This window comes from Grammomys surdaster, unplaced genomic scaffold (genome assembly GCF_004785775.1).
Source record: "Grammomys surdaster isolate TR1022 unplaced genomic scaffold, NIH_TR_1.0 327, whole genome shotgun sequence".
In the NCBI taxonomy this organism is placed as follows: Eukaryota; Metazoa; Chordata; class Mammalia; order Rodentia; family Muridae; genus Grammomys; species Grammomys surdaster.
Window position 1 is genome coordinate 569064 of NW_021604746.1, and position 72089 is coordinate 641152.

The 72089-nt window shown below is 39.2% G+C and overlaps 1 protein-coding gene and 1 pseudogene across 1 annotated transcript; both read right to left on the minus strand.

The window, feature by feature from the left end:
• Positions 1–12460: 12460 nt before the first annotated feature.
• LOC114630093 (zinc finger protein 54-like) lies at positions 12461–33533 on the minus strand. The gene is made up of 6 exons (XM_028778170.1): positions 33351–33533; positions 31501–31614; positions 30817–30881; positions 18182–18273; positions 16736–16916; positions 12461–14288 (listed from the first exon to the last, which is right to left on the minus strand). The coding sequence occupies exons 4-6, from the start codon at positions 18209–18211 to the stop codon at positions 12778–12780; spliced, it is 1722 nt and encodes a 573-aa protein (XP_028634003.1). The 5' UTR covers positions 18212–18273; positions 30817–30881; positions 31501–31614; positions 33351–33533; the 3' UTR covers positions 12461–12777.
• A 27457-nt stretch (positions 33534–60990) lies between these two features.
• LOC114630073 lies at positions 60991–62178 on the minus strand (annotated as a pseudogene).
• Between the last annotated feature and the right edge of the window lie 9911 nt (positions 62179–72089).

The following is a 72089-nucleotide window of genomic DNA, read 5'->3' on the forward strand; positions in this document are numbered from 1 at the left end:
AGAAACAAACACAGTTTGAATCTGAGTGTATTTGGCAGCTCTCAAGCAAGAGTTTTATACATAAAGAAACAAGAATTACAACTCCGAGAAGATGTGTTCAGTGAACCAGTCAAATAGAACAGGTATCATTATAGTCGTTTGGCACAGTAAAGCACAAAATCATCCAAGTATTGCAACTTCTGAAAAGACGTGTTCAGTGAAGTAGTCAAATAGAACAGATATCATTATAGTCATTTAGCACATTAAAGTACAAAAATCATTTGCTAGTGACAAATTTCCAAGAATAGGTTAATAAATTTTTATGGTCAGTTATTTAACATCGAGTACCTGATTTTTTTGTGAATCTTCAAGGTGTAAATTTAAACTATTTTAATTTTTTTATTTAAGGATTTAAAAATTTTTATTGGATATTTTATTTATTTACAAAGCAGATATCATCCCCTTTCCCTATTTCCCCTCCCTAGAACCCCCATCCCATCCCCCCTCCTCTCTGCTTTTGTACCATTTTGATTACAGTCATGTATTCAGGTCAGTTCTAGGTTGAGGAACTAGCAATACAATAGATGCCAATAGTCAAGGAACAAGCAATGCAATAAACGCAAATAGTCAAAGAAAAAGCAAGGCAGTAAACCCAATTATGTGAACACTTCCGTGATCACTGTTTCTAAGGGCTTATCAGGGTGACTGAAGTATCTGAGCCTACTTTCCTGTTCTAGACCAAGGTCATTTTCATGTCTGAAGCCTACTTCCCTGTTCTAGCCTAAAATTTAGATTCCTGTCTGAAATTACTTCTTTGTTCTAGCCTAAAATTTAGATTCCTGTCTGAAATTACTTCTTTGTTCTAGCCTAATGTGAGATTCCTGCCTGAAGCCTACTTTCTTGTTAAGGCTTTCTTTAACAGTATACCAAAGCCTACTTCCAATAACACATGCGTAGGCATATGAAATTTTATTGCTGGGAAAGTTTTTAATCTATCATAATACTATTTTGTAATTTTGTAAATGATTTATAAAGTGAAGCACTGGTTTCCCAGAGATAAGGTCATGGCTAGTGACCCCATCTCAAGGGACTGTTTCTTATCCATTTTTCTTACTTAAAATCTTAGCCTAGGATATCAGGAACATCTGGTAAATAAGAAAAGGAATAGAAGAAGATCAAACAGATAAATTGCCTTGAGAATTACGGCTCAATGTTTTGTTCTGGCCAAGAGTTCTACAACCAGTTCCAGGAGGCCTCCTTCTTTTGAAGTTTTTGCCTCAGTCTGTAGAACTTGTCACACAGATTCTACTGGGGTTCGTGTGGCATCCTCTCCCTTTTAAATTTTTTTAATTGAAGCTCATAAATATCTTTTTTTGGCTATAGAGATGGAGGAAAATGCTAGTCAGAAGATGACTGGATAAATAAGGAAGAGAAGAAGAATTATTTCTGTAGTCATGGCGACAACAATGATTGAATGTAGTCAACTAACAGGGTTTAATGACTGTAAACTGGAGCTAATAGACTGAGCCAAATCCTCTATACCAGTAGATTCAACATGTGCTTTGCTCATAGCTGAGATTTGGGCCATTTATAATTGAGTCATATCATGAGTAATATAATTGTCTTTCCAAATTCCCAACAAATGATTTCTAGTAAAATTCAAATTATGACTTTTATTATAAAGTATTGCGTTACACATATGTACAGAAAGCTGGCATGGCACTTGGTAGAAAGCTGAACTTTAATATTTTTCGCCTCCTGTCCTAGTGCTAAAACTACATCCACTAGAGCATAAGTTTTACTTCTTTTTTTTATCTATAATTCGTTGCCTTGCAAGTGTTAAAGAGACATTTTTAAGTTATTAACAAAATGTGCAGTCTTCATGTCTGAAACATGGGTGGACTGTTGAGACTGTAAGTGAAGTAAGGATGGCCATTAAAGCACTAATGCTTAAAATTAAAGCCAAAAGAAAATGCGTTGGTCTAATTAGCTTATTAACTCTTTTAAGTGTTTGTAAGGCTACATTGTCAAACCAAACAAGTGTTGCAGGATATTTGATCACATTCTGAATCTGAGATTGTGCTATAGTGTGACTCTGCCCTTAACACACACTAATCCCTCTGGCTGGCTGGAATACAGACACACCCTTACTACACCCTTTTAATCCAAAACAATGAAGGTAAAGTTAGTTTGTAGAAGGAAGCACTCATGTTTGAAAGTGATGACTAATTGATGGATAGACAAAGTGAGTAATCAGAGAAAGATCTGACAGAATAGGATATTCCCAACTCTTACGAGAAGAGGGAAGAAAAGGAAGATATGTAAGGGGCAGTGAGAGAGGAAGGAGGCAGTTTTTACTGGGAGAGGTTTACAGAGACAAGACGAAGAGAGAACAAGTTGCACACCGGTGAAGAGAGAACAAGTCAGAGAATGAGAAGGAGCCAGAAGATCAGAACATATTCCCAAAATTAATATGACGCTAAGCAGAGGCAATCAGTAGAGGCCAAGAAAGGGAGATGCTAGATTGAATCAGTGAGTTTGGAGAAGGGCTTGAGCCAGAACAGCTGAGTAGAACCAGCCAGCAAGAGATCAGCAAAAAACCTAAGAATTGGTGAGATTATTCAGCAGCAAATCTCAGAAGCTGAAAATATTCTAGGCCTAGATTGGATTGTATGGAGGCTAGAAGCATCCAGGTCTAGGTCTAGGTTAGTAGATGGAAGTAGTAAGCCTTGGAGAGACCAATCACTTTGGGGAATAAAAAATACATTCACAGATATGGATAGATTCTAGAATTAGACTTGCTGCCTTTAGTTGTTATCTTCTGCTGAGCAAATCAAGCTCCAGCACATAGCTCCAAACCCATGGTCTCACAAATGGCTTTGGTTAATCTCAGTGGATCCCAGGCAATATGACTAGATATGAATACAACAGAGAATTGTTGGAATTGTGGACCAGAATAGCTGAGTGGTAGGAGATGAGAGTGAGCAGTATTTCACACACACACGCACACACACACACACACACAGAGCACACACAGACACATACTCATGCATTCTGTGTGTTCATGTTTGTGTGAGTGTGCATGCATGTGGGAAATAGCTAATAATTTCAAACATTAAATGACCACATCTGTCTGTAATTTCTTTTTGGTTGTATCTTACCTGGTTTTATAACAGGTAATACTGTCAAGAAGTCTTCCTTGGTTGTGTCAAGAAATATTTAAGTAGCTTTGTGGTTAGATCTTTGAAGTTTTGCTAGATTCCTGTCAGTCTGCTCCTGGGGACATCTTATGTGGTGGCAGAGGGATTTTTGTTACAGCTTCAGTCTCATTGCTACTTGTAGTTCTGTTTCCAAATAAGTTGAATAGTAGAAATAAGATCCACTTCATTACTCATGTCTATCAGTTAGGTTGCACAGTTACCTTGAGTAATTGTCAAGACATGATAAGAAAAGTTATGGATAGCTGGGTAAGGTCATGTAAGCTTTCAAACCTAGCACTCAGGAGGCACAAGCAAGGGGAACTCAAGGTCAAGGTCATCCTGGTCTACATAGTGAGTTCAGATAGGTGGCAATATACAGAGAGAGTTTTTCCCAAAATAAAGCAAATTCCTCCTTTTATGATACCAGAAGCACATTCAAGCTTCCAAATAAGGAAGCTAACCAATAGTTTTACACAGGTATGATGCCTATGAACCACATCAAAGATCCCCATGGCATTATGGCAGGATAACTCTAAGGGTGCAGAAGTGGCAAGCACACCTTGGTGGCAACCAACAGCTCTCTAATTGGTCTTAAGACATTCTGAAGAAAAGGAAAAACCATGGCTGGTCCTAGAAACCTCACTACCTACTCATTGCTGTTGAAGTCATGAATCTTGGAGGAGAACCTAAAACCACTTGACTAAACCTGTGGAATACCTCACAAAAATCTAAACATTGTTCCTTGCATCCCCAAATAAGTACAGTCTTCACTCCTCATCATGAAACTTCTGTTTACAATAGACAGAGACCACTACAAAAAACAACTAATCAAAATACAGAATTCTGGAGGCCTTGTCCAGTGGATAAATCTTCAAAATACTCCTGCACCTAAGGTTCCAGGAACATTTTTGAAGAGAGGATAGAAATATTAGGGAGTTTGCTGTGAGATTGTTTTTTTCTAGTAATACCAGAAGATACAGTCATAAAATCTCACTGATGTGGATGTCAAAATGAGAGCTTAGAAAGACAATGGACATCCCCACGTGGATGGGGAGACACTCACAATGGCTCAGCCCTACACACAGAACTATGGGCAACTTAGAAATACTGGGAACAGAAATCTCTCCAATAGATGAGTATTCTAATTGTTTATCCAATAACAAGTGACCAGCCTTAGTGACATAATATAAATAACATGATGTGGACTGAGTAGGTTATACTAAGGAACACATATATGTATATATACATACATACATGCAATATCATATAATGAAATAAATGGCCATGAATTGAAAGAGAACGGAGATGGGTAGATGGGAGAATTTGGCAGGAGGAACAGAAATGGGGAAATCTAATTATATTATAATCTTAAAATTAAAATAGTAAAACAAAACAAAGCAAAACTTACCAAAGCAAAACAAAAATAAAGGAAATAAGCACCAGCAACAAATCCAATGTAAACCAAAACAAACAAAAGGTTCTATAGATTTTTGGGAAAAGAAAACCAACACTTTAGTAAGCTTCCTTCCATCTTACCATAGGCAGAATGGTCACCATCATGTGTAGAAATAACTAATGTTGACATAAATGTGGGGAAAGGAGGTCATACACTGTTGAGGAAGTGGGAACTAGAGAATCAAATTTTGAAATCACTATAGATGTTCTAAAAATCAGGAATATATGAAAAAAATGAAAACTACTGTGTGACCCATGTTCAGCATTGATGTGTGACACTATTCATGTGGAAAAGATGATAAACATCTATTTATCTCAGATAAGGAACCAAAGAAAACCAAAGTTGTGAAGCAACAAATTGTAGCTTGGTGATTCAATGAGGTTTCTGTTTGTTTTTCTTTTATCAGGATGTTTTCTGTGCATGTATGCCTTTGCACCATGTGTGTTTGGATACCTACAGTGAACAAAAGAGAGACATGGATGTCTTGGAGTTGAGATTACAGATTGAATGTCCCTGTAAGGCTGCTGGGATGTCAAAGTGAGTCTTTACAAACAGCAGACAATGCTTTTAACCTCTGAGTCCTTTCTAAAGCCCAGTGGACGAGTGAGTTTTATTGTGTTGGGTTCAGCATCCTTAGTCATCAGGGAAATGCAAATCAAAACAACCCTGAGATTCCATCTCACACCAGTCAGAATGGCTAAGATTAAAAACTCAGGTGATAGTAGATGCTGGCGAGGGTGTGGAGAAAGAGGAACACTCCTCCATTGTTGGTGGGACTGCAAGATGGTGCAACCACTTTGGAAATCAGTGTGGCGGTTCCTCAGAAAATTGGACATAGCATTACCCGAGGATCCAGCTATACCACTCCTAGGCATATACCCAGAAGATGCTCGAACATATAACAAGGACATATGCTCAACTATGTTCATAGCAGCCTTATTTATAATAGCCAGGAGCTGGAAAGAACCCAGATGTCCTTCAACTGAGGAATGGATTCAAAAAATGTGGTATATTTACACAATGGAGTATTACTCAGCTATTAAAAACAATGAATTCGAGAGGTTCCTAGGTAAATGGATGGAACTAGAAATTATCATCCTGAGTGAGGTAAGCCAATCACAAAAGAAGACACATGGTATTCACTCACTGATTATTGGATATTAGCCTAGAACCTTGAAATGCCCAAGATGCAACTCACAGGCCACATGAAGCCCATAAAGAAGGAAGACCAAGTGAGGGTGATTCGGTCCTTCTTAGAAGGAGCAACAAAATACTCAAGGGAGCAAATATGGAGACAAAGTGAGGGACAGAAACTGAAGGAGGGGCCGTCTCAAGACCACCCCACCTGAGTATCTATCCCATGTGCAATCACCAAAGGTAGATGCTGATGTGGAAGACAGGAAGTGCATGCTGATAAGAGCCTGATATGGATATCTCCTCAGAGGCCTTCAAGAGTCAGACATATTCAGAGGCAGATGCTCACAACTAGCCATTGAACTGATCATGGGGTTCTCAATAGAGGAGTTAGAGTGAAGACTGAAGGAGCTAAAAGGGTTTGTGGCACCATGAGGAGAGCAACAATACCAACCAACCACAGCTCCCAGGGTCTAAACCACCAGCCTGGGAGCACTTAGGGGGGGATCCAGGGCTTCAGCTGAATATGTAAAAGTGGAGGGCCCTGCTGGGCATAGGTGGAAGAAGAGAACCTTGACCTCATGAAGGCTGGATGCCCCAGGGGGTGGGAATTTTGAGGGTGGGGAGGTGGGAGTGGGGGGGTGTAGATAGAGGTTACATCCACAGAGAAGAAGGAGGAGGGGCGAGGGGATTGGGGGTTCCGAGGGGGTGGTGGGGGATGGGGTAAGGGGACAACATAGGAAATGTAAATAAATCATCCAATAAAAGAAAAAAACAAACAAACAAGAGTGATTGAGGGCTGATTGATAGAAGCACAACAATTCAATAATAACTGCACAGCAATGTGAGGGTGATGGCTGATGTTTCTGCCTGGGGATCACTCCACAACTTGCAGGTAGCTCACCTGAGGTTAGAAGTGTGTCTTTCAAGGCACTTGACTACCTTCTCCAGAAAGCTTGTCTTGTCTTGTCTTGTCTTGTGTCTGCTCAAGGAAGCTTGAGTGGCGTCTGCTTCATGGTTGGTCTGAATATCTTCTGTGAAGTTAATCTTGTCTGATAGTGTTAGCAGTCCTTGTCAATTATATATGCTTGAGGGAGGAGGGCAGTAGTATGTCGGGCCTGATTCTTTCTAAGTTAGGATTTTATTCCTAACAGTGGATGCCATCTGTAACCATGAGCTTTCCTCCCACACCAATGTTCACAGAAATACCAACTGTGAGATTGAATTAATTATGAATAATTGCCTAGGCCATAAATGTGGGTTTGTTTCAAAACTTCATAACTTAATAACCCATTTCTTCTATTTGCTGCCTTGCGGTTAGTACCTCTCCTCAGGTTCATTCAACCATCTCCATCAGCGTTTGGAGTGATTTTTTTCCTTTGCCTTCCACTCTATCCCAGAAATTTACTCTCTATACCAGAACTTCCACTTCAACATTTCCTGCCTAAGCTCATAGACTAGCAGTCTTTTATTGATAGATGAAGTTTCCACACATTGCACAAAAGAATCCCCCCTCAACAATATATTTTGTCTTTATTATGATTTTTTTTTTTGAGACTGGGTTTATGTAGTTCTGCTGTTGGAGGGAGGAACTCAGTTTGTAAATCAGGCTGGCCTTGAACTCAGAGAAATCTTTCTGTCTCCATGTCTTGAGTGCTAGTATTAAAGGTGAGTATCATAATGACTGGCATCATTATGAATTTTAGGATATTGAACAGGATGTTTTTATTATAGCTTTAGCCAGGGAGTAGAGGAATGGCTTAGTGGTTAAGAGCACTGGTTGCTCTTTCAGGGAACAGTGGTTCAATTCCCAACACATACACAGCAGCTCACAACTCCCTAAAAACTACAGCTTTAGGGAATCTGATACCCTCTTTTGGCTTCCACGGGCTGTAGGCATACATGTAGTGTACATGCATATATACAGTCAAATTATCCATATACACTAAAACAATAAATAAATAAATAAAGCTTTTTACACAGTTACATTTGAGGAAATTTTTTTATTTTATTTTTTAGGTGTAAGTTAGTTTTTTATTGGATATTTTATTTATTTACAATACAGATGTCATCCCCTTTTCCCATTTCCCCTCCCTAGAACCCCCTATTCCAACCCCCCTCCTCCTTTATGCTTTTATACCATTTTGATTACATGCATGTATTAAGGTCAGTTCTAGGGTGAGGGTCTAGTAATACAATAGATGCAAATAGTCAAAGAACAAGCAATACAATAAACACAAATAGTCAAAGAAAAAGCAAGGCATTAAATCCAGTTACGTGAACACTCCTGTGATCACTGTTTCTAAAGGCTTCTCAGGATGACTAAAGTATTTGAGCCTATATCCCTGTCCTAGGCCAAGGTCATTTTCATGTCTGAAGCCTTTTTCCTTGTTCTAGCTTAAAATTTAGATTCCTGTCTGAAATTACTTCTTTGTTCTGGCCTACTATTTAGATTCCTGCCTGAGATTACTTCTTTGTTGTAGCCTATGATTTAGACTTGTACCTGAAATTACTTCTTTGTTCTAGTCTAATGTCAGATTCCTGCTTGAAGCCTGTTGGGCGCCGACTCCTAGCTGAAAGTGGCTATCATATTTGCAGCCATCTCAGGCCATATACCCTGACAAGGGACTTGTTTTCAACAGCCTACAACAGCTGAGCACACTCTGATAAATATCTTGTTTTTCTCACATATCTTGTTTTGCTGTTTAGTGCCACCAGCTGGAAGGTGCATGTGATATCCATGCTGCTAGGTACACGTGGTCTCCTCACTGCTAGCTAGGTGCACGTGATATCCACGCTGCAAGGCACATGACATAGTGCCTTCAGCTGTGCTTGTCCAGGAGGGCAAGGCACGTGGTAAAGGGTATAAATACCCAGGATTTCCTTCCAATAAAGAGACTTGAGAGACTTGATCAGACTCCCTGTCTTGTCTCCATTCTTCGAGTCTCCGTCCCCACTCTCTCTCTTGCTAGGCCCTGACCTTCAGACCGGAGCAGCAGAACGGGCGGTTACAGAAGCCTACTTCCTTGTCCTTGGCCAGTGTCATATTCCTACCAAGCAGCCCCTTTCCTTGTCCTTGGCCCATGTCAGCTTCTTGCCAAGCAGCCCCAAAGGCTCTCCACCTCTCCCCTTTTTTATTTCGTTAACAAGACCGAGTCTGTCTCAGGTCGTTCTGACAAGAATGCCTTCCTTACCAGTCATGGAATATGCATTATCAAAGGCAATGCACTTCTGTCTTAGGTTGGTAAGGCTCTGTGCAGAATCTTACACGTCCTTGGCTTGCCAGCCTGTTAATTTAATAACTCTGTCTGGGGTTCCATTTTCAGATTTAAGACATGTACTTTGGCTGCCAACATGTTGATGTTATTAAAGATAAGCTTTATCACTATTGGCAGGAATAAATGTCTTCCCAGGACAAGAAGGGCTACTCTGATCAAGCTATATATGCTATTCCTGAGGTTTGTCCAAAGTGGAAATACTGAGCTCAGGCCATGGATAATTTTATCAGCATTATCTGCAGCATCAAAGGTCAACAGAGCAGCATTCTTTACATTCATAATTTCACTATGCAAAGTTAACATATCCAGAGAGGTGTTAGCATTATGCCAAATATCCTACAGGTGTCTTTGAACTTTTGTCTAATTATAATGACAGTCATTGTAAATTTCAAAAGTAACACTACTCCAGTGATATTTGTCATGACACTTGGGATGGTTCCTAACTCTTGAACCCTGAACCTCCTTCAGATAATTTGAATGGATTATAGAGCATCATTCGTTTTTCCAGATACCTATATAAAACCTTTTGTATACTCAATACATTAGTAACATTTTTTTTGCTAGATGGTTAACAAAAATAGTTGTCTTAACTCCTTGTGTCAATGCTATTGCAGAAGCAGTGGTGCTAGCAATTAATGGAATTAAAGCTGTTATACCAGCAATAATCAAGCCTGCTACCCTCTTGCTTCTGCTTAAAGCCTAACTCACTTCTTCCAGTACATTTAAGCTTTTTTCAGAGAATCAAGGTTTTCTAATACTCAGCGCAGTGAGACAAAAGCTGTTTGATAACCACCCCCCCCATAACAGATATGCCAAGTTTCAACACAGTAACATAATTGGAAATTATACAGTCAATGTAACTTACAATAAATGCTGTAGAAGAGACAAAAACAATTTTAGCTTGACAATTAAAAGAGCCTTAAAACATGCACTAACCCTTGTTTGAAATCCAGATCCTGTACCAACATTATCTCTTGCTATCCTAACATCATAGCAAGCTACAGCTAGCTTCCAAATATGTCTCTGACAAAGTCCAGATCCAGTCATCCAAAAGTAGACTGTTATTTCCCATATTGGATTGATTTCTAGACCAGTACATGATTGAGTCCTAATAACTGGGCACCTTTAAGAAGAATACAAGAGACATAATTTCTCCTTTCGATTCTCTATCCCACAAGGTCTAAAAGCTTGAGGCAAAGCAGCTTTTCCCATCTGGGATATAGTCAAGCAAAGGTGGGTCAGGAACATATCTCCAATACAGCTCCCCAGTCACCCTTGTCAGGGCACTCAGCAAGCTCACAGGTTGGCATCATTCTTTGTCTTAGCAACAGTATGTCTCACCAAACTTTTTAAAGTTCCATGGGCCTCTTCCACAATACCTTGTTTTTGAGGATTATATGAAAACCCCATAATAAATTGTTGACAAAAATTCTCGACTGCTCAACTACAATTGCCAGACCCATTATCTGTTTTTTTTTAAATTGGATATTTTATTTATTTACCTTTCAATGTTATCTCCTCTCCCACTTCCCCCCAAAACCCCTTATCCCATACCCCCTCCTCCTATTTCTATGCTGGTGTGCTCCCACCATCCTCCCATTCCCACCTCCCTCCTCTCGAATTCCCCAACACTAGGGAATCTAAACTTTCAGGCACCAAGGCCCTTCACTTCCACTAATGCCTGACAAGGCCACCCTCAACTACCTAAACAGGTGGAGCCATGAGTCCCTCCCTTTGTGTTCTCAGGCTGGAGGTTTTAGAATGGCAACTCTAGCTTGTTTCTTAGGACCATTTGCTTGAAAAATTGTTTCCAGCCTTTTACTCTAAGGTAGTGTGTGTCTTTGTCACTGAGGTGGGTTTAATGTATGCAGCAAAATGCTGGATCCTGTTTACATATCCAGTCTGTTAGCCTATGTCTCTCTATTGGGAAATTGAGTCCACTGATATTAAGAGATATTAAGGAGAGGAAATTGTTGCTTCCTGTTATTTTTTGTTATTATCATTGGCATTGTTTGTGTGTCTATCTTCTTTTGGATTTGTTGGAAGAGGATAACTTTCTTGCGCTTTTTAGGGTATAATTTCCCTCCTTGTATTGGAGCTTTCCTGCTATTATCCATTGTAGTGCTGGGTTTGTGGAAAGATATTGTGTAAATTTGGTTTTGTCATGGAATATCTTGGTTTCTCCATCTATGATAATTGAGAGTTTTGCTGGGTATAGTAGCGTGGGCTGGCATTTGTGTTCTCTTAGGGTCTATATGACATCTGTCCACGATCTTCTCATTTTTATAGTATCTGGTGAGAACTCTGGTGTAATTCTGATAGGTCTGCCTTTATATGTTACTTGGCCTTTTTCCCTTACTGCATTTAATATTCTTTCTTTGTTTTGTGCATTTGGTGTTTTGATTGCTATGTGATGAGGGGTATTTCTTTTCTAGTCTAGTCTATTTGGCATTCTGTAGGCTTCTTGTATGTTTATGGGCATCTCATTCTTTTGACTAGGAAAGTTTTCTTGTATAATTTTGTTGAAGATATTTTTTGGCCCTTTTAAGTTGGGAATCTTCACTCTCTTCTATACCTATTATCCTTAGGTTTGGTCTTCTCATTGTGTCCTGGATTTCTTGGATGTTTTGTGTTAAGAACGTTTTGCATTTTGCGTTTTCTTTGACAGTTGTGTCAATATTTTCTATGGTATCTTCTGCACCTGAGATTCTCTCTTCTATCTCTTGTATTCTGTTGGTGATGCTTGCATCTACAACTCCTGATTTCTTTCCTAGGTTTTCTATCTTCAGGGCCGTCTCCTTCTGTGATTTCTTGATTGCTTATACTTTCATTTTTATGGCCTGAATTGTTTTGTTCAATTCCTTCAACTCTTTGGTTGTGTTCTCTTGTAATTCTTTAAGGGATTTTTGTGTTTCCTCTTTAAGGGCTTCTATCTGTTTACCTGTGTTCTCCTCAATTTTTTTCAGAGTGTTCTTTATGTTCTTCTTAAAGTCCTCTATAATCATCATTAGAAGTGATTTTAAATCTGACTCTTGCTTTCCTGGTGATATGGGGAATTCAGGACTTTCTAATGTGGGAGAACTAGGTTCTGATGATGCCAAATATCCTGGGTTGCTGATGTTTATGTTCTTGTACTTGCCTTTCACCATGTGGGTCTCCTTAGTGCTACCTGCACTGTCTCTGACAGGAGCCTGTCTTTCCTATTATCTTGGTTGTGTCAGAACTGTTTGGGGTGGGTGTTGCTGCTGGGGTTAGAGCTCAGGCCCAAGATCTGCTCGGTGCTTGGGCCCAGACCAGAAGGAACCAGTGCTCCAGGTCAGGAGTGAATCCCTGGGTCCCAGTGGGTTCCAGTTACTCCCTGTTTGGAGCAAGTGTTGCTGTCTCCTTACCTAAGATACTGCTTGGGTTAGAGCTCCTGGGAGTGCTGCTTCCTCTGGGTTTTGTGAGATAGGGTGCAGAGCTGCCACCCGGGATCTGCTCAGTGCTCCAGGAAATTTATTTTAATACAGACTCTATGATACTCTTCAAATATTTAAACCATCTTTTAAGGCTTTCACAATTTCCTTATCTTTAGATTTATATTATGTATAATGTGATTGGTAAACAAAGAATACCAGATAAATGCAATGTCACATTATTTATAACAGTATTTTTCTCTCCATTATGAATTTTCTGATATTCTTGAAGAGCTGCTTACTTAGTAAAAGATTCACCACATTCCTTCCATTTCTTACAAATGCAAGGTACTCTTTTTAGTATGTACTCTGTAATGTGTTCTAAGATTTGAAAGTTGAATAAAGCATTTTCCACAGTCTTTGCATTTGTAAGGTTTCTCTCCAGTATGAATTTTCTGATGTATTCTAAGATATGAGCCCCTAGTAAAGGATTTGCCACATTCCTTACAGAAGTGATGTCTTACTTCATTATGAACTCTCCAATGTTTTCTCAGATTTGAATACTGGGTAAAGGATTTGTCACAGTCTTTGCATTTATAAATTTTCTCTCCGGAATGAATTTTCTCATGTTCTCTAAGAGTTGAGCACTTAGAAAAAGATTTATCACATTCGTTGCATTCATAAGGTTTCTCTCCAGTATGAACTCTGTGATGTCTTCTAAGATGTGAATCTTGGGTAAAGGCTTTGTCACATTCTATACATTTGTAAGGTTTCTCTCCAGTATGAATTTTTTGATGTGTTCTAAGAGTTGAATTTGTTGTAAAGGATTTGTTACATGACTCACATTTGTAAGGCTTCTCACCAGTATGGATTCTGGAATGTGTTTTAAGATGTGATAATTCAAGAAAGAACTTACCACATTCTTTGCATTTGTGTAACTTCTCTAGAGAGTGAATCTTCTGGTGCCTTCTAAATGATGAATAGTGTTTACATGTTCTGTCACATTCATTGCATTTGTAAAGCTTTTCTCCAGAATGTCTTTTGTCAGTATGCATTTTCTGATGGCTTTTAAGGGCTGATAGCTGAGGAAATGACTTTCCACATTCTTTGCATTTGTAAGGCTTTTCCCCAGTATGAAGTCTTTGATGTGTTTTAAGACTTGAACACTGGGTAAAGGATTTTTCACAAGTGTTACACTTATAGGGTTTCTGTCCAGTATGAATTTGCTGATGTTTTGTGAGAGTTGACTTCACAGTAAAGGATTTGCCACATTCCATACATCTGTAAGGTTTCTCTCCAGTATGAAGTCTTTGATGTATTTTAAGATGTGTGTGTTGGTTAAAAGATTTGTCACAAAGGTTGCACTTGTAGTTTTTCTTTTCAGTATGAATTCTTTGGTGTACAGTGAGGCTTGAGGCAGTTCTGAAGCATTTCCCACATTCCCCACACTGTCTTGGTTTCTCTACAACATAGACTGTTTGTTTCAAAAGACTGTATGGCGAACCAAAAATGTCATCATATTCTTCTTCTTTCTGTTTTTTCTTTGCAGTGTAGATTCTCTGATCTTGAATAAGGTTGGACAACAAATTTAAAGACTTCTCACAGTCTTCAAATTTGTAAGGTTCTTCTCTAGTGTGCATGATTATATGTCTACCTGTGTTTGATGCGTTAGAGGCATCTTTGTCATTGTAGCATCTGTAGTTATAAGAGTTTTCTGTAGTTTTACTTGTTTTATAAAATACACAGTTGGAGGGTTCATGAAGCATCTCACCAAGAACATTACATTGACAAGATTCATTTTCAGCCTTTACATGTTTATGGACAGTATCAAGTGTGCAGTAGTTCTCTGAAAATAAATACAATTCAGATTAATTGGGCTTATCCCATTTAATAAATGACTGTCTGCCTATGATTCCTCTTAAGTCAATTCTGAACAGAAATTATTCAGAATAAAACTCACAGTAGACTACCCTTTAACTATAATTAAATGTAGTCTCACAAAACCATTGACATGCTTCAAGGAAAATGAAGTGTATAATTGAGGAATTAGTAACTAGCTTTGGGATGGAGCTCACTAACTGATTATATATGGAAAAAATGTCCCTATGTTTAAATGTTTTTCTCAGATAATGATGATGAAGGTTCTTATCCAATATCATGTTCACAACATTTGTACTTAGTAATGAGAATAGAGTACTGTTCAGAAGACAGAAGATGAAAGCTTACCTCAAAGCAGGAAAGAGTATAACTTTTTTTTTTCAAAAAACAAATGAGACTTCTGGTCTGGGCCCGAGCATAGAGCAGGTCTCAGGTGGCAGCTCTGTTCCCAACCTCAGAAAACCGAGAGAAAGAGGGCCTCCCAGGAGCTTTAACTCAGGCAGCATCCCAGGTAAAAATGAATCACCCGTGATGTCTGCTGTTAGAAGTTCTAATCCAAATGCTAGCCTCTGAACTTATACTACTCAGACCTTTGAAGGACCACTGACAAGAACATCAAACAGCTAGAGATTGACATCACTAATCTGAAGAAATCCCTCATTTCACTGTCTGAAGAGACTTCCTAAAATCGCAAAGATCCTTATTGGACTTGATTTACTCTATTACAATAGAAAAGGCTGTATACAGCTCTTGACTGTGTACAGCCCTCAAAGAAGAAGGTTGCCTTTGCATAGACAAGACAAGGAGGGTTAAAGAGAGCATGAAATAGGTCAGTGAAGGCCCTGAGAAAAATCACAGAGAGAAAGGGACAGATGAATGCTGGTACAAGAATTGGTTTTCAGCCTCTCCAAGGTTGTCAACCCTACTTCCTCCCATCTTGGGACCATTATTTGGGTTCTTTTTGCTTATTTCTGCTGGTCCCTGGGCCTCAAATAGGCTGACTAACTCTGTGAAACAACAGATAAATAATTTGGTAGCAAAACCTATTCAGATACATTATCATAAGTTAGCTATAGAGGACCACGAGACTCAAGATGAGGTTGTTACTTTATACAGGGTGTTCCCAAAACCCATCTCCAACCAACCTAAAAGGGGGGACTTCTGCCCCTAGACCAAGCAGAGAGGGGCCACCCAGAACCCCCTCTGACTGGTGATCTAAATTCTTGCTTAGGCTTCGAGGCTAAGCACTGCAAGGGAATATAAATAAAAGATGAAAATATCTCCCTGGGTTCCCTGAAGGACAAGCCTGACTGCATAGGGTTGATGTCAAAAGTATCCCCTCTCCAGGAAAAAGACATCGGGATGGGTATGGCCCTCATGCCTCACTGGACAATGACAGGGGGACTGGAGCCATTAAAAGGTCCCCTTCAATTACTGGCGGTCAGGCCTCTATCCCTGCCTTTGCAAGATTAGAATTGCTACAGCCCTTCTATACTTAGAGAAGGGAGGAGATGTCAGAGGCAGCCCTGCTTACACACCGAAGGCCTAAAATCAGCCATAGGCCTAAAATCAGCAATAGGCCTGTCATACATGTATACTAACACCAAGTCTTGGGTCTCAGTGGAAAATCATTGAAACAGATGGCTATAAACTATTGTAAACAGGTAGCTTTTGTGGAAATTTACAAGCTTGAGTAGTCATAGACCTTGTAAATAGGTATCCTTGGCAGACAATACCAACTTAGATAAGGACAAGTGAGTCATAGGCAGAGTCATAGTGACCTATCCCCTGAACCTTCACCCAGCCAATACCCGGTTCTGAAAGACATCTGTATTCCCTCTGAACAGCCACACTCCAGTGTCATCCCCTTCCCCACATCCTGCCTTTCTGTGTTTATAACCCCTGTGTGAATGAATTATGATTTGATAAAAAAAAGAAATAAATTATTTAAAACAAAACAAAATGAAACAAAAGAAGAAACCATACCACATTAGGTCTTCAGAAGGAATGGATTGAAAGCAAGTATTTTGCCAGATATGCAAGGCTCTAGGTCTCTTGAGATTAGAATCGTTTAAATAGGAACTGAGAAGGGTAAAGAGAGGGGGAAGTATAGTCAGGATACATTGTATGATAAAAGGACTCATTTCAATAAAAGAAAAAATGAAATAAAATGATGTGTGACAATATTACAAGCTACTGAATTTCTGAATGCATCTTGGAACCTAAATGAAGGGTGCATGACACCTGTAAATGAAAAGTGGAAAGAAAAATGCCAAGTATGATGAAAAAGTCCTTTTCTACTACCAAACTTTCTTTAGTCTTCTATTGTTTCTAAGACAGCTTAACAGAGTTTACAACACATTCAGTCAGCACATACAGGAATCAGTTAGCAATTCTACAACCAAATGTTCTTACCCACAGAGACCAGGTTGTTATAATTCTCCAACATCACATCCATATACAAAGCCCTCTGAGCAGAGTCCAGGCATTCCCATTCTTCCTGGGAGAAGTCCACAGCCACATCCCAGAATGTCAACAGACCCTTAAACAGAAAAAGGTACAGTTTTGCCTTGTGATTCCAGGGACAGTGTTTTTTCTGGAAACAAGGAGACATAAGGAAATTAGGGATTTAGATGAGCAGAGACAATAATTCAAAAAGTTGATTTCTAACATAGTTACACTCCCTAATAAATGTTCTAACTCTGTGAAAACAGGATGACACAATAGTCTCACAAGCATGTCCATGAAACAGGACATAGATTAAACGTCTGGATACAGTTTTTCTATCTTGTATGGATGTTTTGTTTATGTCCTTCCCACAGGATCACAGTGCACATGGCTCAGAAGGAAAATTCATCTTGAGCAAATGTGGTTTTAAATTCTGTACCTGTATATAAGGTTAATATTGATCAAATACTACATTAACAATCAAATAAATAAAAATTTAGAGAATGTAGTAAATACCCTTCAGGGTATGGATGGGTGAGAACTTACTGAGTAAAAAGAACACCAACAGCACATGAACCAACCCCCAATATCAACAGATGGAATGACATGAATATAAAATTTCTGAAAGAAGAAACCACATTTCCTACTCATATGCAGAATCTAGCCAGTAATATATGTAAGTGGAAATAGAGTACATGTGGGCACAGTAGAACATGGAGAAAAGAGAATAAGAAAGGTTAAAAATCAGGGGTTGAATTAGATCTGAATGCAGGTAATGAACACCATTTATAAAAAGAACATTTTCATAATTGCTAATTGATTTTTTTAGTTCTAACTCAGTTACAAATTTTTTGGGGGTGTTAATTGTCATGGTTTGTATATGCCTGGCCCAGGGAGTGTTACTATTAGAAGGTGTGGCCCTGTTGGAGTAGGTGTGTCACTGTGGGTGTGGGCTTTAAGATCCTTTAAGCTGCCTGGGAGCCAATAATCTGCTAGCAGCCTTCAGGTGAAGATGTGGGACTCTCACTTCTGCCTGGACCATGCCTGACCAGACACTGCCATGCTGCCGCCTTGAGGATAATGGACTAAATCTCTGCTGTCTGTTCCCAACAGTAAAACCCTTTGACAGTTGTGGAACAGTTCATAAAGATATATTTAATAGTGAAAACATCAAAATACTTCTGAGGCTTTAGAGCTTCTGTTCCCAATGACTATTGTAACTGTAGAAAGTTCATTGAGTTGTTTAGTCTCTAGGGTGTTTAATTTCAGTATGTGATTTTTTTTGTTGTTTGTTTGAACTTTTTTAAAATATATAATCAAGTGAAAGAATTTTCAGAAGGAGAAAATTAAATGCTTTCATTGTCTTAAAACATAACATTTCCAGATAAATAGTGGACATGACCGACCACTGACCTGGGACTTATTTCCCGGAGAATCAGGCATTTCCCACTGTTTCTCTTCTTTGAGTTTGTCTTTCAGTGAGGATGAATAGCTGCCTTCTTGCCCTTTCATAGAAAGGAATCAAAAAAGAAAAAGTAAAATATAATGAATGCTGTTAAAGCACAACATCAAACACATGAAAAGGCCCATGAAAGCAACAGAACTCTACCAGGTGATTGGTTAATGACACCAAAGCCAGGAGAGCATGGAATGACATTCAAAGCCTGGACAGAAAAGCACCATCAAAAATATGGCTGCACCAAGAAAAATACTCTTTTAAAATAGATGGAGACATACATTCATATGCAGATAATCACCAACTAACACAACTCACGTCACTGAAGCAGCACAGTACATAATAAAGTAGGGTAAAAATGTACACAGGAAAATCAGAGAAATTATGCATGAGCACATGACGTACATTTCACGTGAAGAATCGGTAAATACAGGAGAATTTAGAAGTAATTATCTATTCTCAAGACATCAAGCCATTCACAGTAAAGTGGTATGCAGTGTCTATTGTGTTTCACAAAGAAGAGGAGAGAATATAACCAGTGGGCTCATGAAGCAGCAAAAATGTTGTTATTCAAATCAGGTAAGTGAAGTAGCCAACATTCAAGGACTCAGGAACAAAGACTATGGCTTTATGTTGAGTCATAGAAAAATGTTTGTTCATAGAGGTAGGTATGTAGATGGACAGGAATGTTTTAGCCTGATGAAAACCATCTTTAAGTTATATTTAGAAGGCAACCAATAAAAGCTTAAAATCCTGAGCTTTTGATTGAGTAATAAGCAATCAGTGCTCCATCAAATCCCTAACCTCAAAAATTTCAGGGAAATAATAGCACGTAAAGGGAAAGAAATATGAAATATTCCTCATCTTTATGTATCTTAAATCATACTTGACATCCTTAGGATTTAAGTCTTTATAGTTTTAGACTCTTAATGGACTTTCAACATTTTTTTTAAAAAATCATTTATCAGATACATAGTACTTGTTATTGAGAATAGTCATTTTAAAGTATATTCATTTAGTGAAAAGTTGTGATGGTTCTCTGTCAGATCACCATGGACTAAGGCTGGTCTTCAATAACAACAAAAACAACAAAAAATTCACATACTCATGGAAACGGAATAAGTCTCTACTCAATGATAACTTGATCAGGGATGAAAGAAAGAGAGAAATTAAAGACTTTCTAGAATTTAATTTAAATGAAGGAATAGCATATCCAAACTTATAGAACACAATGAAAGCAGTGCTAAGAGAAAAAAAATCATAGCACTGAGTACCTTCATAAAGAGATTGGAGAGATCCTACACTAGCAGCTTAACAGCACATCTGAAAATGCTAGAACAAAAAGAAGCAAACATATCAAAGATGAGTAGACTGCAGGAAATACTAAAACTCAGAGCTGAAATCAAACAATTAGAAACAAAGACATCAATACAAAGAAGCAACAACACTAAGAGGTAGTTTTTTTTTTTTCAGAAAATTAACAAGCTCGATAAGTCCTTAGCCAAACTAAAGGGCCCAGAGACAGTATCTAAATTAACAAAATCAGAAATGAAAAGGGAGATATAACAACAGAGACTGAGGAAATTCAAAAAATCCTCAGAACTTACTACAAAGACCTATGCTCAAGAAAACTAGAAAATCTAGATGAAATGGATGCTTCTCTAGACAGATACCACCTACCAAAGTTAAATAACGATTAGGTAAACTGTATGAACGTTTCCTAAGGAATTGGAAGTAGTCACTAAAAACCTCCCCATCAAAAACAGCCCAGAGCCAGATGATTTTAGTGCAGAATTCTACCAGACCTTCAAAGAAGACCTAATACCAATAATTCTCAAAATAGAAGTACTCATATTACACAAAATAGAAACAGAAGGAATACTACCTAATTCATTCTATGAAAACACAGTTATGCTGATACTTAATTCACACAAAGACCTAACAAAGAAAAAGAACTCCAGACAAACTTTGCTTACAAATATGATGCAAAATACTCAATAAAATTCTTGGAAACCGAATCTAAGCATACGTTAAAATGATCATTCACTATGGTCAAGTAGACTTTATCCCAAGGATGCAGGGATGTATAAATATGAGGAAATCCATTAACCTAATCCACTATATAAACAAACTAAAAAAAAATCTTTTCATTAGATGCTGAAAAAGCCTTTGACAAAATACAACACTCTTCGTGTTAAAGAAAGAGCAGGAATTCAAGGCCTGTGCATGAATATAATAAAAGCAATATACAGCAAACCAACAGCCAACATCAAATTAAATGGAGAGAAACTTGAAGCAATCCTACTAAAGTCAGGGACCAGACAAGGCTGTCCACTCTCTCCCTATTTATTCAATATAGTACTTGAAGTTCTAGCTAGAGCAATTACACAACAAAAGGAGATCAAAGGGATACGAATTGGAAAGGAAGAGGTCAAAATATCACTATTAGCAGATGATGTGATAGTATACTTAAGTGACTCCAAAAATTCTACCAGAGAACTCCTAAACCTGACAAACAACTTAAGCAAAGTGGCTAGATATAAAATAAACTCAATCAAATAAGTAGCATTTCTCAACACAAAGGATAAACTGAGAAAAAAATAAGGAAACAATACTCTACACAATAGTCACAAATAATATAAAGTATCTTGGTGAGACTCTAATGAAGTAAGTGAAAGATCTATATGACAAGAACTTCGTCTCTGAAGAAAGAAATTGAAGAAGATCGCAGAAGATGAAAAGATGTCCCATGCTCATGGATTGGTAGAATTAGCATAGTAAAAATGGCCATCTTACCAAAAGCAATCTACAGATGCTTTACAATCCCCATAATACAATTATCTGTACAATTTACCAAGTTCAAGTACAAGTGGATCAAGGATCTGTACAAAACCAGATACGATTAATCTAATAATTAAAAAAAAAAAGTGGAAAAGAGACTTGAACACATTGTCACAGGGGAAATTTTCCTGAACAGAACATCAATGGCTCAGGCTTTAAGATCAACAATTGACAAATAGGACCTCATAGAATTGAAACGCTTCTGTAAGGCAAAGCACACTGTCAATAGGACAATACGGCAACCTACAGATTGGGAAAAGATCTTTACCAACCTTACATCTGAAAGAGGGCTAATATACATTATACAAAGAACTCAAGAATTTAGACTCCAGAGAACTGAATTACCCTATTAAAAATGGATTACAGAGCTAAATTTTTTTATCTGAGGAATCTCAAGTGGCTGAGAAGCACCTAAAGATATGTTCAACATCCTTAGTCATCAGGAAAAAGCAAATCAAAACAACCTTGAGATTTTACCTTACACCAATCAGAATAGCTAACTTAGGTAAAAAATTCAGGTGACAGCACATGTTGGCAAGAATTTGGAGAAAGAATTCCCCCATTGCTGGTGGGATTGCAAGCTGGTACAATAACTTTGGAAATCAACCTGGTGGTTCCTCAGAAAATTGGAAATAACTGTACCCGAAGACCTAGCTATACCACTCCTGGGCATATACCCAAAAGATGCTCCAACATATAACAAGTGTACATCCTCCTCTATGTTCATAGCAGCCTTATTTATAATAGTCAGAAGCTGGAAACAACCCAGATGTCCCTCAACAGAAGAATGGATACAGAAAATGTGGTACATTTACACAATGAAGTACTACTCAGCTATTAAAAATGATGACTTCATGAAGTTTGTAGGCAAATGGATAGAAGTAGAAAAATATCATCCTGAGTGAGGCTACCCAGACTCAAAAGGACATACATGGTATGCACTCATTGATAAGTGGATATTAGCCAAAAAGCTCAGAATTCTCATGATAGAACTCATAGACCATATGAATCTTAACAAGAAGAAACTTGTTAAGAAACAAGGCCAAACTTCAAGTTGTTTGGATGCTTCAAAACAGCTTAGAAGGGGGAATAAAATAATCACAGTGGCAGAGGGAGGGAGGGCCCTGAGTTGGGCAAGAGAGGAGAAGAAAATTGGGGGAGGGACAGGACCATGTATAGGAAGAGACAGGAGAGAAGTCCAGAGAGGTAGGAGAATGAATAGAAATAAGTAGAAGTGGGGATTAGGGAACCTGGGGAACCACTAGAGAGTCCCAGACCCCATGGATGAGAAAGGTTCTCAGGACCCAATAGGGATGACATTAGGGAAATACCCAACAGCAGGGAGATAGAATCAGAAGAGACAGTCTCCAGTAGATAGAAATGGTCCCCAGTGAAGGGAAGGTACCACCCACTCATCTTAATATTTTTAATGCATAATTGTTCCTGTCTAAAGTAAATGCACAGACAAAAATGGATCAGAGGCTGAAGGAAAGGCCATCCAGTGACAGCACCACTGTGTGATCCATCCCATCCAGGCACCAAACCCTTACACTATTGCTGATGCCAAGAAGTGCTTGCAGACAGGAGCCTGGTATGGCTGTCTTCTGAGAGGCTCTGCCAGCATCTGACTAAGGCTGATACAAGCACTCACAGCCAACTATTGGACTGAGCCTGAGGATACCAATGAAAGATTTAGGGGAAGGACTGAAGGAGCTGAAGGGGATTGCTATCCTGTAGGAAGAACACCAATATCAACTAAGTGGACCCCTCAGAACTCCCAGGGATTAAACCACCAACCAAAGAGAATACATGGGCCAGTCCACTGCTCCCTCTACATATGTAGCAGAGGACTACCTTATTTGGCATCAGTGGGAGAGGAGGCACTTGGTCCTGTGGAGGCTTGATGCCCCAGAGAAGGGGGATGCTAGAGTGGTGAGGCAGGAGTGGGTGGGTGGGTGAGGGAGCATCCCCTTAGAGTCAAAGGGGAAGGCGATGGAGTAGGGGGTTCATGGAGGGGAGACTGGGAAGGGATAAACATTTGAAATGTAAACAAATAAAATGATTAATAAATAAAAGGGAAGCAAAAGTTCTTATTTTGCTAAGTTGTTAGTTCATTATTGAATGTATGTATAATTTGACCACACAACCACTTATTAAATGTCTCTTCACAGCAATGGAAAGACCACATCTATGTGACCAGAGCTCTGAGAAGGATAAATTATAATCTAAATTACCTATATGTCAATTAAAATGACAGAGCCTAGTTCATAGTCCATTACCTAGACAGTCATCCCAGGCTCCTGAGGTCTCCATGTAGATGGGGGCAGAGGTCTACATTTCTATGGAGGAGAAACATGGGAGGGAGTGACCTCATATTCTCTGGGCAAAGTGGGGCAATCAACTCTCCAACTGTGTCCTGCTTGTCCACAGTTCAGTCTAGGCCCTAGCAGTGAACAAGGCATTGGGATGGTCTTGCCCAGTGGTTAGTGTTACCACAATCCGGGGGAGTCCTTTGTTTCTGTGTCTATTATTTTGTTGGAGACCTTGAGGGTCATTATCACAGTTCAAGAGTCTCTGTCTATCACAGTAAGTTTAAAGATATTAGATGCCATATTCAGCAGATATCTGAAAGGCAGGAGAGCTAGTATCTCCCAAGCATATCTGAGTTAAACTATGCTTGTCTGCTTTTAGTTATTTGTTCATAAAACAGAAGGCTAAATCAGGTTTATTCCTGTAATTAATTACCTTAGTATTTAGCATGACTGGAAATATAGTTATGAACATATTAAAGAATTTGATCATTTATAGGGTGACTTGCATTTCTTAATTATCCTTAAAAGTTTACAATAAAAGTGAGAATTTCTGAATTGAAGTTCTTCAATATCAAGTTAAGACTTTTAAACATAGAGATTGGGAGCTTTTTTGATCCTTCTATCGTATATCATTATAGACCACAACAGTTTTCTGTATGACTCAGTTTACCAAAAAATAGCCACAGCCTAACAATGCTACTGGGAACAAGAAGGTTAGACATAAATATTTAAATCAGTCTCTGACTGAATAGATATTTTCAAGCCAGTGATTCTTAATTTTTTAAAATGTTGTAACCCTTCAGCATAGTTTTTTTTAAAAATGTTGTGGTGAGTCTAATCAATCCAATTTGCAGGCAACCCTAGGTTGCCCTTTTAAATGGGGTTGTTACTCATAGGTTGAGAAACTGTTCTAAGTTCTTTGTCAGTCTACCTAAGGTCATTGTCTTATTGCAGCATAAGATAGAAACTTTTCACTCTCAGGTGTTTACCTGTGGCCATAATTTTTGATCTTTTATTTATCTGTTCATCAAGATCATTATTAATAAAGACTTTATAATAAAAGATCTGACAAACTCTTAAATGTCCCATAGCCTTAAATATTTTAAAGTTAAACATTTTAAAAAACTGTTTTTTTAAGATATCTAGTTTTAAATTTTCCGTAAAACTCCAAAACTTTAAAGTAAGATTAAAATCTCTCAATTGTGTGTTTTTGTAATATAAAAATAAAGCACTTTTAAAAAGAGTGAAGACACAGAGCACAACTATAGTTTTAGAAAGTGGAGCCAAGTTCGAACAGTGAACAATTTAGTGTCTGTAGGAATGCATGAAGGTTTAATACCTCCTTAAACGAGCACTGTTTAAATCCTATCTTTTATAAACCTAGCTTTTAAGACAGGAATTATATATAAATTTTATTGCAATTTAAAGCATCTTTGGAGATCGTTTTCCTCGGTTGGCTCACTCTATGTGTTGCCCAAAGTGCCTCCAAGCCTGAGTTACAAGTTTTAAGTTGACTTTTTATTACAGATTTTTAAACCATATATAGTAACTTACAAGCCAATAATGTAGAACCAGGACATATTAAAACAAACAAACAAACAAACAAACAAACAAACAGTAAAGTCATATATTTAAGTCCAGTCAAAAAATCAAACATGTAGTGGCCACATGAATTTATATATTTAGACAGATAAAACATGCTTTATTTCCTCAGGTGTAAGTGCAAGGTAGGAGTACCTTGCTATCTGCTGAATCCATTTCTCACCGGCCCAGTGATTTTCTAGTGGGACTAGCCTTTGGCTTCCCTACTAGAGAGTTGTTGAGTTGCTGGTGCACTGTTAAGAGCAGCTTACTCGACCTGGCTGTCCTGGTTTTGCTACCAGCTGGAGCAGCTATACCAGGAGTGTTAGTTTCAAAGCTGCAGGAGCAAAGCTCCAAGAGCAGTGCCAGTTTATAAGTTTTTGTTGTCCCGATTCGGCCACTGTAGAAAACAAAAATCCTGGAAATGGGTCAAGATGGAAAACGGCTGGCAGGTGAACTTTGACCCATTTCCCTGAATATGAAACATAGAATTACAACCAAATTAAACGAAATCACAGATACAAAGGGGCAGACAAGGACAGAATTGCCTGATGAGGACAACCAATAGAGAGGGGGAGATTTCTCAAGGAGGCTTTCCCATGCCAGAATGTAGGGAATTTATTTGGTCTGTGTGGCCAGGTTTGGTCTAAGCGACATGCTAAGAGTGCCCTCTGGTGGCCATCCAGTATCGAAGGTGGGCCATTCCAGAAACAGAAAGTGTGGTTTTCCTTTAAAAACTGATTGCAGGAGGGCAGAGGGGACAGGCACCATCAGAGTGCTCCCTGCATGTTGATTGTGGAGGATGTCTTTGTACCAGATATGACCACGACCTCTCAGCTTCAATTCAAGTGGAACCTTTATAGGGACATGTGGACTTTGGAAACTTTAAAATGCTGTTAAAGGGGAGGGGTGTGATCACCAAGTTGGACTGGGAATTCCTCATTTCTAAGGGAAAGGAAGCAAGCAGGGAAAGGCCTGCAATTACGAGAATGCAGAGAAGTGTCTGTAGGGGATGGAGGGACCAGAAGACAACAAGGCACACAAATAGGCAGATGGACAAGATGAGAGGTCAGCTAAAGAAAAGACACAGTCGCACAGTCAAGGGTCCTATCCCGTTTAATTTGGGAAGCCTGGTTTCTGGCCAGGAACCTCCTGGCATAAGAGAGGTGACCCTCCTCTTCCCAAGACTCAAGGAGTGGTGCCTTTATTGAACTGTAACCCTGTGGTGCCAAAACCTTACTGGTCTCTGGAGGACTCCCTGACTCAGCTTATGGAACGGTCTGGATCCTGTTCCTCAATAAGGCAGCTATGTGGGACCCCAAATGTTACACCGGGTCCTTTGTGTGCCAAGAGGAAGGGAGGAGAATACACACACGAGTGGGCCTTTGAAACTGCAAAATGTTTTATTTCTAACACCACGTATGCTGAGTTGTGGATCAATCAATACCTCCAGACAAGAACTCTGGAGCCTTGTTTCTTCTGGAAGTCTCAAGAAGGAGCTGAAGTAGGATTTATAAGCATAAAAGCCACACGCCCACTGGCCAAGTTACAGTTAAGCTTTTACCAATCAGGATTCGGAATTAGAGACTTTCCAAAGCGTTCCATCATTGTTAACTGACATAGAATGTAAGTGTTCTTGTCCAGCCAATCCAATACACTTGTTCTTTCTGCTGTTAGGAACAGATACTGTTGTTTAGAGAGGGAGTTGGCCAGCTCCTGGAAAGTCCCTAGCACCCCCAGAAGAGCTAACTGGAAAGAAGAAAGCTCACTGGCCTTAACCCTTGTCTAATTCTGAGAGCTGGAGAAAGTTTTCTTGAGAGAATAGTCTACCATATAGTTATTCAAAACCAAATGGTCATTTCCTGAAAACATAGGCTGAGTAGGTTGTATTTTTAAGATTAGGAATACATGCAAACATACAACAATAGTAAAAGAAAAAAGCTCTGAACAATATTAAATGATCCAGGTGGAGGTTGTGTATGCCCTTATTGTCAGTTCTTTAGGCAGAGACAGGTAGATTTCTGATTTTGAGGCCAGTGTGGTCTACAGAGTGACTTCCAGGGAAACCATGGATACACAGAAAAATTCTATCTTGTAAAACTAACAAACAAACAAGCAGCAGCAGCAACAACAACCACCACTACAACAACAATTATGACATATTCCTTTGTCATGTCAAGGTTTAGTACCATCTACATTAAAAAATAAATGACTAGGATGGATTTGTGATATTTATAATTAAACTTACTAGGGGGATAGTGAGATGGTTCAATGGTTATGAACACCTTTTGTTTTGAAGGGACCAAGTTTCCATTCCTAAAACCTACGCTGTGGATATAAATTCTTTACATGTATAATTCTAGGATGCCAAGGATGTATAGTTATTCATGAAAGCAAACCACTCATATAAAATATGTAAATATAAATTAAAAATCTGAATATTAAATGAAAGTTAAAACAGAGATATAGATACATTGATAGATTATAGATAGATTAAAAAACAAAATATAAACTTCTTGAGTGAATTTACTAAGCAGATGAAAAGTCTATACAATGAAAACTTGATTGAAAGAAGTGGAAAAGAATGACTGTAAAATGAAAAATTGCTGAAGGAGCTGAGGGAGATGTGAACTAGGTCACAGAAAGATGCTTTACACAGATGAAAGGGACATAATATTGTGAAACACAAAATATTTCTGAAAGTGATTTCTATCATCAAATGAAGCTCTATGACATTTAATTCCCCACAACATACGTCACAAAAACTGAAAAAAGGAACCTAGAATTTACATTGACACACAAATTTCCTGGGTGCAGAACAATCCCAGGAAAATATTGAAGTGCTAGAGCTATCCCACTGTGACTCCAGATCAGCCCAATGCAGTGGAACAGCAGATCCAGAACTTGCACAACAGCAATGACCATGTGAATTCAATCAAACTACCACAAACACAGGTTGCAGACTAGACAGCCTCTTCAAACCACGGTACTGGGAAAAGTATCTATCTGCATATCAAAACATGAACATGGGACCAAGTCTCTTCCCATACAAGGAATGATGACTTTCATGTATGATTTGAATTGGTGAATCCTGCAAAGTAACACAAGAGAACAACACTTGATACAAGAGTAGTGTTTTGACAGAATTTTGCAGCAGAAATTTGACAAAAATTCAAAACATTCATGGAAATAGCAATAATTAAAAGTATGAAGAGACACCCTACATAGCAGATACATTTATTATCTGTTTATTTATAGTACAGTGGATAAAAACTCAAAATCTATGAAACATTGCAAGAGAAGTAAATGATAGTATAATTAATAAGTAAGCAAATGAATTGAATACAGCATGCTCAATAGCAGTTGAAATGGCCAATATGTACATATTAAAAAGCTCTCCATTATAGGTCATAAGATAATGTAAATTTTAGTATATAGAGATTCAAATTCTGCATAGAAAGTGTCCACAATTAAAGTACCAAACAATAACAAATGTACTATTTCAGTAATTTTCTGATATGTCAATGGATAATGTTTCTGAAGCAAATGATATAAACCAGGTATAGCAGTTTAAAAAAGGAGAAGAAAAAAGGCGAACAGAAAGAAGAAATTTTCTTTAAACATCTTGAGTATGGACAGTAGTAAAGACTCATGATCTCAATTATATTAGTGACAAAACCAACCAAGACAAAAGTATCAAAATTCAAAATAAAGAGTATTACCAAACAATAAAATGATCCATTAGATAGAAAGTCTTTGATGAACACATGTGCATGTCTCAAACTCAGAATGCAGACATTCACAGCAGACAGAAAATAGGAGACTACATAAAATGTGAAAACTGGCACATTGCCTCACATGCTTTTCAAACATGTGAAGACAATCTACAAGGAGGTTTGTCTTCTCTAAGACTCCAAACAATTTCTAGTGAAATCTATTTGCATATTTTACAGAAAGTAATCCTGAAAGTACCAATGAACAGAGCTGGAAAATACGAAGAGGATCACACCTAGAGGGGACCTCACAGTATATTACAATTACAGCAATAGCACTTGGAATTGTCATGACAACGAACAAGAGGAGATATCCATGGGAAGACAGGATTGACAGTGTTTAACTGTCTGCAAGTATAGTTCCTGATTCTTATCAAAACTCTGTTGGCATTATTTTCAGGAATGGCGAAATTAACACTAAAAGGTAGAGAATGTACCAGAATACCAAAAGCTCCAAAATTCTGAAAATAATATATATGCCTGGAGGTATTAATTTTCATCATTTTATAATATATTAAAATCACTGAAATGAAAACCATTTAATACTGGTAGATAGACCTGATCAGTGATGTACATGGAATAAGGGTATCATCACTTACATGCATAGTCAAGTAAAAATTTATTTGCCTCAGTGGATGGAACTAGAAAATATCATCCTGAGTGAAGTATCTCAGACCCCAAAAGACATACATGGTATGTCCTCAATTATAAGTGTATAGTATCCATAAAGTAGAAGATACCTATGATATATTCTACAAACGCAAAGAAGTGAGTCAAGAAGAAAGGTCCAGGAGAGGATGTTTGACTTTCACATAGAAGGGGGAATAAAATAGTCATAGGAAGCAGATGGAAGGAGGGAACTGGGCAGAAGAGAGGATAAAGAGAAGACTGGTGGGGGGGGTCATTCAGGATGAGGTGTGAGGAGAGATAGGAGAGAGGGCCAGAGGACTAGGAGAATGAATGGAAATCAGCAGCTGGTAGGGGAGTTGCATTCGAGCACCTCTAGGACATTCTAGAGACCTAGGATAGGGGGAGGTTTCCAGGAGTCTATGGGGGTGACATTAGCTGAGACCCATTGCAGCGGGGCTATAGACCCCAAAGAGGCCACCTCATGTAGCCAGGCAGGATCTCCAAAGGATAAGGACACCAACCCACTTACAAAATGTGGACCCAAAATTTGTACTGTCCACAAGAAGTTCAGGGACAAAGAAGGAACAGATACTGAGGGCATGGCCAACCAATAACTGGCCCAACTTGAGACCTAACGCATGGACCAGCATCAGTCCCTCACACTACTAGTGATACTCTGTTATGCTTGTACACAGGACACCTTCTAAGAGCGTCTCCTCCCAGCAGCTGACTGAAGCAGATGTAGAAACGCACAGCCAAACATTGGCTGGAGCTCTAGCATTCTAATGGAAGAGATGGGGGGAAGGATTGAGGACACCTACGGGGATAGGAACTCAACAGGAAAACCAACAGAATCAACTAACCTGGACCCTGGGTGGGGGCTCTCAGAGACTGAACCCCCAACCAAAGAACATACATGGGCTCGGCCTAGGCCCCTGCACATGTGCAGCAGATGAGCAGCTTAGTCTTCATGTGGGTCCCCCAACAACTGAAGTGGGGCTGTCTCTAAAGCTCTTGCCTATCTGTGGAATCAGTTCCTCCAACTGGGCTGCCTTGTCTGGCCTCAGTGGGAGGGGATACACCTAAACCTGCAGAGACTTGATTTGACAGGGCCAGAGGATATTGAGAGGTTTCTGCTCTCAGAGGAGAACAGGGGTGGGGCGGGGAGCAGCGGGGTGGTTGTTGTGGGGTGGGGGTTGGGGTGGGGTGGGGAGGATAGGAGGAGGAACTGTGTGAGGAGAAGACCAGGGATGGGAGGCAGCCATCAGGATGCAAAATGAACAAATAAATTAATGGAAAAATTTATTTGCCTCACAGTATCAATTCTTTTGTAGAAAGTCTTAACATCTCTAAAGTAGGATAATCCTGAAGAGAGTTTTGTCAGTGGAACTTTCCAGATTCTCTTCCACTTTCACTTGAGCCCCTTGCCATCCCTTCACCAATCCTCCAGCATACCTGGATCCTTAGTCACTTACTGTCTCCTCCCTCTCCACCTTCCAGGTCTCCGTGTTCAGTGAGCCCTGTACATGAGAAAGAGATCCTTCAGAAGGAACTCAGATTTCTAAACCCTGTCTCCAAACAACCAAGATAAAAAAGACAAAAAGGCATTATAGTGTAGGACAATATGATAAAGCATCATTTCAACGACTATGATCACTCACCTCTATGGGGAAAAGATTTGCAATCAGTTTTTTTTCTCCTGGTTCAAGAAAAACACTCTGTTCTATGCTCAGTAGATAAAGAGGATTATACAGTGATCTCCCAATTGTCATGCAGGGTCAGAATGCTAAAAATACTTGGAATGCATTGTCAGTTATCATAAGAAGAACCTCACTACCAATAATAGCTCAGTCAAAATTGAAGGGTAGAAATGGAACTGAATGATTAGGTTGAGAATATTATACATTAATTAATGAGGTTCTGAAATTATCATGGACCAAAAATGATGAAAATCTTATATTCTCAAAGGAAATCATAAGAAGAGAGACTATTTCATGAAAATTTTCTTTGTTCCTCTGAGGATTTCAGCTTACACTGTGAGATGTGAGACACAGTCACACACAGGTCACACACATCCAGTCTTGTTTTCCCAAGAACCCTGAAAAGGAACCATGGAGACAGCAAGCAAAGCATTCTCACCTACAGAAAGCAAACTGCTGTAATTCTGCAACATCCCTGTCTCTGTGCAAAGCCTTCCCAGCAGAGTCTTGACATTGCCTTCTTCCTGGGAGAAGTCCACAGTCACACCACTGGCTGTTAACAGACCACAAAATAAAAAACAACAGTTTAAACAATTTTGTTGGTGCAGTCATTTAATCTCAGACTTTGGGAGAAGGAAGTGAGCAGAACTGTGTGTGTTCCAGTGTTGTCTGGTGTACAATGTGAGCTCTGGGTTCCACAGAACAACACAGTGAGTTCAGGTCTCCAACACAGGAAACAGAAACAGACACATCCAAAAATAACGGTTTGTCACGTGTCTAAGAACAGAGTGTTTTTCTTGAACCAGGAGAAAAAAATGATTGCAAATATTTTCCCCATAGAGGTGAGTGATCATAGTCATTGAAATGATACTTTATCATATTGTCCTACACTATAATGCCATTTCTTTTTATCTTGGTTGTTTGGAGACAGGGTTTATCTATGTAGTGTATTCTCACCCAGTGAAAACAAAGGCCCAAATTCTTTGGTCAAATTAAGCAAGCTTTATTTTCTGTCTAAAAGGGCTATATCTGTAAAGTGGGCTTCGAAAATATAGCATGGAACATAGGAGAAAGTGGGCTTATATATCACCCCAAACTGGATGGCTAGGGGGTTTTCAATGGTTGGGGAATTTCCAGACGAATTTTGGTTAAGTAGGAACTTGGCAGAACATTTAGTCTTATCTGGGTATGTTTATGCTATGAGTCAAACTCCATAGGGTGGGGAACATGTCAAATTCCAGAGACAGGTTAAACCATGGTCAACTTGAAATTTGCAGCAAATATAAATCAACTTTTTCTGACCTTATCTAACAAAGTGGCCTTTATCCTTGAGATGAATTCAGGCAGTCTTGGCTGTCCTGAAACTTGCTGTGTAGACAAAACTGGCATCAGACTCAGAAATCTCCCTGCCTCTGCCTCCCCAGTGCTGAGATTAAAGGCATATGTGTCAACAATGCCTGGTTTGTCATACCTTTTTTTTAGCTGTGAAAATATTGTGATCTGATACCCACAAACAGCACACCATGCTTTCCAGACTCCAAGGAACTCACTAGGAACTCAAAGAAGACACATTTTCTTTTTCCTTTTCTTCCTTCTTTCCTTCCTTCCCTTTTCCCCGTTTATTTTGTTTTGAGACAGGTTCACAAGGTGTAGTTATGGGTGTCCTGAACTCACTCTGTCCACTAGGCTGGTCTGAAACTCACTGAGTTTCACCTGCTTCTGCCTCTAGAGTTCTAGAATCCAAGGTCTGTGCCACCAGGTCTGGCCAAGACAGTTATCAGATTCCTATATTTATATTAGAGTGGATATGTCTCAGGGGAAAAATTAATGATGGGTAAAAAGTTTACTTTTAAATGTTAATACTTACAACCGCACATGTAAAACTCGCAAAAAATTAAAACAAACAAACAAACAAACAAACAAAAAAACAAAACCTTTAGACTTCAATTTCGTTTGCAGCCACTCCCTTCCTGAGTAGTATCTAAAAGTTCTTGGGGCAAGCTAAATCGCCAGGTATGTCCCTGATGGAACACGAAAGTTATGAATGTAAACGTGTTTGCAAATATCAACAAATTAAAATATTCTACTAGAGTAGTCTAATAAGAACATTTTTCCACCAGAGAATCTATGAAAAAAATCAGGAATAGTCCATATCATATGATCGAAAATTTATGGACAAGGGAAGACATCCACAACAGGGTTTCAGAGCCGGCATCTTATGAACAGTAGAGAAACTGATCACACCCTTGTCCCTTTCGGACTGTTTCCCATCCCCGCAGCTCCTCTGACCTGGGAGGTTCCAGGGCCAATCTGCAGGACGCTGCTTACTGGTGACTTTGTAAAGACGCCCGGGCGCAGAGCCTGCGGCTTAACGGGGTTTTCGGGTCCCGGGAAACCAAGGCCTGTGTACGCTGCACACTCCACTGGCCGAGGAGCTTCTTCTGGGAATGGGCCTTAGCCGCTTCTTGCTTTGGCTCTCAGTACAACTTCCCTCCCTTAGCTGACTCAGTGTCTCAGCTTCCTTGCACGTCACTATTGTAACCACTCCCACTCTGAAACACTTTCTACATCCATCTATTGTCTAACATCCTTTCAGTCTCTGTTAAAGGGTGAGTGCCCCTCCCTGCGGAGACTGGCTCCTCCCACTCTGTGTCAGGCTGTCCTGCACCCGCTGTGCACAGCCTCCCTACACGCTTGCTTCCACTTTAGACCAGAACTGGATCTAGTTAGGGAGCTACACTCCATATCTGATCCCCATAGTGGGTTCTGAATCCTTCAGAAAAAAGACAGGAATTGTAACACTTCAACTAGACTATGAGCTACGTAGTTTCACCGAACAATAATGAGCTAAATCCAGAAGCCAAAGTCCTGTCCCCAACACAAAAAAATGAAAAGCCTAAACCAAATACCGCAATTGTGATTTGAAGAGACATTTCAGTATCTCAGATTTTGAAAAGAAATAGGCAGAAATCAGTGGTAAGTGCACTGCTACCAGCCCAGGGCAGAATTCATCCCGCGCTGTACCACTAGATAGGGGTCTTGTCATTTTACTAACTCAGAAATACGCTCGTGCTCTGTGATTCATGCTAAAGTTGATTTGAAAAAGTTTTGTTTAGGGAAACAGATTGCTGGTGGATGCAGAGATTTTGGCTGTCCCAGATGTAGAAAATGGTAAGGTATATGGTCCAAGCTCTAAAAAAGGTCAGTTACACTTCCCATCTGTAGCTCTGGGAACACCAAGGAAGAAAGGATCATTAGGAAATAAGAAAGGAAAGAGGGGGAAGGGCTAGACTCTACACAGCTACTGTAATCAGTAACCAACAGCAGCTGTCTTTATCTGCACTGGCCTCATAAGACCACAGTCAGTCTAGGAAAGGGAATGGCTCACTTTACCTCTCAGATGTCGGCTGTGATAGAATCAAGGAGAAGAATCACTGCTTTAGTTGTTACCCTGTGCTGAGCACATCAGACCCCAGCACATAGCTCCAAACCCACAGTCTCACAAATGGCTCTGGGTCATCTCAGTGGGTCCCAGGCAATATGATTAGAGATGAACACAGTAGAGTGCCTGTTGGTATTGTGGACCAGGATAGTGGAGAGGTAGGAGGTAAGAACGGGCAGTATTTCAGGCACGTGTGTGTGTGTGTGTGTTGGGAGTGAAATAGCCAATAACAAAGTTTTTAATAGCAAGTCAAACTAATTGTCAAGAAATCTTACTTTTTTTTTCATCAAAAAGGATTTTAAGTAGCTATGCTGTTAGTTTTTCTTTGAAGTTTTGTTAGAATCCTGTAAATTTGGTCCTGGGTTTGTCTCATGTGATGGTAGTGGGGGGGGCTTTTTTATTACTGCTTCAGTCTCATTGCTACTTGATGTTCTGTTTACATTATTTATTTTATGTTTTCTAAATGTAATATGTTGTTTGCACCAGGAAAATAATATATTTCAATTAGAGTTTCCAACTAAGTGGAATTGTTGAAAGAAGATCCACTTCATTACATGTGTCTATCAATTAGGTTACGCAGTTACCTTGGGTAAATTGTCAAGCCATGATGAGAAAAATTATGTGTAGTTGAGAAAAGTCATGTAAACCTTCAAGTCCAGCACTCAGGAGGCAGAAGTAAGGAGACTCCAAGTTCAGTGCTAGCCTTGTCTACAAAGTGAGTTTAGACACCAGGGAATACACAGAGAGACCCTGTATCAAATAAAGCAAACTCCTTCCTGAGGGATAGCTTTTATAATACCAGAAGCACAATGCAGGTTTCCTAAGGAGGGAGCCAACCAAGAAACAGTCCTACACAGGTATGATGCCTATGAACCACGTCAAAGATCACCATGGGACCAGGTCAGCATAATCCTAAAGGTGCAGTAGTAGCAAGGACACCTTGGTGGTAACCAACAGCACTGTAATTGCTCTTAAAACATTCTTATGAAAAGGAAGACACAAGGCTGGTCCTGAAAACATCACTGCCTACTCAGTGCTGGTGATGTCATGAATCTTGGAGAAGAAACTGCAACCACTTTACTAAACCTGCATAATGTCTCACCAAAATTTAAACATTGTTCTTTGTATCCACAAATAAGCATAGTCCTCACTCTTAATCATGAAACAATAGACAGAGACCACTACAAAAAACTCACAACTAATCAAATTATGGAGTCATGGAGACCATGCTAACTGGATAAATCTACAAAATACTCCCGCACCTAAGGGCCAAGGAACATTTTTGAAGAGGGTATAGAAGACTGTAAGAGCCAGAGGATGAGAGAGTATGCTCTAAGATTGTTTTTCCTAATAATTCAGAAGATACATCCCTAAAATCTCACCAACATGAACATCCAAAAAAGAGCTGAGTAAGGGCAAAAATAATGGACATGCCAAAGTGGATGGGAAAGATCCCACAAGACTTCCAGCCTATACAGAGAGTCACAGGCAACTGAGGAATACTATAATTTGTTATCCAACACCAAATATTTAGACTTGAAGACATATATACAAGTAACAGAATTGGTTTAGTTCAAATGAAAACCATCCAAACAAAAGGTTCTACAGATATCTGGGAAAAGCAAACTAGGACTTCAGTAAGCTTCCATTTCACCCTAGTTTGAATGGCCATTATCAAGAATCAAAATGATAACTAATGTGTCTGGAGCCATTTTTGCCTGTTTCTGTGAAAGCTTACCTTGTCACGCAGAGTCAAGGCAGGCCAGGGTCTACTGGCAGATTTCCTGGCCTGCTGTCAATAAGAGGGAATACATTTGAAGCTCAAGGCAAGGGGTTGAATGTTCTGTTCATCTTGGAGGAAGGGATAAGGAGGCCTCAGGATGGGAATAGATATCCAATGCATGTCAGCTGTAGTCTCTGGTGGCTTGTGACGTTGTTTCCCAAGATACTGTAAGGTATATAAAGTCTATGAGAATTAAACTCAGGACTGTCACAGCATTCACTGGACAGCCCTCACAATTTCTTTTATCTGAGCCTTCTTTTCCATCTTTACGAAAATCATCACTCCCCACTTCATGGAACTGTATGACCTTGTACCAGTAGGACCAGTTCACTAACATTGGCATAAATGTGGGAAGAGGGTCAAACACTGCTGTGAGAGTGAAAATTGCAGAATCACCTTTCAAAATCAAGTATCAGCTCTGAAAAAAAAAAAAAAAGAAAAAGAGAGAAAGAATTACTTTGGAGTTTGTTTCACCACCTTTCTTCCTTTTCTCCTAGGACTCAATTCCTTCCTTGCATTCAGATTTTATTTTAAAGCCTGGCTGTCTTACTGAAGAAGACTTGGCTTCAATATTGATTAATGGCCAAAGATAGGACAGACAAGTTGTAAATTCTTACAGATTGTAGCAACTTTTGCCAACGCACAAGGAAATGATCTCTAATTCTCTCATTTCTAAGACTTTACAACTTCCCACAATGAAATAATTTATCTCCATGATTTTTCTGTACTTTGCTCTTAATAGTTTAAGACCATTGTGTGAACGGTCTTTATCAGGATTGATTTGTACATTCATTGTGTATGGTTAAAGAATCTGTAAAATCTGTAACAAAATTGGTTTTAAAATTATATCAGAAGTCTTATAATTAAAACTGATACATAAGAATTTTAATTTGCTAAAATATCCTATACATGTGATTCAATTCTTATCTAGAATATACTGAAGATATAATTTAGATTCACCTCTTGGTCAGAAAAGCAGATACTTTAAACTGCAACCATGTTCTTCTCCATCTTGGCTGCTTACCTTCAAGATCTAAGCAGCCACATGACTGGCAGCTGTCTTTACTAAGGGTAAAGAATACATACCATGTGACTTCATCATCTAATATGACCATGTGGAATAAAGCAAGAATTACAAAACTTCTCAGTCTTACTCTGGTGAAATTTATCCTTCTCAGGTCTCTGGGCTTGATGACTAGGCTAAGGATAATGTTGTTTGCTTAACAGCAGCACCCAAAGCTTCAGATGCCTTCTCATTTCTCCTCCTAGTAAAAATCAGGCCTCAAGCCTCACTTTCCTAGGCCTCTAGCTGATAAAGACAAACTGCTTACCTTGCTGGACTCTCAGAAGAGATAAGCTCACAAAACAAATTTTAAAATAACTTTTCCGTATTCTTCTATTTAAAGGAACTTGCTTTATAATGACTGCTGTCACTAATCAACAACTTGTGTCTCATAGTAAATTACTGGGTTAAAAAGAAGTGGCATAAGGTGTATAAAAACAATGAAAAAATGCTTCAGATTTTGTTCCCTTGCTATGCTACTGTTGTATGAAGACTTCAAAAATTCAGTTTTAACAGTAAGCAATGTAGTTCTGATAAACTATTAATACAGCTCTAGTAAATCCCTGCTAACATTATCATAGTTTTAGGCTCAAGATTTTATCTTTAGGTGTTTTCTAAATACTTAAAAGTACTTCTCCTTGTGCTAAGGACATCTTCACACACCCAATCTTCTGGATAGAAGTATGGATGTTAAAGGCTTTCAATAAAAATAATTTTATAATAGCTTTTATTATGACTCAAAGGCATGAGTCTGTTGCTTTTTCTACAACATGGATTTCAGTAGAGATTACAAATAGTGGTTAACAGGGGCCAACTTCAGTGGATCTTCTTTCTGGTTCTGTCTTGAAGGTAGCCAAGGGGGAAGAGGGTTGGTGGGGGAAAAGACTTGTCTTGGGAGATATTTAGGGTTGCCTTCATTATAATAAAAGTTTACCTGTCTAAGTTACTTTGCAGTGGTAGCTGACCTGCTTGTATGAGTTCCTCAGAGGCCAGAAAGCTTCAGTTTCTTGCCTTTAGCACCTCACTGTAAAATAGTGGAGGAATTAAGTAAAGTAGCCTTTGTTCTATCACTGCATGAAGTGCTCAGCCTAACTCCCAGCCTGCTAGTTGAAGTCTCAGGAAGAAAAGGGGACACTTTGAAAAGTGATTTTGCTCCTTATTTCTAAGTTCTAGGTTTTCCCTGATTAATAAAAAGTTCTCCTTTGAGTTCTCCTCCAAAAAGTTCTCTAAAAAAGTTCTCTCCCCAAAAAGTTTTCTCTGCACTCTACTCCTTTTAATCTTGGTTTCTCTTTCTGCTCTGATGTAACAATGCCATGCAATGAAATCTTTCTAGTCTTTTGTAGTTTTCATGATTTTTCCAAGCATCCTTTCTTTTTTTTTCAAAAATTTTTGTCTTTATTAAGTTCGTTTCTTTTCTTTCCTTTTCTTTTTTAAAATCTGTATAGTCATCCAGGTTTCCAGGTGGAACTTATTTGGGTAATACAGCACAGGTATATCTTGTTGTACTCAAGAGATACATTCCTGAAAAGCTTGTCTTTGATAGAATTTTTAAAAATTGAATCACATTTTCCCATAGACACAATTATATTACAGTAACAGAAGCCATTATCCACATTTGATGGATTTTCTTTTTTTTTATTAATCATTCCATTCCTTTACATCTCAAATGATATTCTACTTCCCAGTTACCCCTCCACAACCTCCCCATCCCACATCTTCCCTCTCCTCTCTCCCCTTTGCTCCACCACCCATCCTCCCTCTCTCACCCCACCGTTCCAGCATCCCCCTATGCTGGGGCATCAGACTTCCACAGGACCAATGGCCTCCCCTCCCATTGATGTTGGACAAGGCCATCCTCTGCTACATATGCATCTGGAGCCATGGATCACTCTCTGTACATCCTTGGTGGTCTAGTCCCTGGGAGCACTGAGTGGTTCAGACAGCCAATGTTGTTCTTCTTATGGGGTTGTAATCTTCCTCTGCTTCTCCAGTCTTTCTGCCAGCTCCTGCACCCGGTCCCTGAACTTAGTCTGATGGTTGGCTTCAAGCATCCACATCTGCGTTGGTCAGTTGCTGGCAGAGCTTCCAAAGGAATAGCCACATCTGGTTCCTGTCACTAAGCACCTCTTGGCAATGGCAACAGTGTCAGGTTTGGTGTCTGCAGATAACATACGTTCCCAGTGGGGCAGTCCCCGAATGGCCCTACTTTCAATCTCTGCTCCATTTTTTGTCCCTGTTCCTTTGGATAGGAACATTTCTGGGTTAAAAACTTTGAGATGGATGGGTGACCCCAATCCTCAACCAGGGGCTGTGCCTATCTTCAGGAGGTGCTCTCTACAGGTTCTATCTCGCCTTCTCTGCACATTTTGGCTAAAGTCATCCCCATTGGGTCCTGGGAGCTTCTCGCTTCTCTGGTGTCTTGGAACCTCCAGTTGCTACTCCAGTTCCTCATCCCCCTGCCACGTATTTTGATTTGATTCCCTGACCATCTGTACCTCTCTCCTATCCCCTCCAGTACAACACAGAACCTCCAGGTGACTGGAATTGTCCACCCCTGAGAAGAAACCAAAGGTAACAGTCATACCAGGGACATTCTGGCATCTAGCAGTAATCACTCAGAGAAACCCCACTGAGTTAGCCAGCTGGACATCCCAATCAGAGGTCTTAGTGAGCAGTGTCTTCACAGATGAGGTTTCCAAGTAAAAAAGTAAATTGCAGCAGATAGAGATGACCCCATTGGTGCTTAAAATTATGCAACAGAAAGGGACTCAGGAAGCTAAGACCATTATCTTGAGTTCCCCTTTGACAGTCCCAGGCAGTGGATCCTCATTATTCTGTCTGCAAGTGAATGCTCACTTCACACTGTAGGCATTTTATAATATAGGGTACATATTAGAAATCTCTATGGGAAATACCAGTTGTTCTCAAAGGCACAACCTTTTCGGAATGCTGTTTTCAGTTTTTATTCTAACACAGTTATAGGTTAAACATTTCTCAGGTCAGGGAGTTTGGAGAGCACAAAAGAAGACCTATTTACTACCTAATTCTACTTTTAATAAACTGAAACAACACATGAAAAGTCAAGAATTACAGCCTTTGGAAAAATATTTTTCCAGTCCTTTACTGTGAGGTAGCCCCTCCCCCCCCTCTCTCTGCATCTCCCTCTCTCTCTGATGAGATGTGTTTCTTGTATGCAGCCAAATGATGGATCCTGTTTGTATATCCAGTCTGTTAGCCTGTGTCTTTTATTGGGGAATTGAATCCATTGATATTGAGAGATATTAAAGATCAATGATTGTTAGTTCCTGTTAGTTTTGTTTTTGGAGGAGTGTGTGTGTGTGTGTGTGTGTGTGTGTGTGTGTGTGTTATATTCTCTTCTTTTGGGTTTGTTTTAAGATAATTAATTTCTTTTGTTTTCTTGAGTGTAGTTATCTGCCTTGTGTTGGAGTTTTGCTTCTAGTATCCTCCTGTAGGGCTCGATTAGTGGAACGATTTGGTTTAAATTTGGTTTTGTCATGGAATATCTTGAGTTTTCCATGTGATTGTTTTGCGGGATATAGTAGCTTGGGTTGGCATCTGTGGTCTCAGGGTCTGTATGACATTTTTCCAAGAACTTCTGGATTTTATTGTCTCTCTAGAGAAGTCTGGTACAATTCTGATAGGTCTGCCTTTGTACATTACTTGGCTTTTTTCCATTATAGCTTTTAATATTCTTTCTTTGTTCTGTACATTTGTTTTTTGTTACTGTTATTCAGTAGGGGAATTTTCTTTTCTGGTCGAATCTATCTCTTGTTTTGTATGCTTCCTGTATGTTTATGGCTATTTCTTTTTCTTTTCTTTTCTTTTCTTTTCTTTCTTTCTTTCTTTCTTTCCTTCCTTCTTTCTTTTTTTTATATAAAAGGAAGGGTTTATTTTGCTTATGGCTCTAGATGGATGAGAGTTTGAACAACAAACTCTCAGCAAGCAACAGGCATGATGGCAGGAACTGGATGCTGGCAGCAAGTACCAGGTATGGTGGTAGGAAATGGAAGCTGAGGGCTCACATCTGGAATTTCAAGTACAAAGCAGAGAGAGTGACTGGAAATGGGAGAGCCTTTAGTCTCTCAAAGCCTACTTGCTCCCAGAGATATTCTTCCTCCAACAAGGCTGTACCTCTTAAACCTCCAAACCAGCACCACCAACTGGGGATCAAGCAAAGACATTCATGACTAAGGAGGCACCTTCTCATTTAAAACACTACATTAAAATAGAACAGGAAGACACTGGTAGGGGTTGCAGGTGACCAGAAAGGGAGGAGGTAAGGAACAGTGCCGGGCAGGATGAGTAAGTACAAAGAATAATAAAGAACTTTACTCTTCTTTACATACTAAGCAAGAAAGTAACAAAAACAAAACACATCAACAACAAAGAGGCCAAAGCCACTTTTAAAATACACATAGGTTGTTTTCACTCATTATCAGAGCACCACACATTGTGGAAGCCACTTATTTTGACATGTTTTGTTGAAATTGAATGTAAAGAAATTGGACCTCCCAACAGAGGCTGTTCTGTTCATGTTGGACTCCATTCTGCGGAGTCAGCTTCATCTACAGCAGGCATAGCTGGAGCCATCACACTTTAAGGAGAAGCGGGTTGGCCTTTGGTCTTTCCTACCTTTGCTGTGAGTGAGAAGCACACAGGACTGAGTCAAAGTGAACATCAGCAATGACCTCTTATCTCTCAGTGACACTGATAAAATAGAACAAATGGGTAACTGAGTTATGAGCTAGACAGGGAACAGGCCCAAGTTTATGACCTAGATGTTTATTCATATATAATTCAGTCTCAGAGTCATTATTTCAGAGAACTTTGGCAAGGTTAGAAAGCCCACTGTTACAGGAGAGCAAAGGTGGAATTTCTGGGCTGAGAAAAAGAGAGGCACAGAATTTTCCAAATAGGCAAGGACTTCAAACATTTTAGTACTGAATGAGAACAAGCCACACAGCAGGTTGAGAACTAGAATAGTTGCATTAACTAAGTTAGAGGAGACAGCTTGGAGGTAGTCTAAGCTATAATACAAATTAATAAGTCTCTGTGTCATTAGTTAAACATCGATGGGTCCAGAAAATCCAGAAATATATAACCAAAGAAGGAAATGTCACACCAAAGTGAGCAAACTGTGAGGTCTTAATGCATGTTGTTTTCTTTAGAAATTTGATTACTGACTCAAGCCATCTTATCCAATGTAGAAACAAATGACTTCATTTTATCCAATACCATTCAAGGGATAGTACGGCTAAGTGAGGTTTTACTGTGTTCATTATGATATTCATGGAGGTTATAACAAGAATGGTACCAAGTACAAACGTGTTTGGTATTTAATAATATCACATTCAAAAATACAGAGACCTGGATTTACACCTGCACATTATAGACTTGAGATTTTATTACTTCTTAGACCTAACTGTAATCATCTTTATCTAAGAGGGTTACACTGGGACATATTAGCATTATTAGTATTCAGCCTAGAATAGAAGACCCTCATTCCTACACCTAGCTCTGCCATATCTAGAGACACCACTCCTTTTGTGTGGCTTTGCTGAAATATCACAACAATGCCATTTCTAAATAAGAATCCTTTCTCAGCACCCTGTTGAGTCTTTCTGGCATTATCTGTCAGATTGACAGAGAGAACACTCATCTGCCTCCCCCCTCACTGCTCTGAGGATTGTTCTCTTGGGCCATATGTATGTGCAATGGAGGTGGCCCAGAGAGAGAACACAATGATAAGCATTAATTTGTATTTGACCTTACCTTCCTATAAAAGATAAATGATTATTTCCCAGTGGCATTAATGACACTGAAGTGTTTATGTTGATTTCTGAAAGTTTTTCATAATTTCAAATACTACAAGTAATTAAAAGTTTCTGGCTTATGTCAAGCATCTCTGCAGAGCTATAGATATATGACTGAGACATCAGTGTTTCCAAAGTCTCTGGAGCAGAGAATGTCTCACTTGTAAACAATTTAGAATGTGGCTTGATGGGCTCACATTATAGAACTTTGTTATTGATCAGGGACATAGTCTCATTGGATTATGTATACTTATGAGAAAGTTTTTGTAATGTAGACTTTCTCCTCTGATTTTTCATAGTCCTGTAAATTGCACCATTAACAAGACTGTAATTAGAGATATAGAACATCTTGTACAATTAAGAACATTGTACCCAGGAGTATTAACCAAGTCAGTTACAGAATGTTTATGTATGTCTATACAAATGATTCGTAAAGTGAATTTCCAGGGAGTAATTCTAAATTGTGGAAACATTGCGAACACACAGTCTCTTAATGACTTAATACTTCACTGGAGACTGAAGTAAAGGTAGTTTACCATGGACAGTAAAGGTGATAAACCAATATAGTTTTGAAAGTACAAATGGGAATGTAGAAAAGTGCATACATATAGAAATATAATTTCATATACAAGTATGTATACAATATGTATGTACAGTTAATGAAAGTCATGTATACATATTATGCACACATTTGAGGTATATATTATGAATAGAAAAGATTTTGTGCCATTAAGATATGAGAATTAAATAGGGATATACAAAGCATAGCCTATGTGCCTAAATTATGTAATCGATTATATCCTATAATGGAAGATTGTGGGAGTGACTTTTCTGAGAAATGCTGTTTGAAGTTTGTCTTTACAAATTGTTTACTTAACTTGGAGTCAAATTTAAAATGTCTTTGGTATCATTTAGAACTAAATACTCATTCTCCTAACATACTGTGGACTCAGCCTGCTTAAAATTAATGGAACGTTAAAGAAAATAATGCAATCCATATCATTATGTTTTAGATATCTAATGTACTGTATTATATTTTTTTTATGACTTATTCATGTCTGTGACTTAGAACAATGTATGGATGTGGTGACTAAATCAACGTTCATTAGCAAATAGTAGTGAGTCATTGAAACAATGTCCTCAATGCCTCAAAACACCTAAATCAACACACACACACACACACACACACACACACACACCACACTGATAACACATATTTGTGACTTTTTGAACTCTTCTAAGTTAATGAGGCCACAAAATAATTTTTTCCCATGTGAGACTCTTGTAAAAGATTGTTTAACCCAAGAGTTAATATGTTGTTTTTCAATACTCTATTTGCTGTACTAGTCAATAAATAGAGAGCATGGCCTTTGTTCAGGAGATCAGATTCTTGACACACTTTGAAACAAATAAGGCCCACTCTTGTGTAAATTATAGTGAGGCTCAGCTTTTTTTATTTTACTATATATGACAATGTACTAGAAGAGAGTTTTATATAACATATCATATAGAAAAACTGAAAACAGCAACTTTGTAATATATGTACAGAAGGATGAATCATCAAGCATTAATTATAAAAATAAGTTATGATTTAGAAATAAATAAAAGAGTAAATGGTACATGAAGACAATCAACATTGTTGTCCCAGGATAAATCATATGGGTATATATGTTTTAAAAATAAGCAAAGAGAACTATGAGTCAATTAAATCCATTGAAATTCGTTGTCTCAAACATTCATTGAAGGACAGTTTCACCTATGCTGGAAGGGAGTTAGACATCAATGTCATCAGAAGTCATAAAAATCATCATTCACAATGAATTCCATGGTGCTAATGTAAAGGACACAGTGGAAATATGCTATTGTAACATGCTTAGAGTATAGAAAACAAGTTTACTGTGAATTGCAAAGAGAAAAAATATATTTCATCACAAGTATCACAAAGTTCACATTGTAAACCACATATCTATCTCTAAAATAGCAATTCAATTCTGCTAAAGCAGTTTACCCAAAAACTTCAGTAAGAATAATAAAGCACACTTTATGTTTATTTGTAGTGGTGAGAAGGAATATGTATCAAAGCAGGTTATTGTTCATAGAATGAAGCTTTCTTTCTTTCTTTCTTTCTTTCTTTCTTTCTTTCTTTCTTTCCTTCTTTCTTTCTTCCTCCCTCCCTCCCTCCCTCCCTCCCTCCCTCCCTCCCTCTCTCTCTCTCTCTGTCTCTCTCTCTCTCTCTCTTTCTTTCTTTCTTGGCTTATGGTACAGAAATGGAATCCATAGTCGTGGAGGTGCCATGGCAGCAGGAAGCCTGAGCAGGAACCTGAGAGATCACATCCTTAACTGAAAATACAAAGCAAACTGGAAGTGGGAAGGAACATTGATCCCTCAAAGCCCGTTTCCTATGACATACTTCCTCCATTATAACTCCATCTACTAAATGTTCCATAACTTCCATATAAGATTTCTTAGTTGAAGACCAAGTGTCCAAATACCTGAACCTATGGGGGGCATGTTTCAGCCAAACCTCCATACCCTCAGATATGGGGAGCCCGAGGTGCACCCTGATGAAATCATTTTACCCAATTTTCTTTCTTCATCCTTCTTCTAAGTTTTCTTGTGACAGATTCCTTGATCCTTGGAGCCCTTCCTCTCTTTTCTCTCCCTGTGGAAAAAAAATTATTGACATTATTTTCTTTTCTAAACATTTAAAATTAAAAATTTTTCCTTTTATTTGAAACAGGTTCAGTTTTCATACAATACATCCTGATTATATTTACTCCTCCATTTACTCCTCCAAGTACTCCCCTATCCCTTACCTCACATCCCCATCAGTTCCATTACCTTTCAGTGTCTCATTAGAAAAGAACATGCTTCCAAGAGTGAAAAACCAAATGGCTAAAGTAATATAATAAGATGAAGAAAAATTATCATATCAAAATTGAATATGCATTGCATTTGATATCAATGTCAAGAGTTCTACAAAATGCTATGACAATGCTATGATATGTTACAGCATGTAAGAAAAAGACATATCCCACATATAGGCAACAGCAAAATGCTCTTAACCCAAATCATCCAGGAGAATCCAGGAAATAATGAGAAAACCAAATCTAAGGATAATAGTTATAAAAGAGAGTGAAGATTCCTAACTTAAAGGGCCAGTAAATATCTTCAACAAAATAATAGAAGAAAACTTCCCTAACCTAAAGAAAGAGATGTCAATGAACATACAAGAAGACTTCAGAACTCCAAATAGACTATACCAGAAAAGAAATTCCTCCTGTCACATAATAATCAAAACATCAAATGCACAAAACAGAGAAAGAATATTAAAAGCAGTAAGGGAAAAAGGTCAAGTAACATATAAAAGCAGACCTATAAGAATTACACCAGATATCTCATCAGAGACTATGAAAACCAGAATATCCTGTACAGATGTCATAAAGATGCTAAGAGAACACAAATGCCAGCCCAGGCTATTACCCAGCAAAACTCTCAATTACCATAGATGGAGAAATCAAAATATTCCATGACAAAACCAAATTCACATAGTATCTGTCCACAAATCCAGCCCTGCAAAGGATAATAGATGGAAAACTTCAACACAAGAAGGGAAACTACACCCTAGAAAATGGAAGAAAGTAATCTTCTCCTAACAAACCCAAAAGAAGATAGCCTCACAAACATAATTTTACCTCTAATAACAAAAATAACAGGAAACAACAATCACTTTTTCCTACTATCTCTTAACATCAATGGACTCAATTCCCCAATAAAAAGACATTGACTAATGGACTGGATATGTAAACAGGACACAGCATTTTTTTTTTTATACAGAGAACACACCTCAGTCACAAAGATAGACACTACCTCAGAGTGAAAGATTGGAAAACAATTTTCCTTGCAAATGATCCCAAGAAACAAGCTGGAGTAGGCATTCTAATATTGAATAAAATCAACTTTCAAGCAAAAGTTATCAAAAAAGATAAGGAAGGACACTTCACATTCGTCAAATGAAAAATCTACCAAGATGTACTCTAAATTCTGAATATCTATGCTCCAAATGTACGGGCAGCCACATTCATAAAAGAAACTTTAATAAAGCTCAAAGCACACATTTAACCATACACAATAATAGTGGGAGACTTCAAAACTCCACTTTCTGCAATGGACAGATCAGGGAAACAGAATAAACAGAAACACAGTGAAACTAAGAGAAGTTATGAACCAAATGGATTTTAACAGATATCTACAGACCATTTCATCCTAAAACAAAAGAATATAACTTTTTCTCAGCATCTCATGGTACCTTCTCCAAAATAGACCATATAATTGTTTACAAAATAGACCTACACAGATATAAGAAGACTGAAATAACCCCATGTATCCTATCAGATCACCATGGACTAAGGCTGGTCTTCAATATAAACAAAAACAATGGAAAGTCCACATACACACGGAAGCTGAACAACCCTCTACTCAAGGATAACTTTGTCAAGGAAGAAATAAAGAAATTAAAGACTTTTTAGAATTTAATGAATGTAAAAGTACATCATACTAAAATTTATGTAACATGATGAAAGCAGTGCTAAGAGGAAAACTCATAGCTCTAAGTACCTACAAAAAGAAACTGGAAAAAGCATATGCTAGCAACATGAGAGCACACCTGAAAGATCTAGAACAAAAAGAAGCAAATACACTCAAGAGAAGTGGACAGCAGGAAATAATGAAACTCAGGGATAAAATCAACCAAGTAGAAAAAAAAAGAACTATACAATGAATCAACAAAACCAGGAGCTCTTTCTTTGAGAAAATCAACAAGGTAAATAAACCCTTAGCCAGACTAACCAGAGGGCACAGAGACAATATCCAAATTAATAAAATCAGAAATGAAAAGGGAGACATAACAACAGAAACTGAGGAAATTAAAAAAAATCATCAGATTCTACTACAAAATTTTATACTCAAAAAAAAAAAAAAAAACCTCTGGAAAACCTGGATGAAATGGACAATTTCCTAGACAGATACCAGTTACCAAAGTTAAGTCAGGAGCAGATAAACCATCTGAACAGTCCCATGATACCTAAAGAAATAGCAGCAGTCATTAAATGTCTCCCCACAAAAAAAAAACCAGGACCAGATGGTTTTAGTGCAGAATTCTATCAGACTTTCAAGGAAGACCTAATACCAATTCTCTTCAAATTATTCCACAAAATAGAAACAGAAGGAACATTACACAATTGGTTCTATGAAGCCACAATTAAGTCATACCTAAACCACAGAAAGACCCAACAAAGAACAAGAACTTCATACCAATCTCCCTTATGACTACCGATGCAAAACTACTGAATGAAATACTCACAAACCAAATCCAAGAACACATCAAAACAATCATCCATCAGGGTCAAGTAGGCTTTATCCTAGGAATCCAGGGATGGTTCAATATATGAAAATCAATCAGTGTAATCCACTATATAAACAAACTCAAAGGGGAAAAAAACACATGATCATCTCACTAGATGCTGAGAAAGCATTTGGCAAAGTTCATCGTAAAAGTCTTGGAAAGATCAGGAATTCAAGGCCCATACCTAAACATAATAGAAGCAATATATAACAAGCCAGTAGCCAACATCAAAATAAATGGAAAGAAACTAAATAATCCAACTAAAATCAGGTACTAGACAAGGCTGCCCACTTTGTTCCTACCTATTCAATATAGTGCTGGAAGTCTTAGACAGAGCAATTAGACAACAAAAGAAAGTAAAAGGGATACAAATAGGAAAGGAATAAGTAAAAATATCACTTTTTGCAGATGACATGATAGTATACTTAAGTGACCCCAAAACTTCCACCAGAGATGCCCTAACCCTGATAAATAACTTCAGCAAAGTGCCTGGATATAAAATCAACTCAGACAAATCAGTACCTTCCTCTACTCAAAGAATAAACAGTCTGAGAAAGAAATTAGGGAAATGACACCCTTCACAATAGTCACAAGTAATATAAAATACCTTGGTGTGAATCTCACCAAGCAAGTGAAAGATTTGTATGACAAGAACTTTAAGTCTCTGAAAGAAATTGAAGATCTCAGAAGATGGAAAGATCTCCCATGCTTGTGGATTGGGTGGATTAATATAGTAAAAAGCCATTTTGCCAAAAGCAAACTACAGATTTAATGCAATCCCCATCAAAATTTCTACTCATTTCTTCATGGAGTTGGAAAGACTAATTTGCAAATTTATTTGGAATAACAAAAAAACCCAGGATAGAGAGGAATATTCTCAACAATTAAAGAACTTCTGGGGAAATCACCATCCCTGACCTCAAGCTGTACTACAGAGCAATAGTGATAAAAACCTGCGTGGTATTGGTACAGAGACAGGCAGGAAGATCAGTGGAATAGAATTGAAGACCCAGAAATGAACCCACATACCTATGGTCACTTCATCTTTGACAAAAGAGCTAGAATCATCCAGTAGAAAAAGGACAGCATTTTCAACAAATGGTACTGGTTCCACTGGAGATCAAGCTTATAAGAATGTAAATTGAACCATTCTTATCTCCTTGTACAAAGCTCAAATACAAGTGGTTAAAGACCTTCACATAAAACCAGACACATTGAAACTAATAGAAGAGAAGGTAGGGAAGAGCCTTGAATACTTGGACACATGGGAAAAGTTCCTGAACAGAACACGAGTGGCTTATGTTCTAAGATTAAGAATTGACAAATGGTAATGCTATGTCCAATTTTCTGAGGAAACTCCAGACTGATTTCCAAAGTGGTTGCACCATCTTGCAATTCCACCAACAATGGAGGAGTGTTCCTCTTTCTCCACATCCTTGCCAGCATCTACTATCACCTGAGTTTTGATTTTAGCCATTCTGACTGGTTTGAGGTGGAATCTCAGGGTTGTTTTGATTTGCATTTCCCTGATGACTAAGGATGTTGACCATTTCTTTAGGTGCTTCTCAGCCATTCGAATTTCCTCAGTTGAAAATTCTTTGTTTAGCTCTGTACCCCCCTTTTTTTTTGCTACAAGGTTTCTCTGTCTAGTCCTGGCTGTCTTGGAACTCTGTAGACCAGGCTGGCCTCGAACTCAGAAATCTGCCTGCCTCTGTCTCCCAAGTGCTGGGATTAAAGGCGTGTGCCACCACTGCCCGGCGAGTACCCCATTTTTTAATAGGGTTATTTGGTTGTCTGTAGTCTAATTTCTTGAGTTCTGTGTATATTATTGGATATTAGCCCTCTATTGGATGTAGAATTGGTAAAGATCTTTTCCCAATCTGTTGGTTGCTGTTTTTCCTATTGACAGTGTTCTTTGCCAGGTCTGTAAGAGTCTGACGTATTCAGAGGTGGATGCTCACAGGTAACCATTGAACTGATCAAGGGGTTCCCAATGGAGGAGTTAGAGAGAAGACTGAAGGAGCTGAAAGGGTTTGCAGCCCTATGAGAAGAGCAACAATACCAACCAACAAGAGCTCCCAGGGTCTACACCACTAGCCTGGGAGCACCTAGGGAGGGATCCATGATTCCAGCTGTATATGTGGGGGAGGATGGCTTTGTCAGGCATGGTGGAAGAGGACATCCTTAGTCCTATGAAGGCTGGACGCTGAGTGTGGGGGAATTTGAGGGCAAGGAGGTGGGAGTCGGGGGGTTAGGTCAGAGCACATCCTCACAGAAGCAGGAGGAGGGGGATGGGAGAGGGGATTCCTGTGGGGAGGGAGAAATGGGGTAAGGGGATAACATCTGAAATGTAAATAAAATATCCAATAACAAAAAGAATTGACAAATGGGATCTCATAAAATTGCAAAGTTTATGTAAGGCAAAGGAAACTGTCGATAGGACGAAACAGCAACCAACAGATTGGGAAAAGATCTTTACCAATCCGACATCTGATAGGAGGCTAATAACTAATATATATAAAGAACTCAAGAAATTAGACTACAGACAATCAAATATTCATATTAAAAAATGGAGTACAGAGCTAAACAAAGAATTTTCAACTGAGGAAACTCAAATGGCTGAGAAGCACCTAAAGACATGTTTAACATCCTTAGTCATCAGGGAAATGCAAATTAAAAACCCCTGAGATTCCACCTCACACCAGTCACAATGGCTAAGATCAAAAACTCAGGTGATAGCAGATGCTGATGAGGATGTGGAGAAAGTGGAACACTCCTCTACTGTTGGTGGGATTGTATGCTGGTACACTATCTGTAAATCAGTCTGATGATTCCTCAGAAAATTGGACATAGCATTCATTACCTGAGGACCCAACTGTACTATTCCTGGGCATATACCCAAACTATAGTCCAACATATAACAAGGACATATGCTCACTATGTTCATAGCAGCCTTATTTATAATAGCCAGAAGCTGGAAAGAACTCAGATGTCCTTCAACAGAAAAATGGATACAGAAAATGAGGTACATTTACACAATGGAGTATTACTCAGCTATTAAAAACAATGAATTCATGAAATTCTTAGGCAAATGGATGGAACTAGAAAATATCCTGAGTGAGGTAACATAATCACAAAAGAACACACATGGCATCTACTCACTGATAATTGGATATTGGCCCAAGAGCTCGAAATAATCAAGATACAACTCACAGACCACATGAAGCTCATGAAAAAAAGAAAAAGACCAAAGTGTGGATACTTTGGTCCTTCTTAGAAGGAGTAACAAAATACTCATGAGAGCACATGTGGAGACAAAGTGTGGGTAAGAAACTGAAGGAGGGGCCTTCCAGAGACTGTTCCACCTGGGTATCCATCCTATGTGCACTCAACAAATGCAGACGCTGATGTGGATGCCAGGAAGTGCATGCTGTCTGGAGCTGTCCCCTTAGAGGTCTGCCAGAGCGTTACATATACAGAGGAGAATGCTCACAGCTAACCATTCAACTGATCATGGGGTTCCCATTTAGAGGAGTTAGAGAGAAGACTGAAGGAGCCAAAAAGGTTTGTGGACCCATGGGGAGAGCAACAATACCAGCCAACCAGAGCTCCCAAGGTCTAAACCACCAGCCTGGGGAGCACATAGGGAGGGACCCATGGCTCCAGCTGTATATGTAGGGGAGGATGGCCTTGTTGGGAGTAGGTGGGAGAGGAGGTTCTTAGTCCTGTGAAGGCTGGAGTGCTGCAGTGTGGGGAATTCGAGGACAGGGAGGTGGAAGTGGGTGGATGGGTGGGGGCACATTTTCATAGAAGCAGGAGGAGGCGGGATGGGATGGGGATTTCTTGGTGTGTGGGTGGGGAAAAGGGGAAAGGGAATAACATCTGAAATGTAAATAAAATATCCAATAAAGAAGAAAAAAAGAAGCCGAACTACCATTTTGCTGTATCCAGAAAACACTTCAGTAACAAAGAGTAAAAGTCTGGAAAAAAATTCCAAGTAAATGGTCCTAAGAAAGAAGCTGAAGTAGGTATTCTAATATTGAATAAATTGACTTTCAACCAAAAGGTATCAAAAAGGATGAAGGACACTTCATACTCATCAAAGGAAAAATCTACCAAGATGAACTCTCAATATGGAAAATCCATCCCCAAATGCAAGTGCACCCAGGTTTGTAAAAGAAACATCAGTAAAGCTCAAAGCACACATTGAAACCTCAACAAAAATAGTAGGAGACTTCAATACCCCACTGTTACCATTGGATAGATCAAGGAAATTGAAACTATTCAGAGGCATAGTGAAACTAACAGAAATTATGAACCAAATGGATTTAACAGATAGCTATAGAACATTCCAACCTAAAAGCTGTACTCCTTTTTTTCTAATTTATATGACATGTTTTATTTTGACAAGAGTAACAGTTTTGTTTTTTATTTGATGTTTTATTTATTTACATTTCAGATGTTATCCTCTTTCCTCATTCTCCCCTCCCCATTAATCCCCTACTTCTTCCCTCCTCCTCCTCCTTTTTTTCTTTTATATCGTTTAAATTACATGCAAGTATTAAGGTCAATTTTAGGTTGAGGAACTAGCAATATAACAGATGCAAATAGTCAAGAACAAGCAAGACAATCAACCCAGATAGTCAAAGAACACACAGGACAATAAAAAGAGTTCTATGGTCATTCCTGTGATCACTGTTTCTAAGGGCTTACTAGGTTGACCAAATTATCTGAATCTACTAGGACTTCCCTGTCCTAGTCCAAAGTCATTTTCATGCCTGAAGCCTACTTCTTTGTTTTAGCTTAAGTTTTAGATTCCTGTACTTCTTTGTTCTAGCCTAGGATTTAGATTTCTGCCTGAGGTTACTTCTTTGTTTTAGACTAATGTCAGAATCCTGCCTGCAGCCCATTTCCTTGTCCTTGGCCAATCTCAGATTGCTGCCAGGCAGCTCTGAAAGCTCTCCACATCTCCACCCTTTTTATTGCATAAACCAGACTGAGCCTGTCTTAGGTTGTACTGACAAGAATGCCTTCCTTATAAATTACTTTACCCACTTTTTGTCTGTTTGACCTGTGTGCTTTTTTACTGGTCAGTTTTTTTTCTTTATTTAACAATTTGAAACATTATCTGATAACCAAATAAGAGGGAAATTAAGCAGAAAAGCCATTCCATCAGATCCCTCCTATATGAGCCTATATTTAATTTTCTTTATTGATGACTGTTGAAAGTTATATCCCATACTATGTAGTGTTTCCCATAGGCATACTGTCTTGGTTGTATGAGTAAGAAGGCTAGCCAAGCCATAAAGTGAAGGACAGTAAGGAACACTTCTCCAGTGTCCTATAAGTTCTCTTTAGGTTCTTTTCCTGAGCTTGAATTCCTGCTTTGAATTCCCTCAGAGATGCAGTATGAAGTATGAATTGAACAGAAATAATCCTCATTAAGTTTATTTTGTTTATACCATTTTATCAAAGCTAAAAATACCCTTCTTAAGTCAGCATCTGGTATCAGTCAGTATAGATTTTCTGTGATTTTTTTTTTTTGTTACCCTTTCATGAGGAGAATTACAAAAGGACATTTTATTTTGAGTTACAGAGGTGACTGAGATATTGTGGGAACTTATGAGAGAGTAGTGCTGGTAATAGCGGATGGCTTCTGAAGTTTCAGAAGGAAGCAAAGACTCTACAAGGACCATTTAAGTAATGTTATAGGTAAATAATTTATGAGGTGTGGTCACCAGGATCTGCAGAAGTATCTTTGATAAGAAGAGACCAGAACCAGTGGAGCAAAAAAAAATCCTTGTTTTTATAGTACAAATGATACTTGTCAACTGGGGCTGTAGAAGCAATCTGACTAAGAAGAGGCCAGCAGCATCTTTGAGGTGAAAACATGTTGAATTTCTTCCTGAGAGTTAGCACATGGAAGCTGAGGTTCTGAGGAGAAAAGGTTGCATCTCTTGCTGGCAGCCAAACACTGTATTGTTAGGGATTCACTTATGTTTTACTGGGTTGAAACTGATGAAGGTGTTTGTAGAGAACAACTGAGACTTGGCACTGTTTGGCAGTGTTCAGATACCTAAAGAGAGGACTGAGAGATTATTGGTTAAAGTACAGCTCAGTTGTAGCTGAAAAAGAAATGTTTAAGGGCTAATATGAATGATTTGAATGCTGGCAACTTGCAACAGGGTCAGAGTTCCTGAAGAAAGCCCAGAAGAGGGTAATGGTGAAAATGAAGTGAAGATGCAGCAGGAAACTAGCATTTTGCAGATGTCAGTATGATGGGTCTACAACCAAGAACAGCAGCAACTGTAGAATGGAGCTGCCCGATCCCAGGAGACAATCTGTGTTTGCTAAAGCAGACAGTGCTAGAAAAGATAACTTAGCCATTAAGAGAAGTACAGATCATATGTGAATTTCTTTCATTGAATCCTCAGTTATTTATGCTGCCTGTAGTTTGAATTTGCTCTGTTCAGACTGTGAGTTTTCCATGGATTTTTCTTGTTGGAGTTTAAAAATATTCAATTTACTCTAGATGTTATAGAGTGCACAGATGAAAGTCTTTGAACTTTTAATGTCACTATAGAATTCTACAGATAACAGAGTTTGAGAGTATTTATGGTTATTATAGAATGATTTCTGAATAAGTTAGAGACTGTTGGTGGATTAGATAAACATGAACTATGAAACAGACTTTGGATGTTTTAAATGGATTGAACTTTCAGAATATATGAATTTTTAAAGACTATGGGAAATTAAAAACTTGGAATGTGTGGTAATGTTACATCAGTGTTAATATTAATATAAGATCTTGGGATGGACAAGAAAGGGAGTATTTTGGTTAACAGTGATACATACACACACACACACACTATATATATATGTATATGTATATGTATATGTATATGTATATGTATATGTATATGTATATGTATATGTATATACATACATACATACATATACACACTATATATATACACACTATATATATATATTGTGTGTGTGTTTGTGTCTGTATGTGTCTGTGTGTGTTGTGAAGTTGGAACATGTCTTGCTTGCCTTGCTTCATACACTCAGTGCATATGTGTGTGCATGGTTTTGTCCTCTTTTTCTCTTTTTCTTTTTTCCTTTTTGCTGGCCCCTGAAGACTCAATGAGTGCAGAGAGTCTCTTGCTGGTCACAGAAAATGCTGGCCCTAATGAATCCAGCTTTATTACCTCAGAGAAAAGACTGCTGAGTGATCAATCACTGACTTGAAATTCTTGCCTGAGTGTTCCCTTGACCTCTTGATGCTTGCCTTTGACAATATTATACATGGTTTTAAAAGTGTTAATCTTTTTTTCTACAAAGTTGAGTACATGATTTATGACTATAAAATTGCTTGGATTAAGTAAGGTATTTGCCTCTATTTGTAACAGCAATTCTGTGAGGCATCACTGAATTTCTTGTCCTTGAGAGATAGTTGCCTCTTTGTAAATAGGCTTCAGGTTCATGTAAAACTAAAATGTCTGAAATATACCAACATTTATTCAGATACTTAAGTATCTACTCAAGTCATTCATGTTCACCAAACTCTTCTTACTAGGATGTTGATCACAGTGCAATGGCCAGCAATATCAGGATGTCATCAGCAATTAGTCAGCCTGGGCTGGAGAGATGAGTCTGTGATTCTGTGACCTCATCAACTCTTAGACCTACAATTATCATTTTATCTACATCAGTCTTGTGCCATGATTAAGCATGGCATTTTGTTAATAATTTTCTACCAAAGTTAGCTAAGGCAATTAAAAGTCTCTTTACAGTATGACTAAAGTGAATGGTGGACAGAGTGGAAATACTTCCTTACTTATCCTTGTTCTCTGGAAGCAGAGAACATTGTACAGGAAAGGAACTGAAAACACTGAGGTCTGAATTAGGGAGGACTAAGAATGAGCTATGTATCTCATTGAATTTCTGAATTTCTCAATGTGAATATTTCCAGAATATTCCAGAATGGCTATTTGTACATTATCTCTGTAATTTGCCCTCTATTTGCAGTTCCTATAAGGTTATGGAATGAGACAAAATAGACTGCATTGTTGGGTCTTTCCCACCTTGCCAGGTCCTCACAGTTTTTCAGAACAGAATCACTCATTTTGAAGCTCTCTAAAGATGTAAAAGCACAGAAATCATCTACTTTACATTATTTATTCGGAAGAACTCTAACTTGTGAGTTTACCTCTATACTAGTTACTGTCCAGATTAAGTCCCAGTAAGACTTTGCAATTGGTCTTGATTTCTTTTTACAACTGGATATTAAGACCTTATTGCTGTAGACAGGACATATTTTGACTGTAGGGAACAGAAATATCAATATTTAACTTATAAAGACAATATCACCATTGGATAGATTTCACAGTGGTCCAAGGGGTTGTCTAGGGTGCTTATGAAGACAATATATGAATGACTTTATCCAGCATTGAACGCTTAACTTAATTCTACATGAGTAACCTTGAGACAAATGTTCTCACTGGAAAAATATTGGAAATATACTTTAAGTGGTAACCTACAGCTCTATTGATTGGAATACTGCTCCACAGAATAGATTTCATGAGTGAGGTTGTAAACAAAATCCGTGTTTAGTCAAATTTAGAATATATTGATTTTTTGTAAATGTTCATGTTTATAAGTATAAAAAATTTGTGCCTCTCCCCAATTCAATCAAGAGAAGCTTGTTATTGTAGTTGGTAGTAGTGAATATAGAAAAACATTGCTTGTGAAAGTGGTAGAATAAACAACTGTTAATGCTCAGCTATTGATGGAGAATTTGCCTCAATGTTCCTCTACAAATCTCAGGGAACACTGCCAAGAGAGTGTGTAAAAGTGAAAGGATAGGTAGGACAGTATGAGTGTTGTCTTTGGGACAGTGATTTTGATAGTGGCTGAAGATTATTGCATTTGCACTAGGAATGGGTGAGTTTTCCTTTTCCTTGCATCCCTGCTAGAATGAGATCTATCAATTGTTTTCCTGAGCCTGGACATACTATGTTGTATAAGATGAAATATGATATTTGTTTTAATTTTAATTTCACTTATGACTAATGATGTTGAACATTTCTTTATGTGTCTCACAGCCATCTGTTTTTTGTCTTTTGAGAAGTCCTTGCTTAGTTCTGTACTTTACCTTTAATTGAGTTTAATTTGAGTTTAATTTGTATTTTAATGTTACAATTTTTAGTTTTTTTTAATGTATTTTAGGTTCTTATCCTCTAATGATTATGTCTATTCTTGAGAATCGGGTGATAAGAATGGATTCAGCAAAAAAAAACATAAGGTATCCTGTTTTCTAATCAAATCTGTAACTCTGTTCTTTAGTCAGAGAAATAATACATAAATATTGAATTTTAATGATCACTGATTATTGGTTTCTGTTCTTTTGTTTTGGTATGTGCTTTAATCCTCATTTGCTATACTGTTCCATGACCTATCTTTCTTTCTTTCTTTCTTCCTTTCTTTCTTTCTTTCTTTCTTTCTTTCTTTCTTCCTTCCTTCCTTCCTTCCTTCCTTCCTTCCTTCCTTCCTTCCCTCCTTCCCTCCTTCCCTCCTTCCCTCCTTCCCTCCCTCCCTCCCTCCCCCTCCCCCCTTCCCCCTCCCTCCCTCCCTCTCTCTCTCTCTTTCTTTCTTTCATTCATCTTCTTGAGTGTGGTAACCTCTTTAGGACAGTAAAATTCGCTCCTAACATCTTCTGTATATTTGGATTGGTTGATAGAATTTGTTTGCAACTTGGGAGAGAGAGAGAGAGACGAGGGCAGGGAGAAAAGTGAGGCAGTATCAGGTGAGGGAGGAGATGGGAGAGATGTACAGAAGTTCAGGAAATTGAACAGAGGTGTGTAGCTGTTGGGAATCGTAGCCACCAGGAAGTCTCAGATGCCAGGAAAGCAAGAGGCTCCCAAGATCCATTGGGCATGGCATTAGCTGAAAAAACAAAAAAACAAAAAAAACCCAAACAAACAAACATACAAAGAAACCCCTCAAAAAACCAAAAGAACCCCCCCCCCCAAAAAAAAAGGATAGGGAACCTGTAGAGATCGTATCCAGAGGTTAGGCCCAGCTCCTGGTTGAAAGATGGGGCCACCCACCCATCTCAAAAATATTAGCCCAGAATTGCTACTGTCTTAAGGAAATACAGGGACAAAGAGTGGAGTAGAGACTGAAGGAAATGCTGTCCAGGGACTGCCCCACCTGGGGATCCATCACATATGCAGGCACCAAACCCAGACACTACTGACGATGCTTAGACGTGCTTGCTTATAGCAGCCTGATTTATCTGTCTCCTGAGAGACTATGCCAGATACTGACCAATACAGATGCCGATGCTTACAGTTAACCATCAGTCTGAGTACAGGGACCCCAATGGAGGAGTTAGGGTAAGGACTGAAGGAGCTGAAAGGGTTTTCAACCCCATTGGACGAACAACAATATCAACCAACCAGACCCCCCCTCAAAGCTCCCAAGGACTAAACCAACAACCAGAGAGTACACGTGGAGGGACCCATGGTTCCAGCTGCATATGTAGCAGAGTGTGGCCTTATCAATGGGAGGGAAGGCCCTTGGTCCTGTGAAGGCTATATTCTACAACATATGGGAATGCTAGGGCAGTGAGGCAGGAGTGGGTGGGTGGGTGGGTGGGGGAATACCCTCATAGAACCAGAGGAGAGGAAGGATGGGATGGAGTTTTTCAGGGGGGAAACCAGGAAGGGAGATAACTTTTGAAATGTAAATAAATAAAATAACCAATTAAAAATAATATGTCTAAATTTGGTTTTATTATGTCAGTTTTTTGTTATCCATGTGATAGACAATTTTGCTGAGTCTATTATTCTGGGCTGGCATCTGCAGTCCCTGATCATGCATAGAGCAATTTTCAGGTTCTTTCGGCTTCTAGAATCTCCACTGAGAAATTGTGTATTATTTTAATTGGTCTATCATCATATATGAAATGATCTTTTTCCATTTTACCTTTTAATATTCTTTTCTTGTTCTGTCTGTTTAGTGTTCTCATTGTTACATGTCAGAGGAACTTGGCTTTCTAGCCCTGGTCTTTACTCAGTGATCTAGATTTCCTGAATGTTTTGTTCTTTGTGTGTTTTAGACGTATTTTTCATTGACTTTGGTATCAATTTCTTATATCTTCTCTTCTATTGAACCTGAAACTCTCTTTTTCATGTCTCGTACTGTGTTGGTAAGCCTGATATCTGAGATATTTTTCTTGATATCATAATCTTTTCTGGTTTTAATTCACTTTAAGCTTCCTTTTTCTATTTTTATGTTTTCATTGTTTTACATTCTGACCACAGTTTCCAACTCCCTCTCCTCCCAGTGCACACCTCTCACATTTATTCATTCTTCATTTCTTTTCAGAAAAGTGGATGCTTCCCATGGCTATCAACCAGCAACCGCAGTAAGACTAGGCACAGCCCCTCCTATTACGACTGGAAGAAGCAATTCAGTAGGAGGTAAGGTTCTCAAAGAGGAAGGCCACAGTGTCCGAAACAGCCCACTGTTTGGAGTCCCACAAGAAGATCACATTACATAACAACTGCAATTCTACTTTCTTGTTTTGGACTCTACACTATTTCATTCAGTGATTTCTTTGTTTTCTCTGTCTTCCTTAAAAAATTTAATTATGTGCTTTTTAATGTCCTTAAACATGTTCATAATTGATGTTCTGATATCCATCCCTTGTGCTTTAGTCATATTGCACTTCTCAACACAAACTCTTAAAGAGTTTACTATGATCTGGTGGAGACATATTTTTTTGGCTATTAATATTTGTATTTTGGAGCATGTGGAATTATGAGTTTTGATGTATATTTGGAGAACACACACACACACACACACACACACTTTGTCATGTAATTCTGTCCTTTGATACATTTGTCTAAGTTCTTCCAGCTTTGGCCTTTCAGAATTCATTAAAGTTGATTCCTGGGTGCTTGTGGCATGCTGTTGACCTTCTTGGCTTTGTTTTGAGAGTCCAGCACAAATTTTTAATTACTCCCAGGCTCATCTTGTATTTTTCTTGCACATCAACCACCCTACCAAGAAAACAACAGTTCTTGCTCCTCTTTTTTTTTCTTTTTTTATTGGCTATCTTATTTATTTACATTTCAGACGTCATCCCCTTTCCCCATTCCCTCTCTCTAGAACCCCCCATCCCTTCACCCTTCATCTTTTTTGCTTTTTATTAATGCAAACTTTTTACTTATACTAATTAAAAAAAATACTGCAATGTCATGGGAAGAGACTCTTCCAAAAACTTTCTGTGAAGCGTCTAATACTATCATGTTTTTAAACAAATATTATACAGGAAACAGAAATGTAAATAACCACTTGTAAACTGACTTTCCTCTCAAAGAACGCCCCCTCATAAGCTTTTATTTTGAAAGAAATTTGAAGATGGTGTTTTGGAAATCACAGGTACTTCCGGGAAGCCCCATCTGGTTGTTATCTTTCAACTTCTGTACTATAACTTTGGCAAATTGTTCTCCTTGGATGTCAGAGGTTTCTAGCAGCTGTCTGACTTTTGAGGTCCATGCTTTGGTGCTAATTAGTTCATAGTCCTCCTTCATGATCAGATCCCGAGACAGAAGTGTGTCCAGTGATTGGTTAAGGCAGGCTTCCGTCATCTGGCTCACAATGGCTTCCCTCTTACTTTGGATCCACTGTTGTGCTATACCAGCTGTGGGCGCTCTAAACTTTTCTTAACCAAGAGTGGACTTATTACATGCACAGAGCATGAGGTAGCCCTGTGATCACAGAATGCTGCCCCTTGTGATACAGGAACGATGCCATCCCAGCTGTGCTTTCCAGGACAGTGGTGCGCCTTCAATGAAGAGCAGTCTTGAGGTCCTCCAGATAAAAAACCTTTTCTTGAGGAGCTGACAGGGGTCTGAGGGTTACAGGAGAGCCAGTGTTTCTAGAGAGCAGAGAGGATCCACACGATTCCTCCTGTGGAGGGTAGTTTGCAGGCATGTTCAGTGATAAATCCATTTTTTTTTTATCACATAAGTTAATAGTACTGGATGCACTCTGTATCTTTGCTTTTTTTTTAGCTGGATAACAGCCTCAAGAAAAGTTATGTCTTCAAATGTTCTCAGAATTGGTTCAGGTTCTATTAAGCATTTCAAGAAGGATGGTCTTTCATCTGGGTTTTGTGCCCATCCACTTTGTATTAGAGAGATCATGAGTCCTCTCTGAGATATATCAAATGGCCAGTTCACTGTTGTCAGACCGATGTTCTTGGAACACACTGTACATGATCTGCAAAGATTGGTGACCTCTTCAAATGGCTGTTTTCTGGATAATATTTCCCACATGATAACTGCATAGCTGTATATATCATGCTTCACACTGGCCCTTGATTTCTGCCCTGGTTCATAGTTCTCAGGTGGCATATAGATGATTGTTCCTCCTTCGATTGCAGATTTGTAACTTTGTGATTGAGTGACATAATGTGCCATTTTGATAAACCAAAATCTGCAATCTTCACATGAAATTCATTATCCAACAAGATATTCTGAGTCTTTACGTCATGATGAGGTGGGGGGAGCATTCATATTGTGCAGGTAATTTACATCAAGAGCAATTTTATGCAGGATATGGAATCTCAGTGGCCATGCAATATTAGGATATTCAGTTTTTCTGTGTAGAAGCCCATTTAATGGTCCATTTGGGATGTATTTCGTAACTATGCCCAAAAATTCAAGCACACTGCAAATTCCCAAAATTGCAAGAATGTAACTAAATCTTGCTTTATGTAATATTTCAGCTTCTCGTAAGATATCATTTCTTTCACTGTTGAGCAGCAGCATGTGGATTTGCAGGTGTTTCAACTGCCACCCACAAGCGCCAGTCTGTGTGTCATGCCAACGAGATGGTGCCTGAGGCAATGCGGCTGGGGTAGGGTAGGTTGGGGAGCTGGTTGTAGGGGATGGGCGGGCAGTGCACTGCAGATGGCATCCCCGTTTATGGCTCTGGCTGCACAGCTGCACAGCACTAGGTCCCAGGGCGGCCCATTCTCTTGTGGCCCCTGGAGTTCTGGCCTGGCTGGCTGTGACTGGGAGCCTGTCAGGTCTGCAGCCACCTTTTTGCTTTTTATACCATTTTAATTACATGCAAGCATTAATGTCAGTTCTAGGATGAGGGACTAGCAATACAATAAATGCAAATAGTCAAGGAACAAGCAAGAAAGTAAACACAAAGAGTCAAAGACAAGCAAGGCAAGCTGGGCGGTGGTGGTGCATGCCTTTAATCCCAGCACTTGGGAGGGCAGAGGCAAGTGGATTTCTGAGTTCGAGGCCAGCCTGGTCTACAGAGTGAGTTCCAGGACAGCCAGGGCTACACAGAGAAACCCTGTCTCAAAAAACAAAACAAAACAAAACAAAACAAAAACAAACAAACAAAAACAAAACAAAACAGAACCAAAAAAAAGAAAGGAAGAAAGAAAGAAAGAAAGAAAGAAAGAAAGAAAGAAAGAAAGAAAGAAAGAAAAGCAAGGCAATAAACAAAATTCCACAAACAATTCTGTGATCACTGTTTTCTAGGGGCTTATCAGTATGACCAAAATATCTGAGCCAACTTCCCTGTCCTAGTCAGTCATTTTTATGTCTGAAACCTACTTCCTTGTTCTAGACTAAAATTTAGATTCCTGTCTGAAATTACTTTTTTGTTCTAGCCTAACGTCTGATTCCTGCCTGAAGCCTACTTCCTTGTCCTTGGCCAATGTCATATTCCTACCAAGCAGCCCCTTTCCTTGTCCTCGGCCCATGGTAGTAGATTCTTGCCAAGCAGCCCCAAAGGCTTTCTACTTCTTCCCCTTTTTTATTTCATAAACAAGACTGTGCCTGTCTTAGGTCATTCTGCCAAGAATACCTTCCTTCCCCATCATAGAATATGCATTATCAAAAAGCAATGTACTTCTGTCTTAGGTTGGTGAGGCTCTGTGCAGAATCTTACCCATCCTTGGCTTGCCAGCCTGTTAATTTAATAACTGGGGTTCCATTTTCATTTTCAAGCCATGTACTTTAGCTGCCAACATGTTGATGTTGTTAAAGACAAGCTTTAACATGATGGGCAGTAATAAAAGTATTTCCAGGACAAAAAGGGCTAGCATGATCAAGCTATATATGCCATTATTGAAGCTTGACCGAAACAGAAATACTGACCTCAGGCCATGAGTAATTTTGTCAGCAGTATCTACTGTATCAATGCTCAGCAGAGAAGCATTCTTGAAATTCATAAGCTTACTATGTAAAATTAAAACATCTAGAGAGGTGTTAGAATTATGGCAAATACCCTGGAAGTGTCTTTGAACTTTTTCCTAATTATAATGACTACCACTGTTAGTTTTAGAACTAAAATTATTTGTCATGACACTCGAGATGGCTCCTTATTCTTAAATTCTGAACCTCCTTCCAATAATTTGAATAAGATAAAGAGCATCAATCTGTTGTTCCAAATGCCTATCTACAATCCTCTTGTATATTCAACATATTAGCAACATTGTTTGCTAAATGATTAACAAAAGTAGCTGTCTTAACTTCTTGTGTCAAAGCAATTGCAGAAACAGTGGTGCTATCAATTAATGTAATTAAAGCTGTTATACCAGCAATAATCAAGCCCACTATCCTCTTGTTTATGCTTAAAACCTGACTCATTTCTTCCAGTACCTGCAAGCTATTTTTTTAGAACACCACGGTTCTGTGATACTCAGGGAAATAAAATGAAAGCTGGTTGATAGACTTACATAAGTGACATGCTGGATTTCAAAACACAAACAAAATTAGAAGGTTATAGTCAATGCAACTTACATTAAATACTGTAGAAGAAACAAAAGTATTTTTAACTTGACAATTAAAAGAGCCTTAACACATGTGCTAACACCTGTTTGAAATCCAGATCCTGCCCCAACTTTATCTCCTGCTAACATAACATCATAGAGAACTGCAGCTAACTTCCACATATGTCTCTGAAAATGTCCAGAACCAGCCCTCCAAATGAAGACTGTTATTTCTAATATTGGATTGATTTCTAGACAAGTCCATGATTGAGTCTGAATTACTGGTCACATTTAAGAACGATACAAGAGCAATTCTAACTTCTCTTTTTTATTCTCTGTTCTACAAGGTCTAAAAACTTGAGGTAAGGCAGCTTTTCCCATCAAGGGTATAGGTAAGCAATGGTGAGTCTGGAACATATGTCCAATACTGCTTCCCAATCAACATTGTGAGGGCACTCAGCAAGCTCACAGGTCAGCATCATTCTTTGTCCTGGCATCAGCATGTCTCACCCATCACTCTGGCAGCCACCATGCTCCTTCAGCATCCTTCAGAAAAAACACACACATGTCCTCTTCCCCATATTTAGTACCTGATCAGGATAATGCCTTATACCAGTAATTGATTTCTTCCCGTTCACCTATGCATAAGTATTGCAAGTTGTAGAGTACCATAGATACTCAGCAGAAAGTTCCTTTGCATCCAAATTTTTAAGCAGAAATTAAAATAAAAAGAACATGATTTAAATAAATTTGTGGTGTACAGAGATATATGTCCCCCTTTTTTACTTATGAAATATTATTTTAAAGTTCTGTGCACCCCTTCCACAACCTCTTGTCCTTGACAGTTATAAGGAATCCCAGTAATATGGGTAATGTTAAATTGCTGCTGAGAAGTCTCAAATGTTCGACTTCAATAGCCAGTTCCATTATCTGTTTTTTGTTTGTTTGTTTACTTTTTTGTTTTTTTGTTTTTTAACTATTGGATACTTTATCTACATTTCAGATGTTATCCCCTGTCCCCATTCCCCTCCCCCTAGAAACCCCCTACCCTATACTTTCTCCTCCTATTTCTATGAGGATGCTCCCACATATCCACCCAGTCCCACCTCCCTGCCCTAGAATTTCCACTAACTGGGATATCCAGCCTTCAAGTGACCAAGGCTTTCCTCTCCCAGTGATGCCCAACAAGTCCATCCTCTTCTTCATATGCAGTTGGAGACATGGGTTTCTCCATGTGTGTTCCCAGGCTAGCTGTTTAGACCCTGGTAGCTCTGGTTGGTTGGTATTGTTACTCTCCTCATGGGGCTGCAAGCTCCTTCAACTCCTTCAGTCTTCTCACTAACTCTTCCACTGGGAAATCTGTGATCAGTTTGATGGTTAGCTGCTAACATCCCCCTCTGTAAATGTCAGGTTCTGGCAGTGCCACTCAGGAGACAGGTATGTCAGGCTCCTGCCAGTATGCATTTCCTGACATCCACAATAGAGTATACATATGCTGATTGCTCCTGGGATGGATCCGGAGGTCTCTGGATGATCCCTCCTCCAGTTTTTGCCCCACACATTGTCTCATATTTGCTCCTGTGAGAATTTTGTTACTCCTTCTATGAAAGAATGAAGTGCCCATACGTTGGTCTTTGTCTTGGGCTTCATGTGGTCTGTGAAATATTTCTTGGGTATTGTGAGATTTTGGGCTAACATCCACTTATCAATGAGTGCATGCCATGTGTATTCTTTTGTGATTGGGTTACCTTACTCAGGATGATATTTTCTAGTTCGATCCATTTGCTTAAGAATTTCATGAATTCATTGTTCATAGTTGATTTTTCCTTTGACAAGTATGGAGTGTCCGTTCTTATCTTTTTTGATAATTTCTGGTTCAAAGTCGATTTTATTCTATATTAGAATGGCTACTTCAGCTTGTTTCTTGGGATCATTTGCTTGGAAAATTGTTTTCCAGCCTTTTATTCTGAGGAAGTGTCTGTCTTTGTCTTTAAGGTGTGTTTCTTGTATGCAGCAAAATGTTGGATCCTGTTTACATATCCAATCCATTAGTCTATGATTTTTTTAGTGGGGAATTGAGTTTATTGATGTTAAGAGATATTAAGGAAAAGTGATTGTTGCTTCCTGTTATTTTTGTTTTTAGAGGTGAGGTTATGTTTGTGTAGCTATCTTCTTTTAGGGTTGTTGCAAGATTACTTTCTTGCTTTTTCTAGGGCATAATTTCCTTCTTTGTGTTGGTGGTTTCCCTCTATTATCTATTGTAGGTCTGGATTTGTGGAAAAACATTGTGTAAATTTGGTCTTGTCATGGAATATCTTGGTTTCTACATCTATGGTAATTGAGAGTTTTGCTGGGTATAGTTGCCTGGGCTGGCATTTGTGTTCTCTTAGGATCTGTGATATCTGTCCAACATCTTCTGGCTTTTATAATCTCTAGTGAGAAGCCTGGTGTAATTCTTATACATCTGCCTTTATAAGTTACTTGACCTTTTTCCTTTACTGCTTTTAATATTTTTTTGAGCATTTGTTGTTTTGATTATTATGTGATGGGGAAATTTCTTTTCTGATCTAGTCTATTTCTGTAGGCTTCTTGTATATTCATAGACACCTCTTTCTTTAGGTTTGGGAAGTTTTCTTCTATAATTTTGTTGAAGATATTTACTGGCCCTTTAAGTTGGGACTCTTTGCTTTCTTCTCCATCTATTATCCTTAGGTTTGGACTTATTGTGTCCTAGAATTCCTGGATGTTTTGGGTTAGGAGTTTTTTGCATTTTGTATTTTTTTTGACAATTGTGTCAATGTTTTCCATGGTATCTTCTGCAACTGGTATTCTCTCTTCTATCTTTTGTATTCTGTTGGTGATGCTTACATTCATGACTCCTGACCTCTTTCCTAGGTTTTCTATCTCCTGGTTAGTCTCCCTTAGAGATTTTTATTTTTTATTGTTTCTACTTCCATTTTATTTTATGTCCTGAATCATTTTGTTCAATTCTTTCACCTGTTTGGTTGTGTTTTCTTGTCATTCTTTAAGTGATTTTTGTGTTTCCTCTTTAAGGGCTTCTACCTGTTTACATGTGTTCTCCTCTATTTATTTGAGGGAGTTAATTATATCCTTCTTAAAGTCTTCTCTCATCATCATAAGAAGTGATTTTAATTCTGAATCTTGCTTTTCTGTTGTCATATGGCTTGCTATGGTGGGAGAACTAGGTTCTGATGATGCCAGATAACCTTGGTTTCTGTTGTTTATGTTGTTGCACTTGCCTTTCACCATCTGACTATTTCTAGTGCTACCTTCACTCACTGTCTCTGCCTGGAGCCTGTCTCTTCTGTTATCTTGATTTTGTCAGAATTTCTCAGAGTCCAGCTGTCTCTGTGATCCTGTGATCCAGTGATCCAGTGATCCAGTGATCCTGAGATCCTGGTTGTGATAGCTCCTGGGAGTCAGGCTGTTTCTGGGATCCTGAAATCCTGGTGTGCCCAAGCTCCTGAGATACTGTGATCCTATTATCCTATGTTCCTGGGCATGTTAGAGCTCCTGGGAGTCCAGCCTCCTCTGGGTTTTGGGGGATTGGGTAAAGAGCTGGCACCCTAGGACTGCTACAGGCCCAGGTGCAGACTAGAAGGGTCCTGTGCCACTGGCCTTGAGTGAGTTACTGTGTCCCTGAAGGTCCCAAATTACTCCCTGTTTGCGGGGGGTGTTGCATCCTACTTACCTACTCTCTTGAGTGTGTTAGAGTTCCTGAGATGTTGGGCACCGCTTGCGCCTGGAGTTCGCGGGCAGCCACGTGGGAGTGAGTAGGAGCGGGCGGGGACGCAGGTCACTGGCGATGGAGCAGTGGTCCTGTGGCGTGGGTGGCTGGGCGCGAGCTGGAGCGTAGCCTCTCCCACTCCCGCCCCACCACATGGGTTTTGACCTTATATAATGAATCCAGGATTCCAAGAGGCACGTAGAGTTGAAGACATTTATTGACATGGCAAAGTGTCTGGCATGCTTTCCCAAAAAATGTCGGAAGGGGTTTGCTTATATTGGAAGCGGGGGAGAAGGGTGGGGCCAGGGAAATCTTGAGGCAGAGACTTGTTCCCCCACCCTCTCCTTGGGACATGGAGACCTCGTGGCAGGTCTCTGGGCTCTGGGGGCATGGCCAAATACCCCAGGATTCCACATCCCCACAATCCACCCTTTTATCTTTCATAAGAGAAGGGGAAACTCTGAAGGTGGAGATATAATATAGGTCACATGTGGGGAAGTTACTCTCATGTGACAAATGACTGTGGGCCCCTCTGTGGGAGGGACTGTGGAAGCTGAAGCTGAGAGAGCTAGAAGGCCTGGGAGGCCCGAAGCACCTTCCGCATCAGAGGCTAGCCTCAGAGACTAGGATGCAGGGGTACTAGGGCTCTGCTACCAGGCTTTCCGGCCTTCATAGCCTGCCACCCACAATTTCCTCTCAGGAGAGGTGTCATCTGTAGTGAAAATAAAAGAAAACACCACACAGACTGAGGGGGTGTAGCACAATCAAGCCAAGGGTAATGGGAATTGAGGGTTGGGGTTGGGAAAGCAAAGAGTCATTGAATCAATTAAATACATATTGTACAATTTGAGAGTAATGACATCTGATTAACCTAAATAGACATTATGATTTTCTCACTAACATGTCACTTCAGCTATGTGACTTTGGCAAGAGTTCATCTGCAGCTGGTAGCGAGCATCTCTGGGTCTTCAGTCAGACGAGATGACTGGGAGAGGGCAGCTTGGCAGGTTCCAGAAGGTGGCGCTGTCTCAGCATCAGCTCGTCTCTGGAGTCTGCAGTCTGACTAGATGTAGGCAGCTTAGCAGGTTCCAGGAGGTGGCATTGTCTCAGCATCAGCTTGTCTCTGTTGGATCTGTGGATATAATCACAGGGAAGCAGCACCTCCAGTGGGGAGGTATCTGGAAAGCCTGGATATTAAGCATGAAATCACTCCTGGAAAGCCAAAAGTGTTTGAGGGAATTGGATGGCTGAAGGAGAAGACATTGTGTTAATAATATCTGGGGTAATCATCCACAGTTTGTCTGTGAAGGAAAATTAGTTGTTAATTAAAAGCTGAAAGGTGGTGGTCAGCATGTTGATTTAACCTGTGGAAGTAGATTTAGATGACTTTCAAACCTTGAAGAAATTTTAAAAGTTGAAAAAAAATGTTGGGGATATATAATGAGTGTTAGAGAGAAAAGGAGACATTTAAACAAAAGGCGAAAATTTTTGGTTGAAAAGCACAAACGTTGCTGTAGGCATCTCTGTTTGGGAGAAAATTATTAGTGAAGGGTTTAAAATCAGTGGGGTAGGGGGCCTGTTAGAAGCCAGGGCATTCTTCTCTTTGTTTTTCTTAGAGAAAAGAAATGCTAACTTTGAAGAAAAGTTCAAAGTGAGAAACATAGAAGTTTGATAACAGCATCAGAAGGAGTAAAAGGCTGTGTAAGACTGAGCCATGGCGGGGAGACACCTGGAGGCCAGCAAAGAGTAGTTCTTGGGAGAAGCCGGCGGCTGTTCTCAGTTAGAGGGGGAGGGGAGAACTTCTGATGACAGGCAGCATGTAGCAGCTCTCAGGGAAGAAGTTTCATTGTTCTTGAGAAGTCAGCAGGCAGAGTGCAAAAGGCTGACCTCTGGGGGAGGGGTAAACCTTTTGGCAGGCAGAGTGAGAGAGATTTTTTTGGGGAGAGGGGTAAAGAATGGAGATTAAGGGGTCTCCGCCATTTTGTGGGGAACACGTGGAGAGAAAAACTTAGTTTTTTGAATTAGGCGGAAGTTAGATTGTAGTTAGCAATTAGAGGAAAGATGTTAGCCGGGAACATGAGAAAGAGAGAGGAGGTGGAGGGTGGATGGACAGAGGTGTAACTCATGGTTTTCGCAGGCACCAGCGGGGAGAGCTTCTGATCTGGCTTTGTGTATATTGTCCACCACTAACCAGAGGGAGATGGTAGCCCATATGCCTTGGGAGCGTGCGGGCGTGGAGTTGTCTACGTCTCTTGTCTGGAGCAGATATCTCAGGGAGGCAGAGATCACCGTAGTGGAGAAACAGGTGCAAAAATCTTGGTGTTTGGGCAGGGATGAACAAGTCAGATCTCAGCGGGCGTGGGTGTGAGACTCTTGGGTCTGTTCTGGGCCTCAGATGTCTCAGGGAGTTGAGTGCGCAGCAGGGCAGGTTATGGAGGTGTGTGGCTGTGTCTTGGACAGCCAGCGTGCCAATTTGGCCTCTAATAGAAGCGAGAGAGCATACGCGAAGCGAGAGAGCATACGCAGCTGTGGCGTGTGCTGGGAAAACAAGAGTCTAGACGTCGTGTCACGTTGGAAGTGACTCATTCATTCCTGGCTGTGGGTGTCCATGGTCCGCGTGGGTGCCAGATGTCGGGCACTGCTCGCGCCCAGAGGTCGAGGGCAGCCGTGCGGGCACGAGCAGGAGCGGGTGGGGACGCAGGTCACGGGCGATGGAGCGACGGTCCTGGGGTGCGGGCGGCCTCCCGCCCCGCTGCACGGGTTTTGACCTTATACAATGAGTCCAAGATTCCAAGAGGCGCATAGAGTTGAAGACATTTATTGACATGGCGAAGTGTCTGGTGTGCTTTCCCAAAAAATGTCAGAAGGAGTTTGCTTATATTGGAAGTGGGGGAGAAGGGCGGGGCCAGGGAAATCTTATGACAGAGACTTGTTCCCCCTGCCCTCTACTTGGGACATGGAGACCTCGTGGCAGGTCTCTGGGCTCTGGGGGCATGGCCAAATACCCTAGGGTTCCACATCCCCACACTGAGAGTCCAGCCTTAACTAGGATTTGGGGGCATTACATAGTTTTTCAATCATAGATGTTGTGAGAGAGGATTCTGCAGGACATGAGAACAAATTTCTACTTATATCAGCTAGGAAATTGATGAAAGATAATAGTTGGAGAACACTAAAGTTCATGTTGATGAAAGAAAAATTATTTTCAGGAAATTTGTATAAAAGAAGCTATTTACAAGATTATGAATGAAGGGCTATGTATAATTACAGAAATGACACAAAGTTTCATTGACAACTTTAAAAATCTACACTCTGGAGAAATCCCTTGGTGCAACCATCTCCCTCAGATGTCCCAAAGCAGCTGACAATTAGCAGTAAATAATGAATGGGAAGGATGTGTGAAGTGTCTTGTCATGGTCCTTGAATGGCTTGTGAGACTTGGAGCTTGCATATTACTGTCCACTTCTTCCCTGTGGGAGTCTTATAAACTTTAATTCTTGGAGATTTCACGTGTTATCACAGCTTCTATGCTACACAGTTAGAATGCCCATGTGTACCATAGAATACATAGCTGAATTAGAGGACAACTTCAGAATATGTTGCCTCTGTTCTTTATAAGAACACTTTTAATGCCTTATATGCTACTGAAATTTCTTTGTTTTCCAAGTTGGTGTGGAAAGGAAAGAAATCCACATTCCATGCACTTGAGCGACTAGTGTATTGAAATTTCTTTCATACTCACAAGAAGCCTTGATATAGGACTTACTGTTTTTCTGCATAAAATTTAAATCTTTCATTGTTTTATGTGTCATGGCCTTTGAAAATCACAAATAAGATTTGAGAGAATGCTAGTTTTTATGGCAAAAACAGGCACACATTTTTCAGGTATTTGTACTTTTTTATATGTTCATATGAGAACCCAATATATTACACTATT

Coding starts and splice junctions, on each gene's coding strand:
- LOC114630093 (XM_028778170.1), bottom strand. CDS start 18,211: ATGCCTGATTCTCCGGGAAATAAGTCCCAG. Junction 16,917..18,181: donor CTCCGGGAAATAAGTCCCAG/GTCAGTGGTCGG, acceptor CCTTGTTTCCAG/AAAAAACACTGTCCCTGGAA. Junction 14,289..16,735: donor TAACAACCTGGTCTCTGTGG/GTAAGAACATTT, acceptor ATTTATTTTCAG/AGAACTACTGCACACTTGAT.